At 62.9% G+C, this 67245-nt stretch overlaps 2 protein-coding genes across 5 annotated transcripts; both read left to right on the forward strand.

Moving 5' to 3' along the window:
• Positions 1–1836: 1836 nt before the first annotated feature.
• Positions 1837–27172, forward strand: TRAF3IP1 (TRAF3 interacting protein 1). 4 transcript variants are annotated; one of them, XM_056108299.1, is made up of 17 exons: positions 1837–2000; positions 4860–4928; positions 5180–5341; positions 5830–5979; positions 6058–6447; positions 7162–7233; positions 7583–7658; positions 10724–10819; positions 12282–12383; positions 13144–13164; positions 13880–13958; positions 14476–14559; positions 14648–14771; positions 15723–15759; positions 15961–16034; positions 25464–25687; positions 26854–27172. In XM_056108299.1, exons 1-17 carry the CDS (start codon positions 1878–1880, stop codon positions 27011–27013), a joined length of 2043 nt encoding a protein of 680 aa, XP_055964274.1. In that variant the 5' UTR covers positions 1837–1877; the 3' UTR covers positions 27014–27172. The 4 variants fall into 4 exon arrangements, with proteins under 4 accessions (XP_055964274.1, XP_055964271.1, XP_055964272.1 ...); XM_056108296.1 differs by lacking the exon at positions 10724–10819; XM_056108297.1 differs by lacking the exon at positions 10724–10819 and having other exon boundaries at positions 13883–13958.
• A 4984-nt stretch (positions 27173–32156) lies between these two features.
• On the forward strand, positions 32157–41399 carry ASB1 (ankyrin repeat and SOCS box containing 1). Its single transcript, XM_056108355.1, has 5 exons — positions 32157–32653; positions 34720–34866; positions 35294–35596; positions 40139–40524; positions 40952–41399. The coding sequence occupies exons 1-5, from the start codon at positions 32157–32159 to the stop codon at positions 41077–41079; spliced, it is 1461 nt and encodes a 486-aa protein (XP_055964330.1). The 3' UTR covers positions 41080–41399.
• Positions 41400–67245: the final 25846 nt, after the last annotated feature.

Genomic DNA, 67245 nt, shown 5'->3' on the forward strand with positions numbered 1-67245 from the left:
GTCAGCCCATCTCAAGGACACCCGGTGCGGGTCCGTGGGCACCCAGGAGGTCTCCGGCTCTTGACTGTTCACGATGGAGACCCGGAAGGGCCGAGTTCCCCCACCTGGGGACAGGGGTCTTGTCGTAAGCAGATGCGCCCAGGCTGTACTGTTGCTCTAATAAATCTGCTGCCACTGCATTCTTGTCCTAGGATTCATTCCAGTGGTGGTCACTCATCTGTCCAGCCCAGCCTAGGTCCCAGCACTGCCCGAGGTGTGGCTGGCAGAGGGTTAATTGCCAAAGTCCCTCTGATCACTGGGACCTCCCAGGCTCTGACCTCCCACAATTGGTCTCAGAAGGTGGTGCGAGGGTTGCCCCAGGTCTCCCTTGGTCTGACACTCATGCTGTCCGCCACTCTGCTCCCGAGCCCTGGCCAGAGCAGGGTCCTGCTCTGTGGCCCCTCCGGAGGGAGACGTGGGCAGTGTGTGTAAGGCCAGCTGGGGTCACAGCCACTTCCAGCCGCGTTCAGAGCTCTGAGGTGGCCATGTCCCAGGGGAGTCTCTGGGGACGCAGAATGGTGAGGTGAGCAGGTCAGGGCAAGACTGGGCTGGGACCCTACCTCAGGGGCCGCCACACCCTGCCTTGGTGCCTTGGTGACCCTCCTTTGGTGACGATGATGACCCCTCGCCTCTGTCCCGAACACCAGAGTGAGTCAGGACATCAGCGCCTTGGCCACCCCACTGCCGGGCCAGCTTTGGGGAACAGAGGTCCAGGTCTCACAATGCCTGGCTGGCTGAGGGGTCCGGGCAGTGGGGGGATGAGGGGGTGCTGCAGTCTTTGAGCATGTCCAGAAGCAGTACCGCCGTGGGGACGGGAACGGATTTTGGCGAGATTTGCTGACCTGCTGGCCCTCGGGAAGCAGAGTGGAGAGTGACCCAAACCGTGGGCCCTGCCATAGTCTGCCCACCAGGCTGGGGATTGTCCCAGCCCTCACAGCGGGTGCTGTGGGAAAAGGTGGGGGCATTCATGGGGCCAGGAAGAACGGACAGAAGAGGGGGTGCTCTGGCCAAGGGGTGGCTCTGGAAGCAGGAGCACAGTTCATTACTCAGAGGGTCCCTTGAGGGCTCCCTGTAGCCCATGTTGCAAGGTCTTCCCACAGGCCTTTGCCATTCCCAAGGGCCTGTCCCAGGGTCTGGGGGAAAGGCCCCTGGCACTGCGGCCTGGGTGAGGTAGGTGACCCCAGCTGGCGTGATCCTGGAGTGAGCAGCGGGGAGAGTGCCAGGTGCCCCCAACACCTAGAGTAGGGGGCGCTTGTTAAGGCCCACCCCTCCATCCGCCAGGGCAGAGTGGGGGACCGGTCCCTGGCTATGGGGGGTCCCGACTGAAATCTGCGTGCACGGAAGAACAGCTGGGCACACGGTGGGGATGGCTGCGACGGAAACGGGCCCCGGCTCCCTCGGGAGAGGAGCTGGAGCAATTCCCGCCGACGGTCTCCCCGGCCGGTCCTCGGAGACCCCGAGAGCGCGCCCCTGGGGCGCAGGCCAATCTCGGGCGCCGCGGCGGTGGCCAAGGAAGCGGGCGGCGGGCTGGGGCCGGGGCGCAGCGCGCGCCCGTTGCTAAGGCCGCGGCGCCCTGACGACGGGGCGGGCCGCGCCTGCGCCGTGGGGCGGGGCCCGCGCGCCCGTTGCCAAGGCCGCGGCGTCCTGACGACGGGGCGGGCCGCGCCTGCGCCGTGGGGCGGGGCCCGCGCGCCCGTTGCTAAGGCCGCGGCGCCCTGGCGACGGGGCGGGCCCGCGCCTGCGCCCGGGGGCCGCGGCGCGCTGCGCGCTGGGAGCGGAGCGGGCCGCGGAGGCCGGCGGGCGGCGGGGCCGGCGGCCGGGCGGGGGCGGGCGGCGCCATGAACGCGGCCGTGGTGAGGCGCACGCAGGAGGCGCTGGGCAAGGTGATCCGGAGGCCGCCGCTGACGGAGAAGCTGCTCAACAAGCCGCCGTTCCGCTACCTGCACGACATCATCACCGAGGTGATCACCGGGGCGCGGCGGGGCCGGGCGCGGCGGGGCGGGCCGGGGGCGGGCCGGGGTCGGGCCGGGGTCGGGGTCGGGCCGGGGTCGGGGCCGGGGTCCGGGCCGGGCTCCTGCGGGTTTCCCGCCCTCTCCTCGTCCCTAAGCCCCAGCCCCCGGGCCCTGCGTCCTGCTCCCAGGGCCGTTTCCGTGGCGACCCCTCCCGTGAACCTGTGTGTGTGTGTGTGTGTGTGTGTGAGACAACCTCCGTGTGTGTGAGAACCTCTTGTGTGTGACATCCTCTGTGTGTGTGTGAAACCTTCGTATGTGTGAGAACCTCCGTGTGTGTGACAACCTTTGTGTGTGACAGCCTTCGTGTGTGAGAGAACCTCCGTGTGTGTGACAACCTTCGTGTGTGTGAGAACCTCCGTGTGTGTGACAACCTTCGTGTGTGTGAGAACCTCCGTGTGTGTGACAACCTTCGTGTGTGTGAGAACCTCTTGTGTGTGACATCCTCTGTGTGTGTGTGACAACCTTCGTGTGTGTGAGAACCTCTGTGTGTGTGACAACCTCCGTGTGTGACAGCCTTCGTGTGTGAGAGAACCTCCGTGTGTGTGACAAACTCCGTGTGTGTGAGAACCTTTGTGTGTGTGAGAACCTCTTGTGTGTGACATCCTCTGTGTGTGTGTGAGAACCTCTGTGTGTGTGAACCTTTGTGTGTGTGACAACCTCCGTGTGTGAGAGAACCTCCGTGTGTGTGAACCTCCTTGTGTGTGACAACCTTTGTGTGTGTGTGACAACCTCCGTGTGTGACAACCTTCGTGTGAGAGAACCTCCGTGTGTGTGACAACCTTTGTGTGTGAGAGAACCTCCGTGTGTGTGACAACCTTTGTGTGTGAGAGAATCTCCGTGTGTGTGAACCTCCTTGTGTGTGACAACCTTTGTGTGTGTGTGACAACCTCTGTGTGTCTGTGAGAACCTCCGTGTGTGTGAACCTTCGTGTGTGAGACAACCTCCATGTGTGTGAGAATCTCCAGGTGTATGTGAGAACCTCCGTGCATGTGTGTGCGCGCGCTCGTGGGAGGGGGTCAGGCTGAGCCCCGCTTGTGTGTGTGTGTGTGCATGCGTGCTCCTGGGAGGGGATCAAGCCAAGCCTGTTGTGTGTGTGTGTGCGCGTGCGTGCACGCACTAGTGGGAGGGGGTCAGGCCGAGCCGGAGTGTCTATTGCGGTGACCTGGGAGTGGAGGGAAGGTGTCCGCGCTGTGTTGATGCCCGCCTCCTGGTAACTGGCCGCGCTGCCATCTCCATCTCCATGTGCGCGGCCAGCAGGGCCTGGGGCCAGTGGGGAGCGGACCCCTGGCGCTGCTCTCCCCGCGGTCCTTCGACTTTCCGTCTCGGTGCCCGTCCCCGTGCCTCTGGTCCCACCCGCTGCCTGCCCTGGACAGTGTGCGCACCCCTGTGCCCACGGGCGGCTCTTCTGTCCCTTCCTCACGGCAATCCTGCAGAAACAGCGGGCGAGGGTGGCCGCTGGCCCACCTCCTGGGTGGGGAGTGGGGACGTGCCCCGGCTACAGAGGTCAGCGCTGGGTCCAGCCCGGCCGTGCGTGGCCCGGCTCAGGGCAGTGACCGTCCCTCTGTCCCCGCAGAGCAGTGCCGCCCTGTCAGAAATCCAGGCTCACTGCACACACAGGAGGGTCTTGCGCTCACTGGGGGGTGTTTAGCCGGAGATGGTGCCCCGGGGAGGGCGCTTGCTTTGCAGGGCTGACCTGGATACCTGGGTTGACCCGCGACATCCCACAGGGTCCCCGAACTCTGCCAGGAGGCATCTCTGAGCACAGCGCCAGGAGTCAGCCTTGGGCTGACTTGCCAGCTGTGGTCCAAGAGCCGCAGAAAGATTATTGGTCCCAGTTCCCGGGAGATCCCGCGAGGGAGGCGTGCGAAGGCCCGGGAGCGCGTGTCCAGCTCCGGGATGGAGATGCACCCTCCCGTGACCGAGGGGCATGGAGCCCGCGGCCACTGGAGGCCTCCCCCGTCGGCCCCTTCCCTCCGCCTCCCACCCCCCTCCCTGCCTCCTCCCTTCTCCAGACACGGCCCTGCACTGGCCCGGGCCTGGCTGCCTGAGCCTGCGACCGTGGCCGGAAGCCGTGCCCAGCCCAGTCTGGCTTTTCCTCCGTGTTTGGCGATGGTTTTCGGGGAACCTGTTCGTTCCCGTGGCCCGGTGGATGTGCCGGGGGGAGCAGGGGCGGTTGCACCCTGAGCGTTAGTTGGAGGATGAAGTGTAGGCTTGGGAGAGGACAGAAGTGACGGGGTGGAGGGCCAAGGCGGTGCGCTCCTCCTCCTGGGTCAGAGAGGGCCGGTGACCCTCGTGGGCCGCTCCAGCCCTCAGGGCTATGCAGTCCCTACCAGGCCCTGCCAGCGTGGCCTCAGGCGGCTGCCAGGACTGGGGTGCGGGGCGTGGTGTGGGGCCACAGTGTTGGTTGGGGGGTGGGCTGGAGCGAGGTGGGGCTGGGCTGCTCTCCTAGAGCCGTGGGACCCTGTGTGGCCCCCGCTCCTTCCTGCTGAGCAGAGCCCCGGCACCTTCACCCGGGCGGGTGCACACCTGTTCCACGGGGCACTGGGGCCGGGGTTCCCCAAGGGGCACTCTCCTCCCCTCTCTCCCTCCCTCCCTTCCTCCTCTTCCTCCTCTCTTTCTCTCCCTCTCTCCCTCCCTCTCCTTCCCTCGCTCTCCCTTTCCCTTTCTCCCCCTCCCTCCCACCCTCTCTCTCCTTTTGTCTTTCTTCATCTCCCTCTGTCCCTCTCTCTCTCTCTCTCTCTCTGTCTCTCTCTCTTTCCCTCTCCCCCTCCCTCTCTCCCTCTCTTGCACTTTCCTGCTCTCTCTCAGGTGATCCGGGTGACGGGCTTCATGAAGGGGCTGTACACGGACACCGAGATGAAGTCCGACAACGTGAAGGTGAGTTTGGCCCCAGCCACCTTCTAGTTCGTCCTCCCCTGGCCAGCGTGTTTCCCCTGGGGCTTGGACCTCATGGGTCAGAGGGACCGTGAGCCCTGGTAAAGGCGAAGGGCGTTCGCGGTGTTTCTGCTCTGGGAGCGGCTCTCCGAGCTGGACCCGAGCTGAGCACGCCGGGCAGGGGGGGGAGGGGGACACAGTGAGGCTCGAGGCATCACGTGCAGGGTGCGAGTCTGCCCCTTCCGCCCCTGTAGGAGAAAGATGCCAAAATGAGCTTCCTGCAGAAGGCCATCGACGTGGTGGCGCTGGTGTCCGGGGAGCCGCTGTCGGCCAAGCCCGCCCGCATCGTGGCCGGCCACGACCCCGAGAGGACCAACGAGCTGCTCCAGGCCATCGGGCGCTGCTGCCTCCACAAGGTGGGGCTCCGGGTCTACACACACCGTGCTCCCCGCCCCTCCTCCTCCCCCAGGCCCCCCCCTCTCATTTCTCTCCCTCCCTGCTGGGGCTGGCCATGTCCCCTCGAGCCCTCCCTGTATGCCTTACCTGGGCTCTGGTCACATGAGGGCTCGGGTTGGGGAGCTGCAGCCACTCTGTGGCCTGGGAGTGGAGTCAGGGCATCTGCAGGGACGTCTGCTGCGGGGCAGGGGTGCGGCTCCTCGGCCCACACAGCGCAGGAGTGGGCGCAGGCCTCCGAGGGCCCCTGGGAGGTGGGCAGTGAGGACAGTGTGTGAGGGGCCGAGGGCATGCAGCCTGGAGAGAGGCTTTATGGTCTTGACTGGGCGCTTCTGGGCGGCCTGTTCAGGGCTGGTCCCCAGATGGCGGATCCTTGGGGTTGGGGCTGGGGTGGCAGCGCGGGCTGGGAGCTGAGCCATGTCCCCCCCAACTGCCCTCCACCTGGTGCCAGCTGTGCAGTGACGAGGCTGTGAAGAGAGTGTTAGCCGGGGAGAAGGGGGACGCCCGAGGAAGGCCCCCCGTGTCCTCCAGGCCGCAGGAGGCCGATGGCAAGAGCGGGAGCACGCGGGAGGACGGGGAGCGAGCGCACCAGGACGGGGAGGTGAGTGGCCTGGGTTCGGGAGGGGAGGAGGGGAGGGCTGACGTGCAGATGCTCACACGTGACTGCTGGGTCCTGCAGGACAGGAGGGCCCCAGAGGCCGGCGAGGCCAGCCCCGGCCGAGAGCACAGGCGGAAGGAGGAGCCGAGGGAGGAGAGCCGCACGCGGGACAAGCCCAAGGACGGCGACCGCGAGCGGCACAAAGAGGCCGAGAGGGAGCGCGAGCACGAGAGGACGAGGACCCGGACCCGGACGGAGCGCGCCAAGGACGGGGACCGCGAGCGGGAGCGCAGGAGCGAGGGCGGGCGGGAGAAGGAGCGGTGGAAGGACCGGGACCGGGAGCGTGAGCGGGACAAGGGCAGGGACCGGGACCGAGACCGGGACCGGGACCGGCGGCGGCTGAGGAATGGGGAGCACGTGCGGGACCCTGACCGGGAGAAGAGCCGGGAGCACGACCGAGCAGACAAGAGGGTGAGGCCCCATCCCTGCCCTGCTGCGTGTGCCCGTGTGTACAGAGGCACCCCGTCAGTGGGCATGTGCCTGTGTGTTTAGTCATCCCCGTTAGTGGGCGTGTGCCCATGTATACAGTCATCCCCGTCAGTGAGTATGTGCCGTGTGGTGTACACTCACATCTGGTAGTGGGCATGTGTGCCCGTGTGTACAGAGTCACCCCCAATAGTGGGCATGTGCCCATATGTGCAGTCACCCTCGTCAGTGGACGTGTGCCCGTGTGTACGGAGTTACCCCTGTCAGTGGGCAACTGCCCGTGTATACAGTCACCTCCGGTAGTAGGCCTGTGTGCCCTGTTAGTGGGCGTGTGCCCATGTGTAGATGCTCACGTGTCCGTGTGTACCCGTGTGGCCTGCGAGGTGTGTGCATGGCTGTGCAGGGCATTTGTGGTGGTGTACTGCAGGAACTCGGGTGTCGCTGAGGTGTGTGTGGGACCCCTGAGGGGCAGGGGCCGCATGGCAGTGGACCCCGTCATGAGGGGTGACCCTGTTCTGTGGCCCCCTGGGGGCTGTGGGCCTGTGAGGCAGCTTCTGCAGCCGTGAGCAAAGTCGTCGGGGGTGTCGGAGATGCTCTCTCCTGTGCCCGCAGGAAGGCGGGTGTGGGGCGGCCACTGGGGGCTCCTGCTGCCCCCGCAGGTGCTTCTCCCTGACTCTGAGGAGACCCTTTGTCCCGCAGTCTGCAGGCGGTGGGGAGACGAGCAGGAAGCTGCTCGACGGGGCCTTCAAAGACAGCAAGGCCGAACCCGAGGTGAGCGCCCTGCCCGCGACAGCGCCAAATTGGGGCCAGGCTTGGGTGCCACTGGAGTGGGCAGTGCCAGGTGCCTCTCCTCCCCTCCTTGTGCCGACGGGGGTGTGGGGAAGGTGCGGGCAGTCGCGGGGGTCGGCACCAGGAGGGGACCGAGACTGTCCTGGGCTGCGTTGGGACCCGCTGCCACAGTCTCTTGTGTGATGGAGCATGGGCGGCCCGAGGGGCGGAGGCTGCAAGGGTGAGGCACCGCGGGAGGGCCCTGGACAGGTGGCCCAGCGGGTGGGGGTGACAGGCCGAGGTGTTGAGGGCTGCCCGTGCTGCACGACATCGCCTGTTCTCTTCTCTTGAGGCCGAGCTGTCCAGCAGGGCGTCCAGGTCCACGGTCACTAAGACGTCAAAGCGGCGACCCAAGAACTCCCTGGAAGGTACCACAAGCCTCCTCCTTTGTCAGTGAGGACACAGCCCGGGGTGGGGAGGCTGGGGGTGCAGGGACGATGCGCGAGAGGGACGGGGGACAGAAGAGGGGGCGGGTGGATGTGCCACCTGCCCAGGTAGGTTTGGTGGCTCCTGAGTGGAGTCTTGTCACCATTTCAAAGACGAAGTGGGATCTCAGGCCTGGAGGCAGGGCCTCCACATGTGATGCCCTGAGGTGGGGCCCCCCATGCATGAAGCCCTGAGGCGGGTCCCTCCACACGAGAGCCCTGAGACCAGCCCCCCCCCCACGTGATGCCCTAAGGCAGGTCCTCCCCCACGATGCCATGAGGCGGGTCCCCCCACACGTGATGCCCTGAGGTGGGTCCCCCCACACGTGATTCTCTGAGGTGGGGGCCCCTACACGTGATGCCCTGAAGTGGGGCCCCTGCATGTGATTCCCTGAGGTGGGGGACCCCCTGGCACCCGTGGGCGTCTTTGGGATGCCGACGTTTCTCTGGGACTGTCTGTGGGGCACGCTCTCCAGCGGATGTTGGGCCGCAGCCGTCCAGGCTGTCCACAGGCCTGTCTAGGAGGCAGGAGGGTGCAGCCCCCTCGGGTCTCCTCTCCACATTCTGCCCCGCCCTGATGCGTCCACCCACTCCTGCTCTGGACTGTTTCTTCCTCTTGGCAGTTTGTCAGAGCACTGAGAGCTGGCGCTGTGCTTTGTTTCCATCATGACCCTTTCAAGTCAGTAACTTCTGGTCCAGAGCGAGACTCAGAATTACTTATTTGTTCTGATTTTTGCTCTTTTTGAAAATAGGGCCAGTCTCCAGTAGGGCCCACCTTGAGCTCGCACCTGGCATTCTCTGGTCCATGGTGGCGGGAGCTGGAGTTAGCTTGTGCGCGGGCCCCTTGCCCGTGTCCCCGCCTCTAGGGTCGGGTCTCATGATGCTCCCGGGACTGTGCTCCTGCCTTCCCTGCTGTTCAGCACGAGCTAGTCTTGACTGGCTGCGGTGTCCAGATACTTCTCAACCATATATCTCCGGCACACATGCACGTGTATGCACTCAGTACATGCACACATGTGCACACACATGCACTCGTACACAGCATATGCATACACATGCACACTCACAACACCTGCATACTCATGCACATGCTTGTACACACGCACACACTTATGTACTCAATGAGTGCGCACACACATGCACACATGTGCACACTCCACACTTGCACACTCATGAACTCACATGAGTACACATACTTGTGCACATGCATGCAGACATGCACACCCAGGTGCACCTCCACGTGCGCATGTGCTCATACTTATACACATGCACCATATGTGTGCCTGGGCACACAGTACACACGTGCACACATGTACATGAACAGGCACGCAAGAGCTTCCTGGCACACCTGCTCTTTGCCGACTCTGGTTGGCCCCCTCCCAGAGAGCTGATGCCCCACCTCCGTGGACATGTGGGTCGGACTTGAGGTGTGGTCCCCTGAATCTGCGGGGTGCTCCTGTGCCCTGCTGTGGGCCCAGGCTCTGCCCTCCTGCAGTTCCTGCCCCTTGTGTTTGGGGGCGTTGGGGCCCAGCACAGTCCCCGTGCACATGGCCTTGGGGGACTGGCAGCTGCCTGCATGCGTGCCCGCCCAGGGGCAGCCTGGCCTTTGTTGGGGGCGTCTGCACCGGGTCGGGGCCAGGCTCCCAGGCCCTCCCAGCTCAGCTGCGCCATTCCTGCTGGCCACCGAGGTGTGGGCACGCCTGCTGCCTGGACAGTGGGCGGTGTAGACTTGCCTACACACCACTCGGGCTGCGGGACGGTGGCTCTGGACTCGCCCTTGGCTCCCTTGCATCAGTCACCCTGCTCTGCTGGGTCTGCAGGGTGTAGAGCCTCTGGCATGGGTCCGTCCCTGCCTTCCACCACTGGCCTCCCATCCATCTGTCCATCCATCTGTCCATCTGCGCTCCTTCTGCCTGTCCTGTCTGTCAGTAGGCTGTCGGTCTATCTGTCCGTCTGTCTCTAGGCTGTCTGTTGTCTGTCAGTAGGCTGTCAGACTGTCTGCCTGTCTGTCTCTAGGTTCTCCGTCCATCTGTCTGTCCATTTGTCTGCCCATCTGTCTCTAGTCTGTTCTACCGGTCATCTATCCATCTGTTTCTAGACTGTCCGTCCATCTGTCCGTCTGTCTCTAAGTCGTCGGTCTGTCCATCTGTCTTTAGACTGTCAGTTCATCACTAGACCATCCGTCCATCTCTGTCCATTCATGTGTCCCTAGACCATCCATCTGTTCGTCTGTCTCTAGGCTGTCGGTCCATCTGTCCGTCTGTCTCTAGGCTGTCCGTTCATCTGTCTGTCTCTAGGCTGTCCGTCCGTCTTTCTCTAGGCTGTCCATCCTTCTGTCCATCTGTCTCTAGGCTGTCCGTCTGTCTGTCCGTTTGTCTCTAGGCTGTCCTTGCCACTGCAGCTTCAAGATTCTTTGTGATGAGAACCCAGGGGCCATGAGGCTCTTCCATATGAGACGGTGGTCAGTTGGGGTCCTGCAGACAGCTGCTGGGGTGAGGGGGGCCATGCAGGTGTCCAGGGCTGCATGGGCCCATGAGCTGGAGCGGCTGGGCTGAGGTTCGGACATGGCACACGCTCTCCTCAGCATGTGCGCGTCAGAGCCAGGGCACCCGGGTAGTGTGCAGGGAGGACAGGACAGGTCCGGGGCTGGCGGGCACCAGCCCGGGTCCCATGGGTCAGGGCCAGATGCTGGTTGGGTAGGTAGGACTGGATGGCCCCTCTGGCACGGGGCATTGGTGTGAGGGAGCCAGCAGGCGAGGGCAGAGGCAGGAAGGGTTGGAGGCCGCAGGGTCTGAGCAGAGACCTGCCCGCCCATGGCACCGAGACGGTCAGAGAAGCTGGAGGCTGGTTGGGACAGGGTCCAGGCGCGCCTCCCACCTTGGGGACACTGGCGCTCACCATCGAGTGAGCCGGTGGACTGGGTGACCAGGCACAGACCCCACCAATGCCAGAGAGCTGTCAGGCACGGACCCTGAGCCCTTAACTGCTCTTTGCTGTCTCACTGTCAGGAAGGAAGGAAGCTCTTATCTCAGCTAAAGTCTTAGATCCCATAGTGCGCGGAGGGAAACACGGAGCAGAGCAGGAACTGGCAGCTCCAAAGATAGGTAAGGAGCATGTGCACCGTGGTCAGCGCCTGGACGGGCCCTTGGCCCGCCCCCATGGCCCAGCGCTGGCGAGGCCCTGACCTGGCCCGTGCCCCAGCACCTGCTCGTGTCTCGCGACTACCTCGGGCACAGAGAGCTCAGCTCAGCTCGCGTCCACTTGTGTTTGAAGTGGCCTTTCCTGCGGTGGGGGAGTGTGTCTTAGCAGGTGATCGGGGCATGGGGCCTGCACTCCAGTGTTCGGGGGTGCCCAGGGCACGAGCCTGCAGTCCCGTTGCTGTGCTGCACCAGCTCCCCAGACCGGAGGCGTCCTGAGTGCGTTCAGGACACCACGTGGTGTGAACTGTGACTCGAGGGAAAACAGACCCTTTTTTCTACCCAACGTGTATTTTCTGACCTTTGACCTGTTAGGTCACGCCTTGGTCTGTCCCTGGTGCCCACAGAGACCCTGGCAGAGGCGACGCCCTTAGGGGCTTTCTCTCCCCACAGACCACGAGCATGGGCCTTGCCCTGCCTGCCACAGCCGGGAGACCCCAGAAGGCCTGTCCCCACAATCTCTCAGGCACAGTGGGGTTGGGCCACAGCCACAGAGGACACAGAGGGGACCCCTCGGGGCCTGGAGGACAGTGGGGGGACCTGGGGGGACCCCTCATTGGTGTGCAGGACCCAGAGAACAGCAGGGACCCCTTATTGGTGTGCAGGGCCCAGAGAACAGTGGGAACCCCTTGGGGGTGGGCAGGGCCTGGAGGACAGTGGGGACCCCTCAGGGGTGGGCAGGGCCCAGAGGACAGCGGGGTCCCCTTGGGGGCAGCCAGGGCCCGGAGACAGTGGGGACCCCTCTCTGCCCCTGGGTGTGGGCTGGGCAGGGGGAAGCCAGGCCACATTATGAAATAGGAGCGAGGAGCCACATCTGTCATGGGCTCCTATCCCTGGCATGGTTGGTATTCACTGTGACAGGCGGTCAGGCATTCCCAGCAGGGCGCCCCCTGGTGGCTGAGCGCTGCCCCTCCCTGCCGTGTGACTCTCTTCCGGCCTCTGGGGTGCCCGTGTGGCTCAGCCCTCGGAGCTGGACTCCGGAGCCTGGCCCTAGTCGGGTGAACCTGGCTGTAGCCGCTTGGCCTGGGAGTCCCCCAGGCTCGTTGGGCGGCTCTGGGCATTCTGGAACACTCAGTCCCCATTGCTGGATTTCCCGGGTCCCACGTCTCCCTTTTCTCTCGAGGGGAAGGGTCATCGTGGCCCTGTGGGTGCGCCTCGCCCTGCACCCCTTCTGGTCCTGGCAGCTCCCCGGGGAGGCGACAGGCTGGGGGCCCGGCTGGGCTGTTTCCCGGTGTGGACGCCGTCTGTCTCATGCTTCTGTGTGGGGCATGGGGACATGCCCTGGGCGACACTCTCTTTGGCAGGACACTCGCCTGTGCGGGGACAGTGACACGTGTGCGGGTGCTGACCCTCTGTCCTTTCATGTCAGGGCCTGGGGACGTCGATGGACACTCAGCCAGCGTTCCCGAGAGCCACCCGGCCAGCCTGTGGCCCGGGAACCACGAACCAGAGGCCACAGAGAAGCAGAAAGGTCAGGATGGCCCTGTCCCCTCAAAGTCCCCACACTGGGCACAGCTCTGTCCCCCTCCCCCATTTCCCGCCCCGGGCCCTGTAGACACCCCCAGCCCGCAGCCATCAGGGCCGCCGTGCCCGGCTCGTCCCCGCCCTGGCGTTCTGTCCTTTCATGGCCTCTCCTATGGTCCTTGACTTCTTAGAGGATGAGCCGCAGGCCCCATTAGACACTGGAATCTTCTAGAAACAAGTTTCAGAATCGGGGCCGGAGCTCCCCAGTCTGAGCTGCGACCCCCAGACTGCATGGTGGGAGGGGACCTTTGCGTCACGGTGGGGTGCGGGGCTCACCTGGAAGGAGCAGGAGCCCCGGGATTGGGAGGGGAGGGACAGGCTCTGTCTGTGTGTCTGTCTGCTGAGGGGCAGAGGGATGGGTTGTGTCTGACTGTCTGTCTGCCGAGGGGTTGGTGGCCGGTCTTGGGTATGGAGATCGTGGGTAGGTCCGCGGTGGGGGTGGGAGACCCGGGGGCCCATGTCAGGCGTGCAGGCGTGCTCGCCTCAGAGTCTGTCACTCCTGCAAGCCACACCGGGCACAGCTGCCTGGGACTCCCCGCTGCACTGCTGAGCCCCCCTCAGCTGGCCTCAGTGTCCCGGGGTCCTGCTAGGGTCCCCTGTGCTTCTTGCTGAAGGGGCCAGCCGGGACCATGGTGTCTCCGGCCTGGCCCAGGAGGGTCGCGTCCGTGTGCCGTGGCAGGGTCTCACCTGTCCTGTGTTCTTTGCAGGAGACTCCCCGAGCGAGGCAGGTGAGAGACAGGCCGGGGCGGGTGCTGCGGCTGTGCCCAAGGCTCAGACTCCTTCCCGGGTCGATGTGTCCAAAGGCCTGTTCCAGGGGTTTCTCCTGGAGGATGAAGTTTAGTTCCGCCTTCACATCTGGGTTCTCTTGCCGATGTCATCAGGAGCAGCCGAGCGCCGCACTGAGCGAGACAGGGCGCAGCACAAATACTGTTTCTTTTTTTTTTTTTTCTTTTTGGGTCACACCCAACAATGCACAGGGGTTACCCCTGGCTCATGCACTCAGGAATTCCTCCTGGTGGTGCTCAGGGGATCATATGAGATGCCGGGGATCGAACCCGGGTCGGCCGCATGCAAGGCAAATGCTCTCCCCGCTGTGCTATCGCTCCAGCCCCACAAATCCCGTTTCTTGCTGCTGCTCTCTCACGAGCTGTGGGAAGCCCTAGTTTTCTGTTTGCTTGTTGGGGAACCTCAGCAAGTGGTGCTGGGGCCTTGCAGGGCCGAGTCGGTGGGGCGCGTCCACACGGCCTCCCACAGGAGACCGAGAGCTCGACGGGGCGCGCCCAGCTAGGAAAGGGCCGGGCAGGGGCCTGAGGAGCGCAGGAAGGCGGGAATCCACTTGGCCTTGTCCTGCCCTCAAGGGCCCTACGGGGAGACGGGGAGAGAGCGAGAGTCCCCCTGGCCCGGCCCGCCCTCCTTCCTGACCAGCTGCTCTTGTGCGTGCAGAAGCGGCGGCGGCTGTCCAGGGGAAGCCCGAGGCACCCGAGAACCCAGAGGCGCCCAGTGAGCTGACCTCTGCCGTCAGGTCTGTCCCGCGCCTCTGCCCTACCTTGGGGCCGTGGCTCCGCACCTTCCTCCCCTCCCCCTGCTCGGCACTGGGGCGTCTGCGCCTACCTCCCCCAGCCCTGCTGGGCACTGGGGTCCCCATGTTCTCCTCCCCCGACCCTGCTCGGCACTGGTGGGGTCCGCGTCCTCCGCCCCTACCGCTGCTCGACACGGGTCTGTGCCCTGATCTCCTGCTCCAGCCCTGCATTTCTCTACCCTTGTGATGTTTTTTTATGATGGTGAGAAATCGTTTGTACAGAGTTAATGTGGCTGGAGGGGGCGGAGGAGGGATCGAGCGTCTCAGAAATGTGGGTGACCCCGGTTTGGCCACACCGGCTCAGGCATCTTGGCACCGTCACCGTCTGACGTGCCGCAGGGTTGCAGTGCCTGGCGGGGGGTAGTGTGCAGGGAGGGGGGGTCGGGCAGCACCTGGCTCTCTGGCCTGCCCACCAGCAGCGTGCCCGACGTCCCGCTTCCTTCGCCCACTTTCGGTTCAGAAGGATAGCCCGTCCGGGGAGCGCCCGGCCCGCCCCGCCCCGGGTCAGACGGCAGGACAGCACCGAGGTGCCGACCGCTGACAGGTGAGGCTCAGCCGAGGGCGAACTCGCGGCCGCGCTGGCTGGGAGGTGAGCTCGGCACCCATGGCCTCCTGCGGGATTTCCTCCTCAGGGCTGTGAATGGGAAGACCGTCGCCAACGTGATCATTGACAGTCAGGGCGCTGACAACGAAGACGACGATCAGTTCGTGGTGGAGGCCGCGCCCCAGGGCTCTGAGCTGACCGAGTTGGAGTCGGTGTGTAGGAGCGCACACGCATGCGCGCATGTGTGTGAGTGTGTGTGTGTGTGTGTGCGAACTCATACATACGAGCCTTTGTGTATGTATGTGTTTGTACATGAGTGTGTGTATGAGCATGTGTGTGTGTGCTCGTATGTTGAGCGTGTGTGGGAGTTCGTGCGATGAGCGTGCGTGGACTGATGTATGAGAGCACGTGAACTTGTGGAAGTTCGTATGATGAACGTATATGTGTGTGAGTTCATTTGTATATATGTGTGTGCGAGCTTGTATGTATTAGTGTGTGTGTGTAACAGCTTGTATTCTGAGCACGTGTGTTTCAGCTTGTATGTGTGGGCATGTGAGCTCATTATACGTGTGTAAGCTTGTATGTATGTGGGTGTGAGAAGCTGTGTGAATGTGTGTGATGTGTCTATTTCATAGGGGCCACAATCTGTGCTCAGAGCCCATGAGATGCCTGCTCGTGTATCCCCATCCCTTTGTTCCTGTCCCCGTGTCCCCCCGCGCTGTCCCCAAGTCCCTGTCCCTTCTGTCTTCTTGAGCGTGGTGATGGCCCGGAAGTGGTGCTGGTGGCTTCAGGAGTTCAGCAGCTCTGACTCTGGGGGCCGGAGCCATAGCACGGGGTGGGGTCAATCTTCGGGTCCCCATAGGGTCCCCTGAGCACTGCCAGGAGTAATTCTTGAGCACAGAGCCAGGAGTAATTGCTGATTACCACCAAAACCCAAAACCATTCCAGGCCTGGCTCTGGTTTGAGGGGCTTGTGGGGTCTCCCGGGCATTGCTCAGGGGCCCCAAGGCCTCTCTTGGCGAGACTTGGCTGCCTAGGGGTGCTTGAGTTCCCGGGCCCTGCATTGCTGGGGCCGTCGGGGCTGTGCCCGGTGTGGCGGGGGGTGGGGGTGGGTGGCGGCACAACTGCGACGCCCCCAGCTGTGCTTCTCTGGCCCTTTCACAGGGACCGGCCGTGGAACTGAAGGAGGACGAGCGGCACGGTGAGTCGTGGGCGCTGCATGTGTCTGCGTGTGTGCTTGGAGGAACAGGCCTGGGGGTCACACGGCCATGGGCGGGGAGTGGGTCTCAGCCCTGTGTCTGGCTGTGCCGGGTCCCATGTCAGCCACTGGCTGGCGCTGACGGGTGCCAGGGAGGGCCCTGCGTGTTCGGGCGTCACTGATGGAGACACTGCGTTTTCACAGGGGGGCTCGTCAAAAAGATCCTGGAGACCAAGAAGGACTACGAGAAGGTGCAGCAGCTGAGGTCCGGCGAGAAGGTAGCCTGTTCCCCGTGGCCTCAGTGCCCCATTCCCCACGGTCTCAGTGTCTCCGTTCCCCGCAGTCTCAGTGCCCCCATCTTCCCTGTGGGCATCTCCCTGTTGCTCTCCCGGGAAGTTCGTCACTGAGACACCTGACCCAGTGGAAGGGAGATAACTGGGGTCTTCAAGGGAGGTATCGCTTCCCTGGCCGTGTCCCCACTTTCTCCTGGGTGGCGTCAGGGACAAGGTCAGCAAACCACTAGGCAACCCCAGGGCTGCCCTTCGTCCAGGTCCAGCCCCTGCTCTGGGGTTATGACCTTTCTTCTCCCTCTGCTCCTTGGTCCATCCTGGCCGCTGGGTGCTGCTGTGCTGGGTGCCGCATGTGCGTTGAGAAAGAGGCTGCTCTCTCTCCCCTGATCTCTGTGGCGCTCCACCCTGGTCTCCCTGGACTCCCCTGGCCTCCCCTGGCCTCCCCTGGTCTCCCCTGGCCTCCCCTGGCCTCCCCTGGCCTCCCCTGGCCTCCCCTGGCCTCCCCTGGCCTCCCTGGCCTCCCGTGGTCTCTGTGACACTCAGGTGTTGTTCCTGTGGTCCTTACGCTACTGTGTGCCGGGCTGTAGGGGCTGGTGTACCCCAGCGAGGTGGCAGAGGTGGCTGCCCCCCAAGAGGCTTGGGTCGGGCTGGTCAGCTCTGGAGCGGTTCAGACCCTGGAAGGGGGAAGGAGACAGAAGCACTTGTTCTGTGGCCTGTGCCACTGTCACAGCCTCCAGTGGCGCTCTCCTCGCGTCTGCTCAGACCACACCGTCCCCGTTTCACGAGACAGGAAGCGGAAATGGGCAGGAGAATTAAAGCCCAGCCCGTGTTCCGGGTCATCGTGGTGGCGGCCCTGCCGTGGGTGGCTGGTGTCCCTTGCCCACGTCTGCCGTGTCTCCACTCTCCTGGCCCTGCGCTGCTGTCACGTGCCCTGGCCTGGTGTCCGCACCCTCCTGCAGGGCCCCCGGCTCAGGGGTGGCCGCGTGGGTGCTCGTGGGCTCCTGGAGCCGTTCCTGGCCACGCCCCGCCCCCCCGGCTGGTGTTGGGTGCTGGACCCAGGGTGGTGCTGGGGGGTCTGGGCTTCCGGGATGAACAGGCCTGACCCTGGGCCTACTTCCGCTTCCTTTCCCTCTTACTCCCCCCCTTGCCGTCACGTGCCCAGTGGCTTTGGCAGGTGGTGACGTACACTTCAGTGGCGCTTAGGTACTGCCATGCTGCGTACTGCTGGGATGACAGTCCCTCACAGCCGCCCTCACTGTCCCTCACAATGCCTTCACTATCCCCTCACTGCCCCTCGCTGTCCCTCACTATCTCCTCACTGCCCCTCACATCTGCCTCACTGTCACTGTCCCCTTCCTGACTCTCCATCGCCATCTTTCACAGGCACGATGGCCCGCTGTCGCCCTCTGTGTGGCCCAGGGCAGCATGGGTCGCCCCGTGGTGGTCGTGCCCCTGCGGGGTCAGACGCAGGCCTGCACAGGAGCTGCTGCCCGCCGGGACGCCCTTGGCCCTCAGGCCGCTCCGCCTGTGACCCTGCTCCCGGGCTCAGCCGCCAGGCACTGTGGCCGCACCAACATCCCTTCCAGGGGCCCAGGCGAGAGGCCGCGTGCGCCCGTGCCCCTCTGTGCCCTGGTCGTGCCGACACACTGTGGACGCGGCGGTCGGCAGTGTCAGCTGGCGGGGGCTCCCTGCTGGCCCGAGATGCTCGGACCCGATCGTGCTTGGGTGCTGAATCTGAGTCTTCTTCGCCCTGTCTGCAGGTGCTGCTTCCTGCCAGAGGTGTCCTCTCAGGCTCTGCGTACTGTGCTCCCATGCACAGTGCTCGGGCTCTGCGTGCCGGACTCTCATGTGTAGTGCTTGAGCTCTGTGTGCTGCGCTCCTGTATGCAGTGCTCGGGCTCAGCGTGTCGTGTTCCCGTGTGCAGTGCTCGGGCTCTGTGTGTTGTGCTCCCATGTGCAGTGCTCGCGTGTTGATTGTGCACGTGGTCCAGATGGGCCCGTGGCCGGTGCGCCTGTCACTCTCGACTTCAGCCGAGGGCTGTGCTGCAGGTGTCCGCGCCCTCAGTCCCAGCCGCCGCACGCAGTGCAGCAGCGCCCGGCACAAAATGCCAGAAACAGCCACAGAGGGCTCGGGCAAGCGTGGGGGTTGGCCTCTGGGCTCCCAGGCTCTGCTGGTGCCAAGTGGCCATCCCGGCCCGGCGGGGCCTCCCCCTCCCCCTCCCCTCTCTACTCATCCTCTCCCTCCTTCATCTTCCCCCTCCCTGTTCTCCCCTTCCTCCCCTTTCCTGTCCTCCTCTCCTCCTTTCTCTCTCTTTTCCTCCTTCACCCCTCCCTCTCCTCCCTCTCCTCCCCTCCCCTCCCCATTCTCTCCCTCCTCTCCTCCCCCTCCTCCTCCTCTTCCCCATCTTCCCTCCTCCCCCTCCTCCCCTTCCCCTTCCCCATCCTCTCTCTCCGCCTCCCCTTCCCCATCTCCCCCCTCCCCCTCCTCCTCCCTTGTTCTTCCCCCTCCTCCTGTTGACGAGACAGAGTGGACTCTCTTTTTTTTCCTGGGTGCTTGCCCTTCAGGTTCTCTGTCTCCCCTCAGGCGTGCTTTATCCTGAACTTTGCGTCTCTTGAATATGAAATTGATATTTGACCCCTGGCCGTGTCTGACTGCATGTTCGAAGAATATACCCCATGATATTAGTTACTTGCAGTCAGGTCATTTTTGTGGACTGGCCTCCAGGGCTGCCCCCGGTGGTCTCGCTGGTTGTATCTTGAAATGTTTCTTGATGGGTAAAGTGACATTGTGAACAGATTCTATCATGGAATATGATAATTGCATTACAATGTATCCAAACATATTGTATTGTGTCATTGCTATAAGCAACTGCATGTAAGGGGCAGCAGCTAGAGTCAGCGACCCCTCAGCACCGCAAGGAATGGCCCCAACACAAAACAGCATTTTTGATGTTGCCACTAGATGGAGCAATTTCACGACAAATCCTTCAACGGTGCGCAAGCGCTTCGGATCCCTGGAATGGGAAAAGTGTTTCTAGTTGAGATGTTTGTGCTTCTATGTAACACCATCAGATGTTCTTTCCTATCCTAGGAATTTTGTTTCCACTAAAATTACATGTGCTGGGGCTGGAGCCATAGCACAGCGGGGAGGGCGTTTGCCTTGCACGCGGCCAACCCGGGTTCGATTCCCAGCATCCCATATGGTCCCCTGAGCACCGCCAGGAGTGATTCCTGAGTGCAGAGCCGGGAGGAACCCCTGTGCATCGCCGGGTGTGACCCGAGAAGCAAAAGAAAAAGTAAAATAAAAAAATACAATTACATGTGCTTTGATATTCTCTGGTGAGTTAATAACAGCTAAGCTGATGCTATTGACATTGATTTTTATCAGAGCTTTGTGTTTTATTCTTTTTATTTGTTTTGTTTTGGGGCCACACTCAGCAGGGCTCAGGGCTCACTACTAAAAAAAAAATCTGCACTAAAAAAAAAAAAATCACTCTCGGCGGGCGCAGGGGACCATTTGGAGTGCCCAGAACCGAACCCGGGTCAGCTGCAGGCAAGACGAGCGTCCTCCCTGCTGTCCTGTCATTCTGGCCCCACTGTCTTAAGGTGTTCCAGTAATGGTCTCATGCTTCAGGAGGCAGCGAAGGCAGAGACACCGTCAGTAGCACTCAAGGGCATTTACAGGTATATGCCACATGTGTGTCGCAAAAACTCAGAGGTGGCTTGAAACCATGGGAATCCCAGTGTGTGATCTGGAACTTCAGTGAGAACCGTGGAATCCCTGTGTGTGGTTTGATAATTCAGTTGGGTTTCATAGGACAACCAAGTTGTCTTCATGGAGACAAAGATCTTGGCATGGAGCAAGTGGCCGTGTGTGTCCTTTGCTGGAAGCATGAGGCCCCTGGGACAGGGAGGCCGTGGGCCCCGCCCACCCCACCAGCTTCTTGGGATGCCTAAGACTTCAGGGTTCTTTGGGCCGCACCTGGCGGTGCTCAGGGTTCGCTCCTGGTGGTGCTCGGGGCCCATTTGTGGGGGCAGGGGGATTGAACCCTAGTGGACCCGTGCCAGGCAGCACCCCTGCCTCACTGCGGCTCCTTTCTGCCCAAGTGCCAGTTGCAGTGCCACGGTGAGCACTGCCCGCACCCTCTGTGTTCACGAGTCCAGCACATCCCATGGCCTTCCTCAGTGGCCAACACGGATTTTCTTCATTGTCTGGGGTTGTGGTGGCCTGCACTGCAGGGTGGAGGTGTTTGGGGGGGCGGGGCCTGAGGTGGGGCGGGGCCTGTGGGACCGGGTGGAGGCGTGGCCTGGGCGTGCCCTGTGGGCTGGGGCGGGGCCTGGGTGGGGCAGGTTCCATGGGGCCTGCTGGTTCCTGGCTGGGGCTGTGCCCTGGCCCCCGTGGGTGTGGACCCTGAGCTAGGGGAGCTCTGGGAAACGTGCCTTTGTGATGTGGGCCGCAGTGGGCAGCGAGTGGGGGCTGGGCCCTGGGCAGTGGCCCTTGGCCCGGGTCTCACCTGTTAATGGAGTCCAGTGACAGACCCAAACAGGCCGTGAGGTCTCAGGACTGGTCCGAGCACATGGCCCTCAGCGGCCCCACACTCCACCCCCCCATCCCCCACTTCCGCGGGTTGGGGGCAGTGGAGGGCGCCTGCGTGGAACCAGAGAGGGTGGAGAGGAACCCCGTGGCCCTGACGCCTGCCGGGCCTGAGCTTTGCCTTCGGCCTCTGTCCCTGCCCTGCCCTTGGGAACCGTTTACTGTTTGCTGCAGGGAGTGCAGGTGGGTGGTGGGGCTCAGTGTGGGAGTACCCCAGCCCAGTGCTGGCATCCTGGAATGGACCCCTCTGCCAGGCAGCCGTGTCATGTGCCCTGGCGTCAGCGCGGTCTCTGGGGACTGACTCAGCTGGGGGGTGCCTGCATGTGATGCTGAAGCTCCAGGAAAATTCAGTCCCACGGAGGGGAAGTGACATGACCATGTGTGTGCGTGTGCGTGTGCGTGTGTGTGTGTTTGCATCATGTTCATTGTTCGTTTGTCGAATTCCAGAACACTTTGTACTCCCGGGTGTGAGCGAGGGGTGCGCCCATGTTTTGTTAGATTTTGAGAGTTGGGGTAATTGTTGCGTTTCAATGTTCTTGGTATGATTAGGTGTCCAGGAAACTTAGTTTTTTTAGTTTTGTTTTGTAGGGAGCTGGAGCGATAGCATAGCGGTTAGGGCGTTTGCTTTGCACGAAGCCAACCCAGCCGACCCGGCGGACCGAGTTCAATTTCTCCGCCCCTCTCGGAGAGCCCGGCAAGCTACCGAGAGTATCTCGCCTGCACAGCAAAGCCTGGCAAGCTCCCCGTGACATATTCAATATGCCAAACACAGTAACAACAAGTCTCACAATGTTACTGGGCCCACTCGAGCAAATCGATGAAGAACGGGAGGATAGTGCTACAGTGCTTTGTAGGGGAGGGTGGGCCACACCCAGCTGTGCTCAGGTCTTACCCCTTGCTCTGTGCTCAGAGCTCACTTCTGCTGATTCTCAGGGACCTTGCAGAGTCCTGGGGTGAGTTGGAGGCTGGCCTTAAATCCGGTCAAGCCTCCTGCTGAGTGGGGTCCCGCGTGGGAGATGGGGGTGGTGATGCCTTTCTCAAAGCTGCCCTTGAGGAAGAGGGGGTGGAGGTGGGCTCAGGGCAGCTGTGGACCTCTGTGGTCGTCTGAGCCGACGATGGCAGTGGGCAGGGGGCGAGCCGCAGGGTTTCCTGTGGTGCCCTGGTCTCTCTGAGTCTCCCTGCGCTCTCCCTGACCATGCAGGTCATGGACACTGGGTGGGCCCAGATCTGGACCCTTCCCCTGACTCTTGGGCCTCATTGGGTTCCATCCCTGACATCCATATGGTCCCCCAGCACTGACAGGAGTAATTCCTGAGTGCACAGCCAGGACTAACCCTTGAGCATCGCCATGTGTGACCCAAAAAGAAAAAAAGGAAAGAAAGAAAGACCAAAAAGAAAACCCCACATATGAATTTTCAGCAGAGTGTGTCTTGGTGAGGTCTGTTCTCAGATGGTGGAGTTTGGCCAGGGGCGTGGTGGCGCTGTTGGATTGTGGGAGTGAGCAGCTGCCAGGGCTCTGCTTGGGCGGGCACCAGGCTGACCCACCCCACTCCGATTTACCTGTGTGTTCAGCCTTGCACAGGTCTGAGATTAACTGCGGTTTTGATCTTTCTGAGATTTACTTATGGGTCTCTGAAGCAAGGCTGGTCGAAGAGCTTCCACGGTGGTGCTGGAGTTGTTCGCGGGGGTGACTGCCGCTGCTTCCAGGAGTCCAGTGCTCGTATGAGCCTATGTGGCTGAGCAGCTGTGGTTTGCTGGTGTGGACTATTGCTGCATACCTAACTTTTGACCGTGTAATTTCTAGGGACACTTGATCCTGAGTTGTTGGGTCTGGCGAGAGGCACAGCGGCAGTGTTGGGATATCAGGAAGCCTGAGGGCACCTCAGGCTGCTGATGGGCTTGCCGCCACCCCCCACAGGTTGACCTGCTGGCAGCACTGTCCCCTCTTCCCCCACCCGTGAGGGTTTTAAGCCCGCGCTGTCCTAGTGTCCGGCCCCGGGCAGTTGCTCTCGCAGGCCTGCTCTGTGCCTCAGGACGGGGGCTCCTTTTTCTGCAGGCCCCTCCCGTGGGGTGCTCGGAAGCAGCATGAGTGCCTGGTCTGTGCTACTTTGTTCATTAGGGATCGTGGTCTCAGATTCAGTGTATGATAGGGACCTGCAGTTCCGTGTCCCCTATGACCGTGGGGACCTGTGGTTCCGTGTGTCCAGTGTGCCCAGAATTCTGTGTCCCCTATGACCTTAGGGACCCATGTCCTGTGTGCCCTCAGGGGCCCACGGTTCTGTGTCCCCTGTGCCCTTAGGGGCCTGCGGTTCCGTGTGCCCTTAGGGTCTCGTCTCACGTGCACTCAGTGGGTTTGCTGCTCAGATTCCCTTTGTTTACCACAATGGCCTGCAAAGGAGCTTCTGCTTTTCCGCTTTCCAGTGCCGGCCAAACCCTGGCTTGACCTGTCCAGGCGGCACCCCACTCGGAGCCTGTCTCCAGCCTCAGGTTCTGGGTCCTTCCAGTCTGCACTTAGGGAACTCCTGGCGGTGCTCAGGGGGCCATAGGAGATGCCGGGGATTGAACTCGTGTCATCTGTGCTCAAGGAAAACGCTCTCACCTGCTGGACTGTCGCTCCGGCCCCTGCCAGGGCTGCTTTCGTTGGATTCTTTCCATCCTTTCAGAGTTGCTGCTTGGCCCTTGTGTGTGATCTCTCTGTCCCTCGCTCCCTGTAAAGAGCTCTCTTCTCCCCTCTCAGTATTAAGCTTCTCCTTTCCCGTGTTACTTTTCCTGATGGCTGAGCTCTTTTGGTTCAGGACTAAGAGCCCCTGCAGCAAGGCCCCGCCCCCGGGAGGCCGCACCCCTTAACAGACCCGCCCGAGAGGCCCCGCCCCTCAGCAGGTCCCGCTCCCGGGCCGCGCCAGGTAACCGGGGGCCCCAGGTCTTAGGTCGGTTTGTCACTTTGTGTCCTGGCCCTCAAGTCCAGCGTGTTTGCAGCTCTCCAAGTGCGTGGGGTGCCTTGCGTGCTGCCCTTCTCTCTGCTCCCCACAGCTGGGCCCCCTTCTGCAGGGCCCGCAGGCCTGGCAGAGTGGCCGCAGCTGGTGGACAGGGCAGGGCCCTCTCATGGGCTCCCTGCAGCTGGTGGCGGTCCATCTTGCTCCCTCTCAGGGTCTCAGTCCCCCGCCCTTTGCTCTTCCTGTTGCGTCTACCCTATGTGTGGTGAGGACTGGGGGGGGGGGGGGGGGGGGCGGGTGGGGGAACAGGCACCCCTGGCTGTGGCGCCAGGCCCGTGCTGGATGTGGGGCCCTAAGTGCGCCTCCTCCCTGCGCCCGCGTGTCCAGCCTCATGCCCGGGACACGCTCTGCTGCTGGTGCCCGGCAACTGAACAGGCCACCTGCTCGGAGGCACTTCGTGGGGGTCCGCAGTGCCCACCTCTACTCCTGGCACCCTTGTGTTCTGGGTGGACCTGGGTGGAGGCTGCAGGCAAGGGGACTCCTCGAGGATGTGCCGCTCTCTGCTGCCCTTCATGGGAGCCCCCCCGCCCCCCACCGTTCCTCTGCTTTGTTCTCAGCCCCTGCCTCCTGTTAGTGCCCAGATGGAATCGGCTTTGGACGGTGGGCGGGGCTGCTGGCACCGCCAGGCGGGTGTTTACCTCGGGGCATATTTTAAAAGATTGGTGTATTTTAAAAGATTTATAGGATTTAAACTGTAGCTACAATAGATTTTAGAATTCCATCAGGGATGCACGTAAGGACAAAAGTTCACAGTTAAGAATTTCTGATCTTGTTGTAAGTTGCGTATCTTCCTGTAAAACTCCTAGTGAAATGGAATCTATCCTGGGGGAAGCCGTGAGCACGGCTCTGCGCTGTAGAGAACAGAGCCGACGACCGGGGCGTCTGGAGGAGCACGGCTGTTCTGCTGCCAGCCGCCAGCAGGGTCGGGTGGGCGCTTCCTGCTCCTTCACGGCGGGTCTTTGGGCGAGGGGAACGGGGCGAGGCTGTCCCCACATGGGGCGCTTTCAGCTGAGACAGTCGGGGGGCTCCACAGGGTGGGGCCGTGGTGTGCAGCTGGCACTGCCCTGGGTGTGGTTGTGGCCTGCAGAAGGAGTGGGGGGGGATCTCCACAGTGTCCAGTTTCCGGTTCTGTCTGACATCCGACCCAAGACACGTCTTATAGCTGACGTTCGCCACCATAACCCTGGGGGTCAGCTCCTTCCTCAGGATGGTCCCCACACTCTGCTGAGTCCCAGACTGAGCCCCCCCGACCAGCGGGCAGCTCGAATCTGTGTGTCCCCCTGGGGGAGGACCGGTCTCGTCACCCTCCTGCCATGCGCCCAGCCTTCACGGTTCCTTTGTTGAGCTCCGAGCGGGGGTGGGCTCTCTCTGCCAGCTGTGAGCTCTGGGGGGCAGCTCCCTGGCCTGCCCCGCGTGCTCTCCAGGCCCGTCCTGGCCATGTGCATTGGTGTTCACTGTCCACTCAGCTCTTGGCGCTGGGAGGCCTCAGTCCTGGTCCTCGCACGGTCTCCGCCTGAGTCACAGCTGGCATCTGAGGTGACGTGACTCCAGTCTGCATCTCTGTGTTCAGGTGTGGGGCCAGGCCCTTGCCCACCCTGGACTCTGTCCCTGTGTGTCTCTGTGGGTCTGTCCTGCCCCCGCCCTCCGTGCACAGGGGCCCGAGGCCTCCGCCCTTCTCACCAGCCCACCCCTCAGCTCTGTCTCGGGGGAGGGTGGCAGCCTGCCAGAGGCCCCGTGTCCAGCCATGCCAACAGGCAGTGTGGTCAGCGGACACTCGCCACAGTGCTCCCTCCCCTGCGCCTGACCGAAGTTGCGTCGTCTCCCGCCCCAGGAGAAGTCGCTTATCTTTGAATCCGCTTGGAAGAAGGAGAAGGACATCGTCACCAAGGAGATCGAGAAGCTTCGTACCTCCATCCAGAGCCTGTGCAGGAGCGCGCTGCCCCTGGGCAAGGTCATGGACTACATCCAGGAGGACGTGGACGCCATGCACAATGAGCTCAGCCTGTGGCGCCAGGAGCGACGGCAGCACGCTGAGGCGCTGCAGAAGGAGCAGAGGTGGGAGGGGAGGGGAGCAGGGGCAGGGGGGGGCGGGGGCAATCTCAGGCTCTCCCTCCTGCTCTCTGAACCCCGCACAGGGCGTGTCTCGGTGGGCTTCACACACAGATGAGGTGGCCTGCCAGGGCTGGCAGGAGCACAGGGCTGGGGCACCTACCTCGCACGCAGCTGCTCCTGGTTCCATCCTTGGCACCTCCTGATCCCTAAGTTACGCCAGGAGTGACCCCGAGCACCACTGGGGAGCCCCCCACCCCCACACCCCCGCATGGGTGGGAGCCCCGCAGGTGCAGGGTCTGTTTGCACCGAGCTCAGGCTCAGCACTGTTGCACTGTGCGGGTCTCCTGCCGTCTTCCTGGAGCAGAAGGCTGGCGTGCCACTGCAGGCGTGCTTCGGCCGGCACAGCGCGGGGATGTACCAGGGCCAGCTTTGCGCGTCTGTTGCCTCGTCTGCATGAGCCCGTCCGTGTTTGCCCACCCGTGTTTGCCCCTCCATTTTGGCCTGTTCATGTTTGAGCCCCGTGTTTGCCCATCGTATCTGTGTCCCATGTTTGCTTATCCGTGTTTGTGCCCCATGTTTACTGTTCGTGTTTGTCTGTTCGAGTCTCCCTGTCCGTGTTTGCACCCCATATTCGCCCATCCGTGCTTGCCCATCCGTGTTTGTGCCCGTGTGCTGGGTGCAGGGAGCTCTCAACTCTCAACGCTTCCGTGGAAGCTCTTGCATCCAGTGCTCTTGTGCCAGGACACGCTGTTCTGTCTGTTTGTTGGGTGGGTCAGCCCAGCACTCCTTCGGGAGCCAAAAATGTCAGTGTCCCTGGTGTTAGCGGGCCCGTGGGCACTGCCCAGCTGGCCATCGTGTGCCCTGGAGGTGGCTAGCGTGGGCAGGCACATACCGCCGGCACCTTCCCAGCCTTGGCCAGCAGCGACCTGGGAGTTCCGCCGGCCAGAAAGATGGCTGCTCAGTGTGGTGGGGTGCTGGGTGCTGCTGGGCCAGGCTCCCCCCCGGGTGTCCCCACGTTTTGGAAGTGTTAGCCCCTTGGTGGTTTGTCTTTGTGCCAAGCCCTCAGGAGGGAGCTCCCTGTCTGTTGCATCTTGTACCCACCGGCCACACCCCTTTCCTCTGGGTGAGAAAGTGCTTCCGGGGTCTGATGCCCTTCCCTGTGCCGCCAGCATTACCGACTGCGCCGTGGAGCCGCTGAAGGCAGAGCTGGCGGAGCTGGAGCAGCTCATCCGGGACCAGCAGGACAAGATCTGCGCCGTGAAGGCCAACATCCTCAGGAACGACGAGAAGATCCAGAAGCTGGTCTACACCCTGAGCGCCAGGCGCTGAGCGGCCCCGGGGACCCCTACTTGCCCGCCATAAATCGCTCCTGCAGACACAGGTGTGAGGCGTCTCTTTGCGGGGCTCTTGCGTTTCCGTGCACGTTGGTCCCAGGTTGCGCTGTTGGCGCGCACGGAGGGCGGCTCCTGGGTCCGGCCGGCCAGTGACGGAGGCTGGAAGCACGCAGTCTGTAGTGGGCCCAGGGCAGGGAGCGTCCACTCTCTGGGAGGAGCACGCGCCCTTTCTTGTCCCTGAAGGTCGTGTCCACGCGGCTTCTTGGAGCTTTTCCTGAATGGTCCCTCTTACCTCTTGCTCGGGCTTCCATCACCAAGTGGAGAACGCAGCCCCGTGGACAGTGTGCAGGCTGTGGCTGTCGGGCTGCAGTCCCCTCTCCCTGCTGGGCCCAGGGTCCCCTTCAGAGGCCCAGGTGGACCCCATGTGGGAATCCTGTTCTCTGTAAGAAGAACCTTTTTGCCCAGTTTTGGGGTCCGCCCTCGGCACCCCGACACAGGTGGTCCAGGGCCACTTGCTCCTGAAAGGATGTTCTGATCCCCAACATGTTTTCATGTTACCATTTTTGGGGAAATTGTTTTTTTAAAGCAAAGGGTCTTTAAAACCTGGTTTTTATTTCCTTTTTCCCATGTCTCATACTTTAAGTGCCGGTTCTGGCCTTCACTGGTGTTGGGGGGTCCCACCACGCAGACCCCTGCTGGACCTGACTCTCTCGTTTTCTCATCTTGCTCATCAGAGACCAAAGCTGACATGTTAAGTGTTTGGATGATCCCCAAACATTTTCTTGAAGGATTACCACAAATGGCATGGTTTAGTTCCTTTTCCCTGTGGGGAAGGGGGAGTCCCCGGCATTGCTCAGGGCTCCCCGCCTCGCCCTGCTGGGAGCCCCATGCTCTTCAGGGTGCGGAATCGGGGCTCTGCATGTGGGCCTGTGCCCCGCTTGGTAGTTCACAAGCAATTGCCCAAGTCCTGCGCTGGGAAGCTGGTCTCTCCTCAGCACCGCACACACTCCGCCATCTGCTGCGTGCGTGAGCCCACCAGCACATTCAGCCACATGTGCACAGCGGTCTGCACCTCTGTTCTTCCAGTTAAAGCGCCACTTTTCGTGAATTTGTATCTGTGCTAGAACTTTTGTGTTTCCAAAAAAAATGACACACATTGTATGCCAGTAAGATTTTGTATGAAGTAGCCTGTCAAATCGTATCATAAAGTTTATTTTTGTTTTATACATGAATCATTAAAGATGATCACGTATTTTTTCTCTAAGCCTTGGGTTGTGTAATTTAGTTTACACCTGAAAAGAAAATGTATATGCATCTAAACTCCGATTTTGAAACGTGCATTTTGTTTTTCTTCCTACGGAATTTCGGGAATCCACAGGTTTTCACTCCTAGCATGACACTTCACTTTTCTGTGTAAACGGAAGTCCGAACAGGTGAAGTGGTTTTGAGAAATCTTAGGGTGCTCCAGTGTCGGGAGACTGCGTGTGGTCACTGCGTGTCCCTGCCTGGGCTGCTCCAGTCCCACTGTTGTGTCCCACCTTGAGAGCCCTCTGAGGGGAATGGTCGCATCTCTTTTAAGCTTTATTTCAGTTTCACAAGTTTGGGAGAAGGACTGAGATCAAACTGTAGGGATTTCAGTTTAAAAGTTGAACTGGTGGGGCCAGAGCGATAGGCCACAGGGAGGACACCGCCTTGCATGCTGCCGACCCTCATTTCATCCCTGACATCCCTCTGGCCCCTGAGCCTGCAAGGGCGATCCCTGGGGGCAGAGCTAGGAGTAACTCCTGGGCACCGCTGGGTGTGGCCTAAAGTCAAATGAAAACAATCAGAAAGGCACTAGGGCATATCCAAAGGAAATACTTCAACCTTTGAGGAAAAACGATTCAGACAAAAATTCGAGCTGTTTTTTCTTGGCTTGCTTGTCCCCACTGGCTCCTTGTGGTGCCCAGCACTGTCCCAGCGCTGCCTGGACAGAGCGTTTCACTTTGATTCTTATCTTTAGCTTCCGCTAAGCACCATAGCGGTGCTCCTTGCAGAAGTCTCCTTTCCGTGTCATTTTACTGTCTTGTTAAGGAGAAAAATCAGCCCCCGACCCACAGCATTGGGGCCAGAGGTTAGGGGGTGGTTGGGCCCCATGCCCGGCGGGTTCTCCCCACATCCCAGTGTCCTTGGGGCTGAGGGTCCCTGTTGAGCCTTGCATGGGGTGGGTGGGAATGTGACGTAGACAGGAAACGTGTCGGGGTCCTTCCCCAGGCAGGGGCACTCCTGACAGTGCCAGCCCCGTCTGCGTCTTCGCCCCTGGACTTTCCAGGAGCCCCATGAGGAGGCAATGCAGCGAGTGATCCAAAGTGACCCTCAAGCTCTCTCTGGCCAGCACAGGGATCGCCTGTGCCCAGTGCCGGGTCCCGGAGCTGCTCAGCAGCCCTGTATGGTACAGCGCCCCTAGATTTGGGTCTTGGGGTGCCGCCTACGGAGCCACCCACGGAGCCCTTGGTGCTGGCAGCTCCCAACTGGGTGGTGTCGGGTGCGGAAGAGCTAGTGGGTGCAGGTCCCCACTTCAGCTGATGTCAGCGTACCCCGACTTCACAGCGGAGGAAGGAAATGTGCCAGTTTTCAGAACCTACTGACTGCCGAGTGTCTGCTCAGTGGCCGCCTGAAGCCAGGTCAGCTGGCCTCTCTGGTAAGAAGAGCGGGTTCAAGGGGAGCCCCTAAAGCGGAAGGAGCAGGCGGGGCTAGGGTCAGGCAGGGGAGGGGAGCATGGCGAGACCCTCCACCGCGCTCGGCCGTGTATGATGTGGGTCACCTGCAGGGTCCCTGCTCAGGTCTCTCATCCGCTGCTGCCTGGCCTGCGCCCCCGGAAGCCTCGTGTCCAGAGCACAGACCTGTGACAGGTCACACGAACAGTGTGTGGGGTGTGATGGGTTGTGACAGGCCCAGGACCTCAAAGGCTGTCTGTGCTGCTGTGGCCTCAGCCTGTGCACCTGGATGTGCATGTCCCCTGCCATGGGAGCGGATGTCACGGCTGCACGCTCTGGGGACTCGGACCCTGGGCCAGGGAGGGCCCGGAGCAAGGATATGTGCACAGATGGGAGCGCCTGAACCTGAGGCCCAGACAAGCCCCCTCATTCCCCCCCCCCGTTGAAGATTTGAGCGCATTTGCCAAACCCAGCCTTGAGTGTTTGGCTGAGGCTCTGGGGTGTGTGTGTGTGTGTGTGTTTGTGTGTGTGTGTGTGTGTGTTGGGGTGGGATTCGGGGGGCTGTTCCTCCTGTGCCAGGATTGAGACCAACAGCCCCCCTCCTACGGCCTTCAAACTTGTGCTCCTGGGTCCCGGAGTCTGCACCTGCTAGAATACGCTGTGCCACTGACCTGTCTCGGGGACCCTCAATGAGGGGTGAGATGATTGTAAGTGACAGGGCCAAGTGGTTGCCAGTGAGCTGCGGGAGGGCTCCCCCTTTGCCCCCTGTGCACCGTCTCCGAGGGGCACCTCTGAAGCCTCTCTCCTTGCCTCGCATGATGCTTCTGGCTATGAGGGAACGGGCAGCAGAGGTGGGGCGCAGACACCACTCTGCTCTCGGCCGACCTGTCCCTCGCACCGTGAGGCCTGGCCGTCTCGGGGGCTGCGGTCCGTGCTGTGCAGTTGGAACTTAAAACTAAACAGACTTCCTTGAGGAAACAGGCGCCTCCTGGCCCCGTGCTTTTACGGGCATTTCCCGAGAACGCTTTCCCTCTCTGGGAAAGGAAACGCACAGGATGTAATTAAAGCCATTAGCCGCGTGCAGGCTGGCCCGCGCCCTAAGTGCTTCTCCAACGCGGAGCAGAAGGGAGTCTGGCGCGGATCCCGCAGGGACAACCGAGCTTCAGGGGCTCAGAAACAGCCTTGCCCTGGGCCTGCTGTGTCACCTGGTCCGACGGTCTCTCCCGCCCCCGGGCTGTTTCCGGCTCATGACCTTGGAGAAAAGAAAATCAACCCCATGTCGTCTTCATAGGGAAAGGACATCTCTGGGGAAAGCCGAGCCCGGGCTGGAGGGCTCCGTGCCCGCTGGCCTCACGCCCCTTCCTGTTCCCTTTCCCATGTTTCTTGGGAACTCTAGCTCCAGTGCTCAGAGGAGGGCCAGCTCTCGGGCTGGAACTCTAGCTCCAGTGCTCAGAGGAGGGCCAGGTCTGGGGCTGGAACTCTAGCTCCAGTGCTCAGAGGAGGGCCAGCTCTGGGGCTGGAACTCTAGCTCCAGTGCTCAGAGGAGGACCAGCTCTCGGGCTGGAACTCTAGCTCCAGTGCTCAGAGGAGGGCCAGCTCTCGGGCTGGAACTCTAGCTCCAGTGCTCAGAGGAGGGCCAGCTTTCGGGCTGGAACTCTAGCTCCAGTGCTCAGAGGAGGGCCAGGTCTGGGGCTGGAACTCTAGCTCCAGTGCTCAGAGGAGGGCCAGCTCTCGGGCTGGAACTCTAGCTCCAGTGCTCAGAGGAGGGCCAGGTCTGGGGCTGGAACTCTAGCTCCAGTGCTCAGAGGAGGGCCAGCTCTCGGGCTGGAACTCTAGCTCCAGTGCTCAGAGGAGGGCCAGGTCTGGGGCTGGAACTCTAGCTCCAGTGCTCAGAGGAGGGCCAGCTCTCGGGCTGGAACTCTAGCTCCAGTGCTCAGAGGAGGGCCAGCTCTCGGGCTGGAACTCTAGCTCCAGTGCTCAGAGGAGGGCCAGGTCTGGGGCTGGAACTCTAGCTCCAGTGCTCAGAGGAGGGCCAGCTCTCGGGCTGGAACTCTAGCTCCAGTGCTCAGAGGAGGGCCAGGTCTGGGGCTGGAACTCTAGCTCCAGTGCTCAGAGGAGGGCCAGCTCTGGGGCTGGAACTCTAGCTCCAGTGCTCAGAGGAGGGCCAGCTCTGGGGCTGGAACTCTTGCTCCAGTGCTCAGAGGGCCAGCTCTCGGGCTGGAACTCTTGCTCCAGTGCTCAGAGGAGGGTCAGCTCTCGGGCTGGAACTCTAGCTCCAGTGCTCAGAGGAGGGCCAGCTCTCGGGCTGGAACTCTTGCTCCAGTGCTCAGAGGAGGGCCAGCTCTCGGGCTGGAACTCTTGCTCCAGTGCTTGGAGGAGAGCCAGTCTCGGCGGGAACTCAGGGCGTGTACAGGGTTCCAGAGGATTCTCGGGAGTGTGGGGATGTGGGCAGCGAGGTCTTTCTCCTGGGGGCGCGTGTCAAAGGTCACAGAGACCCCCTGGCGGGAGGTCAGCCTGGCAGGGGGGAGGCTGAGGTCGGACGTTGAGCGCCTGGATCCAGCCGTGCCTGACAGTGTCCCAGCGCTGACCTCTGCCCCACGGTCTCCCGGTGGGCGTGAGGCCGGGGTCTGTGCGTCCCCCGCGCACCCTCCCTCGGCTCGGGGCCTGTCCGGTGTCGCGGAGCAGCCGCCCGCCTCTCCGCGGGGCCGGGACCTGCGGGGTCTGCAGACACGAGGCGCCGGCGCGGAAGCAGCAGCCGCGGCGGAAGGCCCGCCCCCGAGGCCGCAGTCCGGAAGCGGATGTCCGGGGCCCGGCCGGAAGTCGCCTCGCGGGGGTCGCGCCCCGGAAGTAGTCGCTCAGCTTCCGGCGAGGCTCGGAGCTGGCGGTGCCCATGGCGGAGGGCGGCGGCCCCGCGCTGCGGCCCGGGCCGGGGTCGGCAGGTAACGTGGCGCGACCACCCGCCGAGGTCGAGTCCGCTCGGGTGGGGGCGGGGCCGCGGGAGGACGGGGGTCCCTGAGGGCGCTGACGGGCCGGGCCGCGCGTGGGAGGAGCCCTGCGACCCCCGACCCCCCCCCCCCCACCACCACCCAGCGCCGCGAGCCCCTCCCGGGGGGCCTCGGGGTGCTGCGCGGGTGCCCGCGGCTCCGGAGGGGACGGGCGCGCCTTCCCGGGCAGGGGCCGCGACGGCGGTGGTGCTGGGGGGCCCGACCCCCTCTGCGGGGCCCGAACCCCCCACAGCCCCCTCTGCGGGATCCGACACCCCCCCCCCCCCGCAGGGTCCAACCCCCCCAGCCCTCTGCGCGACCCGAGACTCCCCGCCCCCCCCGCGGCCCCCCCCCCCGTGCGCCGACCACTCTCCCGCCGGCCCCCTCCCCTCTGGGGACCCCCGTTCTGGGCGCTTGAAAGCCTTGGTCCTATTTTCCCACATTCCCGCAGGAATTGTTTTGTCATCTTGATCTTGACTCGGTCCTTGTTTACATCCCTGGGGCCACACCCCCAGCCAGTGGCCCTGCCCAGCCCAGCCCTGCCCAGCCCAGCCCAGCTCAGCCCGGGCAGGGGACCCTGTGGGTCGCCGAGCCCAACCTCCTGTATCACTCCAGTGCGTCCCCAAAAACGTGTTTGTTGCAGCTCAGGGTACTCCTGCCAGGGTCTTCCTATTCACAGATCAACTCGTGATTTTTTTTTTTTTTTGGTCGTATCTCATAGCAAAAGCCCAAAGAGATTCCTTGAAACCTTTTTTTTTTTTTTAATCCTTTTGACTTTTGGGGGCCACACCTGCCAATGCCCAGGGGTTCCTCCTGGCTCTGCTGCACTCTGGAACCTCTCCTGGCGGTGCTCAGGGTACGGCATGCCAGGGATGGACCCTGGGCAAGCCGTGTGCAAGGCCAACACCCGCCCCGCTGTGCTGTCACTCCGGCCAGTTTGTTGGAATTGCCCATTTATCTGGGGTCACTTTGCATGTCCTGGCACTGCACCATTTCGCGGGCGATGTGCCAGCCCTCAGCGACTGTCCGGGGAGCGTCTTGTGGCCACTGTGCTGTGGCTTTTCCCACACCAGCACAGAGACAGGTGGCAGTGTCTGGTGTTGAATTTTACCAATATCAGGTGTTCTTCCCTCACTCCTGCGGGGCCACCCTCCCCCTGCTCCCCATTGCCGGGGGCACTGCCGGGGCTGGCCTGGCCCGGGCAGGCGGTGCTCAGGAGGCCGTTTGGTTGTGGGCCAAGCTCCAGCCCTCAGACGTACTGACGTGTGTGCCACCGAGTGTTTACGCGTACTTCTGTACATTCTGGCCATTGTGTGTTTGTCCAGTATTAAGATGTTGCGTTCTTGGAAATTAGAGTCATTTTATTTTGGACATGTGCTTAAAATTTCACTTTGCTTTTGTTTTATTTTGTTTAGGATCTTCAGTAGGTCTGGTTCATTCACACCCCCCCTCACTTCACACTTGCAATCAGGAGTGTGCCAGAAAGGGGGGGATTCTTTTTGTTTGTTTTTGGCCACACCGTGACTCGGCTGTCAGGGATCGCACCTGTCAGGCTCTGGGGCTCATATGCAGCGCTGTGCTGTGGCTCTGGCCCCAAAGGAATTGTTTATCCCTGCTCTGGAAACTTCTGTTTTTGTGTGTGTGTGTGTGTTGTTTTGTTTTTTCCTTTTGGGTCACACCCAGCAAAGCTCAGGGGTTACTCCTGGCTCTGCACTCAGGAATTACTCCTGACGGTGCTCGGGGGACCCTATGGGATGCTGGGAATCAAACCTGGGTTGGCCGCGTGCAGGGCAAACACCCTCCCCACTGTGCTATTGCTTCAGCCCCATCTGGAAGCTTCTGGAGCGCAGCGATGGTGATGATACATGAGAGTTTGATATGTGTGGGGGGCGGGTTTGGGGCTTGCTCCTGGCGGGCTCAGGATGCCCCGGGGTGCTGGGGATTGAGCCCAGGTCAGTGTGTGCCAGGCCAGCGCCCTGCCCGCCGAGTCCGCGGAGCTGACAGGAGCCCTCCGTCTCCAGTGCAGGTTCCAACCTGAAGGAGTGGCTGAGGGAGCAGTTCTGTGACCACCCGCTGGAGCACTGTGATGACACGCGGCTCCACGACGCGGCCTATGTGGGGGACCTGCAGACCCTGAGGCGCCTGCTGCAGGAGGAGGGCTACCAGAGGTGGGCGCTGGCTGGCAGCGTGCCCGCTGTGCCCTCCACTGTCTGCTCTGCGCTCCCCAGCTGCTCCCGGCCCCCCCGGGGCGCTGGCTTCGGCAGGGGCGGCGGCCCGAGCACCCTGGGTTTCAGGAGTGGCTGGGAGAGCCTCCGGCCGCCAACAGTCCCGAGGAGCAGGGGGCAGGCGCGTGGCCCCTTCTCGTGGCTCCTGCCCCTGCCCCCTGTGCTCGGCCCCTTGCTGACAGTCCTGGAGCACAGCTGTAGGAGAGAGCTGGGGGCTCGTTGGTGCTTCAGGGTCTCTGCTCGCTGCTCTGGGTGCCTCTGTCAGTGGCTGGGGAGGTGCCGGGTGGGGTCTGCGTGGCTGTGGCAGAGCCAGAGGAACCCACTTCAGGCTGTGCTGCCTTGGTCCTCACCGCCTGGCTCCCTTCTCCAGCCGCATCAATGAGAAGTCCGTGTGGTGCTGCGGCTGGCTCCCCTGCACGCCGCTGCGCATCGCCGCCACCGCCGGCCACGGCGACTGTGTGGACTTCCTGATCCAGAAGGGGGCCGAGGTGGACCTGGTGGACGTCAAGGGCCAGACCGCCCTCTACATGGCCGTGGTGAACGGGCATCTGGAGAGCGCGCGCATCCTCCTGGAGGCCGGGGCCGACCCCAACGGCAGCCGGCACCACTGCAGCACGCCCGTGTACCACGCGGCGCGGGTGGGCAGGGCCGACATCCTGCAGGTGCTGGTCAGGTCAGTCGGGGCCGGGGCCCACCCTCGCCTGGCTCCTGGCCTCCCCGCTCTGCTTCCTGGTGGATTCTCTCTCACGCTCCCCACCTTCCTTGATTGCATGTCACATTCATGTCACTGATTCTTGAGCTTTCGAGTTGAGTGTTCGGTCCCTCCTGCTCGGCAGTGGACTGTCCAGGTGACTGCTGTGGGCTCTGCCTTCTGCTCAGCCCTCTCCTTGCCTTTAGATTGGTCTCAGGGAAGTTGGTTTCCTCTTTGTTTTTGTGGCTATGGAGAAAGTGTCAGTTAAGGCGATGAACTCGGCGCTGGAGCGGTAGCAGAGTGGGTGGGTGTTTGCCTTGCACAGCCAGCCCGGGATCAATCCTTGACCCCCGTGCGTGGTCGGCCTGGGCGCCCCACCCGGTAAAAAGGCGGCGAGGTTGGGGGCCAGGTTGTGCATGCTGAACCCCGCACCGCTGGGCCTGCCCACCCACCTGCAGGCTATGGTGCTGCCCTCCTGGTCTGACCACCCGTGCCCCTGAGCACCTCTGGGGAGAACCGACCAAAGTGTTCTGAGCGTTTGTTGTGTTCACAAGGCTGGCTTCCCCCTGGTCCGTCCCGCTCCGGGGCGGCTCATAGTCCAGGTGCCGGTCGCGCGTGTAACGGCTGAGGAATGCTGGTTTCTTGGATCGTGAGGGACAGTCGTGTCCGCTTGAGGCTGCTCTGAGTTGTCAGGAATACTGATTGGGGAGCAGAGAGTACAAACTGCCTCGCGTGCAGCCCGCCTGGTGTCCCCGGGCACGCCTAGAGGGATTCCCTAGTGCAGGTCCAGGGGTAACCTGAGCTCTGCCGGGTGCGACCCCCAAACAACCAGGAAACCCCAAGCAAACATATTTGAGGGGGGGTCAAAGCATTTTGTTGGGGGTCTTCAGGGGAGGATCGAAAGCTGAGTTCTCGGCCGGCTGGGATCTCCGTAGCAGTGCAGCCCTGAAAAACCAAACGTTTTTGCGTCAGATGATGTTGTGGGCGCTGGAACCAGATGGCGAGGGGTGTGTCTGCCCGGCCTGTGGTAGCCACGCCCTGCACGCCTGCCTCACCGGGCCCCTCCGCTCCTTCTTTGGTGCTCAAGGATTTTGTTTGGTTTAGGTTGGGGCTATACCGGAGGTACTTGGGGCTTCCCCTGGCGGGAGTCTCGGTATCACTCCAGCCCGTTTCGTTCATTTTATGGGCAGTCTTGTGTCTGTTGTGTCGGAGAGGGTTTCTGTCTTCTTCCCACTAGGGCTGTCTTTAGGGCTCCTCTTCCTGTCCGCCCCCTGTCTCCGGGGCTCCCTTTCCCGAGGAGGCTCTCCCCACTTCCTCCCCCCGTGGCAGTTTGTCCTGGCCTTGGACAGTGTCAGGGGCAGTTCTCAGTATGGGAAGGATGAGGGGTAGCTCCCGGCTCTGGGTGCAGTGGACAGAGCAGGGACCTGGAGTCCCTGTGCCCAGCCCGGAAGGATGTTGACTGGGCAGGTGTGGATTCCCTGGCCTGGACTTGGCCCTGGGCTGGGCGGGGAAGCAGCGTCGTGTGAGGAGAGGTGGGTACCCATTAGATGGCTTTGGTTGGGCTCCCGATGGACTGGACCTGCTGCCTCCTTTTTCACTGGAGATACTTTCTTTTATTGATTTTTTTTAAGTTTTGTTTTTATTTTTACTTTTTTGGGGGGCCACAACCAGCAGTGTTCAGGGGTTACTCCTGGCTCTGCACTCAGGAATTACTCCTGGCGGTGCTCGGGGACCATATGGGATGCCGGGGATCGAGCCTGGGTCGGCCACATGAAGGCAGACGCCCTCCCGCTATCTTCTTTCTGGCTCTGGCTCCGAAATATTCTTTTCTATAGAAGCTGACGCGTAGTGCGCCCACAGTTGTGTTGAGGCTAACGCCACGACTGGAGCCTTCCAGCCCACAGGGGAGATGCCGCAGTAGCGGAGAAGGTGGCCCCAAGGCCTCCCGCTTTGGCGAGACTGACCGGCACGCGAGACCCAGGAGATAGTTAGGGTCTTTGGAGTTGTACGTTGGAAAAATGAATAAAAGGCAGATTCAGATTCTGAACCAGTTCTCAGTTCTAATTCTTGATTTTATTTATTTTTGCCGTCACTGTCACTGTCCTCCCATCGTTCATCGATTTTCTTGAGCGGGCTGGAAACTTAAAGTTAAGGATTGGCAAACTCAATTTGATCTGTTCTTTGACACTTACTGGGCTGTTCTGAGCCATCGTGTACGAACTGTGTGTGTAGGTGAGTAAAACGGTCTTGTGTGGGAGAAAGAAAGAAGAGGGAAAGTCAGTCTGGGATTTTTTGGAGTAGGATCAGTCTGAATCCCGTGCGGTTCCGGAAGCCCCTTTGGGCATTTCAGTGGGGTGTGTGTGGGATTCTGGGGACAGCTCCTCCAGGCCTCTGCCTGCGCCCCACCCAGGTTCTGCAGGGATAATGGCATTTGTGAGTCGCTTTTGTTAGTGAAAATTCCCCAAATCGGCGCTGCTGGTGTTTGTATAAAGGTCGGGATGGTGTCTGTGCGTGCAGTTAGGTTGATTGGTGGCGCGGCCTGGGGGCTCTGTGCCAGCGATATTAAAGGGGGCTTCTGGAAAACACTCCGGATGAGAATGAGCTGGACCCTGGCCAGTGTGTTTTTATGAGTGAGCGACTCTGACTCCGCAGCTCGGCTCCTGCCCTGAGTCACCGACACCCTGAAGCCTCTCCCACAGACGCGGCTCCCCAGTTCCGCACTCCTGGAATGTCCTGGGATGTCACACTGGGCTCTGCAGCTTCCTAGGTGTTAACGTCTGCAGTGGTCATGCCAGCACACTGTCTGAGTCTCCGTGTCCCCCTGTCTCCGCCTCCTGTGCTGCCTGGATGCTGTGGTGGCTCCCAGGGACATTCCTGTGGGCTCTGGGGACAGTGCTGTGGAGACTGGAGGAAGCGTTGGCCGGCCGTTTCCATCACGGCCCTGCATGTTGACGCCCTGCCACTTCCTCTGTCTCCCCTTCCTTTCCCATCCAGACCTCAGGACTGCTGAGGCCTTCAGGGGCCCCAGAGTGCGGCGGCTGTCCTTGGAGACGTGACTCCACCTGGCACTCACTGCACGTGGCAAGTCTCATCTTCAGAGAACAGAGCCAGTTCACCCCTTCCTTGTCGGTCTCAATCAGCTCCTTTCCCTTTTGTCTGATCTCACTCACACCTTCAGCTCAGTGGGTGAGAGCGCGTCTGCTGTGTGCAGGAGCTGGCCCGGGTGTGGCCAGAACTAACGGACACACAGAACCCTTCAAAAGAGTGTCCGGGTCCTTGCACCTGCAGGGAGTGGCTGGCTCCTGGTGTAGTTCCCTGCACCCATAGGAAGGGGCTGGCTCCTGGCGTAAGTCCCTGCAGCCATAGTGAGGGGCTGGCTCCTGGTGTAGGTCCCTGCACCCGCAGGGAGGGGCTGGCTTCTGATGTAGGTCCCTGCACCCACAGAGAAGGGCTGGCTCCTGGGCCGGGTCCCTGGCTTTTGCTCGAGGTTCATCTTGATCATGTCAGGGACCCGGGTCCCTCCCTGCCCATAGGCTGTTTGTACACACGCACAGCGTGTTAGTCTTCTCCTGCGTCTCTGGAGATGGGCCTGATTGTCCGGGTGGTTCTAACTTATGGCTTCGTCACTGCAGTGTCCAGCGCTGGCTCTGCGCTTGCTTTCCAGGAGGACTCGTGGTGCAGTGCCCCTCAGTCACTGTGGGAGATGCTGGAGTGTGTGCGCATCCGTGACAGGAGCTTGGTCGATTTTCCTCTCTCGTTTCTAATTAGGAGCCACTCCGGTGGGTGCTCAGGGGCCACGTGTAGGCTGGGCATGATTCTAAAGTGCAATTTTTTTGGTTATTTGGGGCTACATCCAGCAGTGCTCAGAGCTTAACTCCTGTCTCTGTGCTCAGGGATCGCGCCTGGCAGGACCCAGGGGGTTCTGGGGCGCTGGGGATTGAGCCGGCGTGGCTGCCGCGAGGAAGCAGCTGCAGCGCCTGCTGGATTGTCCTCCGGACGCTGGCGAATCAGCCCGAGAAAAGCCGCTTTTCTCTTTGCTGTGCAGCGTGTTCCCTCCCCTATCGTCTAGGGCTGTGAGAGCCTGCCTGCCTGCCCGCCTCCTTTCGGCCTACCTGCCTACCTGCCTACCTGCCTTCCCGCCTTCCCGCCTTCCTGCCCTCCATCCCACCTTCCTGCCTTCCTGCCCTCCCAACCCTGCTCAGACTCGCACGTTTGGCCAGGCCTTGGTTTCTGTGGGTCGGACCCAGGGCTTCATGGTCAGTGTGAGGGACTCGGATTCCTCTGCTGTCACATGGGGCTCATCCCGTAGGGCCTCTGGAGACTTGCGGTCTCCGTGCTCACCATCTGTGGGCCGTGTCCATGGGTGCTAGGGGCTCCCCGGGGCTCCCCAAACTCAGGCCCTGACTGCAGGGGCGGGGGCGGCTTGTGCTCCCCCAGTTTGGGCCAAATCTGCGGGGGTGGGGGCTAGCCCGGGCCACGTCCAGGGGCCCGAGTGGCCGCAAGCTGCTTTCCTGTCTCCTGCAGGTACGGGGCCGACGTGGACGTGAGCCACCACCTGAGCCCCGACAGCCGGCCCCCCTTCTCGCGGCGGCTCACGTCGCTGGTGGTCTGCCCCCTGTACATCAGCGCCGCCTACCACAACCTGCAGTGCTTCAAGCTGCTGCTGCAGGCCGGCGCGAACCCCGACTTCAACTGCAGCGGCCCCGTGCTCACGCAGGGCTTCCCCCGCGACTCGCCGCGCTGCGTCCTGGACGCCGTCCTGCGCCACGGCTGCGAGGCGGCCTTTGTGAGCCTGCTCGTAGACTTCGGTGCCGACCTCAGCCTGGTCAAGTGGGACTCCGCGGGCCCCGAGTCGAGGGGCAGAAGGAAGGTGGACCCCGAGGCGCTGCAGGTCTTTAAGGAGGCGAGAAGTGAGTGGCTGTGTGGGCCGGGTGGGTGGGCGGGCCTTGTGGCAGCAAGAACCCCTCAGTGAGCTCCGCCTGGGCCGAGCCCATCTGCGCTGAGGGTGGCGATTTTCCAGAAAGGCCCTTCACAGTGGACACGTCTCAGTTCCCAACACTGCAGCCAGCCGGCCGCAGACCTGTCTGAGGCCCGTGCCGCCCCTCAGAGCCTCCGTGAGGCCGCCTGCCCACGCTGTGGCCGTCTGATTGCCCGACTTGTGGGGACACAGCGTGTTGGTTGATTGGTCTCCCTAGAGTGGACACGGCGCCAACCCCCTAGGTGCTGGTCAGCTCAGCGGGCGCCGTGATGCTGGAAGGGGAGGGCACAGACGGGGGAGCCCGGCGCTGCCCCCTCCCCAGGAGCTGACGCCCTTCGTGTACCCCTCCCGCTGCCCAGGTGTCCCCAGGAGCCTGCTGGACCTGTGCCGCGTGGCCGTGCGAGCCGCTCTGGGCAAGGCCCGTCTGCACCTCATCCCTGTGCTGCCCCTGCCTGACGCCGTGAAGAGGTTCCTGCTGCACGAGTAGATGCGTCCTGCTGTGCGCGTGCGTGCGTGGGACTCCTGCCTGGGGTCTCCTGCCTGGGGTCCGAGGCTCCTGCTGCTCCCGAGGGAGAATCCAGCACTTTGCAGACCCACTGGCTTGACTGGTTTGTTCGGGTGATCGCTTTGGTTTGTTTTTGGGCCACACCCAGCGATGCTCAGGGGTTCCTCGCAACGCCGCACTCAGGAGTTACTCCTGGCGGTGCTCGGGGGTGGAACCCGGGTGGGCCGTGTGCAGGACCAGCGCCCTCCCCGCCGCACGTCCGGCCTGGCCTTCTGTGACTGTTCATTAAAGCCTCTGGTCCCTGAATGAAAGGGACTGGTGGGGGATGGTCCCACAAAGGCACTTCTTGAGTTTGCCGGTTTCTTTTCTCTCCGCCACCCACCGACACGCTTCTTTCCGTGCACGGGGACTCCTTCAAAGATGGTTTTCCCGGCTCGAAGACGGCTCCAAGGCAGGACCCGGGCCTGGCACATCTCGGGGCAGTTGTGCAGCGCTGGTCGTTCTGGCCGGGGTGGCCCGTGTGCCCCGTCGAAGGGCTCCCCGCTCACGAGGGCCAGCGAGAGGCCAGGGGCCCTGGCTCAGCCCTGTCCACTGGGGGCACCCCCCGTGGCCAGCGACTACTCTTCCCTTCTGGACCTGTGTCCCTGGAGTTAGAAAGGGGGCGGTGAGGCGCCTGGAGGGTGTAGGTGTGCCCTGTGTTATCTCCCCGCTGCAGCCCTGGGCAGGGCTCTGGCATCTGCCAGCATGGCACGAGGGTGCGGCTGCCCCAGGCCACTATTCCTGGGGACGAGGGGCTGGAGAAGTGGGCGGGTGCCAAGACCCGGGTTGAGTCTCTCATGGGAAGACTTACAGCCACTTAGCCCCGTGGGCCACATTCCTGCTGACCTCGTGGGTGTTAGGGGCTAGCCTGAGCAGGGTAGGCCCGCCGTCCCCTCCTGACTGCTTTGGGGGACCTGGGGCCCAGCTGCAGGGCTCTGCGGTGCTGTGGGGGCAGGGACCCCCATGGGTTGCTCACAGGGCTGTCCCAGCAGAGCCTGGGATCCTGGCCCCGGGGCTGTGTGGGACCCATCTCTGGGGTCCATGCTGCGTTGCACAGAGTGGTGGGCAGGTGCGATCCCAGAGTGAGGTCCTCCTCTGAGGTGCCTCTTCAGCTGAATCACCCCTGCTTCCATTCCCCAGCCTGGTCCTGCTTGTCCATGTCACTGGACAGGGGAGAGCCGGCGGTGCCGTGCCTTTTCCTGGTGCAGTGATGACAGGAACTGCACCTTCACAGGATGGGGGCGATTTCTGCTGCCTCATCCAGTGCTTTGGTGCCAGCACTTGGCTGACGAGGAGCTTGCAGGTGTGAGCCCGCCCATGGAGCTGCCCAGCCACCATCTGCACTGCTTCTCTCGGGTGCAGGGCCTGGGAGCCGGGTGTGTGTGCACTGCCTGCACAGATGATCCACCCGCCATTGCTTCTCCGCCCTTAGCATCCTGATGTCATCCTGCGCCTGCTGAGGGACTTCTCTGATGTCACGGCTGGAATAAGTGCTTTGTTCTTACTCCTCCTCGGGCGTTCACTGCGCTCACCTGTCCCTGGCAGCAGAATCAGCCTGTAAAGCCTTTGCACACTGTTGAAGTGAAAGGCACCAGCCGGGGGAGTCTAGTGTGGGGAGAGGGCTCAGAGTCCTCCAGGGCCCCCGGATGTTGCAGTTAACGCTGCCAGATAAGCCTGTTCTACTTGGAGGGTGGAGGGGGGTCTCTGATTTCAGAAGAGTGCCCCAAGAGACCCATGGCTTTCAAGCAGGGTGATACTGTCCTCCAGTGGGCCACTGGTGTGGCTTCAGGGGTCCCCCCTGTGGCTTTGACAGTGGAGAGTGTGTGTGTGGGGGACGGGGGGGCTTTAGTGCCTGGGAATGAGTAAACAATAAACTCATCCTCTCTGCTTGTCTGCTGTTCCAGATGTTTTCTTCCTGCTTCGCAGCGTGCCCTGCCCTCGCCGGCCCTGGTGACAGTGGGACAGCCGGCTGGGTCTGTGGGGGCAGGCATGCACCTCCCCCTGCACCGTCTCCATCTGTGGCCATGTCATGCTTGGGCCCTGAGAGTGTGTCCATCCCCAGTGTTGAAGCAGCCGGAAGGGGCCTTTTTTCCAGACTGTTTTTCATATATTTTAGAAGGACAAATCCGGGCCAGAGAGATGGTGCAGTGAGGGACCTGTCTGGTACAGGCCAACCCAGGTCCCATCCCCAGCACCTCACAGGGTCCCCCAAGCCCCAGCAGGAGTGATGCAGAGCCCGGAGTATGCTCCGAGCACAGCCAGGTGTGGCCCTTCCCCCTAACAGAAGGTCTGTCCATTACGGTGACTGCAAGTAGCCACCAAGCTTGGGAACCGTCAGAACCCGAGTGGGAAGGTCGGGCGGCACAGAGGCTCGGGGATGCAGTGAGGCAAGGTCAGGGCAGCAGGGAGGGGCCGTCTGGGGCAGGTGTCCTAACCCATGGGCCACCCCTGCCTTGGGAAGCAGACCGGGCGGGAAGAGAAGGGTGGGTGGGGTCAGTGTCCGTAATCAGGACGAATCAGAGGCCAAAGTGTGGCGGCTGGGCAGGGCAAGCAGCGACCTCTCGGGCAGCCCAAGCCCCGCGCCCCACATGCCTGATGCCGGTTTGCAGCCATGACCAGCTGGCAGGAGTGGACGGGCTCTGGGGAGGGGAGGCGGCCGGCCTGTGGCTTGGAGATGCCGTTTCCTAGCAACCACGGCCTCCGGGTGTGTCAGCTCTGTGGGCCAATAGAAGCGCAGGGCCAGGTCCCTGGGCCGGAACGCTCAACCCAGAACCCCCCAATCCAGAGGGCGAGGGCTGGGGTGCCATCCCAGAGAGGGGAGCAGTGTGGAACTGCCTGGATGCTCCCTGAGCCTGGCCTGGTACAGGACTTGGCGCAGTGAGCCCTGTGTGTGTGTGTGTGTGTGTGTGTGTGTGCGTGCATGTGCGTGCATGTGTCTGTGTGTGCATTGTCTGAGTGGGCGAGTGCGTGTCCATGTGCATATACCCATGCGTGTGTCAGTGCGTGCGTGTGCAAGCATCCATATGAGTGTCCCTGTGTCTATGTGTCTGTGCCCATGTGTGTGTATGTCCATGGTGTGTGTGCATGTCCATGGTGTGTGTGCATGTCTGCGTGTGCATGCGTGTATGTGCATGTCTGTGTGCCCGTGTGTGGGCATGTGCTCATGTGTGTGCATGTGCATGTCTGTCCATGTGTGCATGTGTCTGTGTGTCTGTGCGTGCAGTGTGCGGGGAGGGGAGGCTGGCGCAGACTGGAGGTGCATCCCTGTTCCCCCCGGCAGCCAGGCGCCTGGAGGAGCCAGGCCGTCACTCCCGGAGCCCATAGAACCTCCTGGCATCTTGGGTCTTGCCAGCCCACTTCCTCCCCCAGTTCTCTCGTGCCATCGCCAGCTGCTCCCGGGGGTCGTGGGTGGTCCCCAGGGCTTCTCCTCCTGGAGCAATCTCAAGTGCTCGACTCCCAGGGGTGCCTTTCCCAGGGTCCTCGTGGGGGCACCCGTGATGCCTTATCTGGCCTGGCGTCCAGCTGTAACTGAACAAGGTGCTTGCCCCAGCCCACTTGGTGTCCAGGTATGCTATTACGGGGTCTGTGCTGGGGGTATGGGCAGGCAGGGAGTCCTGGGCTCAGAGGCCAAGTGTCTTGCTGGCTACCCTGGTCCTGCTTTGTGTTGTCACCCAGGTCTGGGGGATAATCCTGAGCCTGTGCCCGGGGGCCCATTCCTCGACACACTGCTGAAGAAGGCTTTCCGGGGCCACCCGAGCTGTGTCCCCGAGTCTGTGGGATCCTGCCCTCCCTGCAGGCCCTGCAGGTCACCCGCTTCTAGGCCAGCCGTCACCCTGCAGCTCATGGGCTGGGTGCACCGGGCGGGGGGCGCATTGCTCTGTGACTTGCCACCCCTGTTTGGTGGGCCTGTTTCAGGTGCCACGGGCAGAAGTGCCCAGAAGATGCAGCTATGCAGCTGAGTGGGCACTATGAGGTAGGGCCGGGAGCACCCTGAGAGAATGGAGCACGAGCACTGGGCCCGGAGCCTGTCCTCACCACAGCACCCCCCCCCCCCCAGAACCTCGCAGATGAGGGGACTTTCCTGACCCGGACTGGAGACTCAGCTTGTCCATTGATGCCCCAGGGGCTGTCCAGGTTTGTTCTGGGCACCTCATGGTCCCTTGAGCACCGCCAGGAGTGACCCTCAACCAGGCGGCCTCTGAGTGCCACTGGGTGTGTCCCTTCAGTGAAACTAAAACCACCCCCCGAGCCCCACGGGGCCAGAGCTGTGGGACAGTGGGGAGGGCACGTGCCCGCACGCAGCCAGGCCCACCCCTGCGCCCCTCGTTCCCCTGTGCCTGCCAGGGGTGTGCCCTGAGCATCACCAGGTGTGCCCCCTGCAAGGGCATCGCTTACTTCTCTGCCCATGCTGCCCTGCAGGGTTCAGATAACCTGGAAGTCTCCAAAAACAGTTCCTGGAGTTTGGGACCGACAGCCCAGGCACGACTTCTCTTTGGGAGTCTGGGGGGTTGCCACAGAGACATTCAGCTACTGGGCAGGCTGACGGGGGAACGGGGACGGGTGTGGGAGCACTATGGGGTTGGGAGACACTGGGGGGTACTGTAGGGTTTGGGGTGCCACCTGGGGCCTTGAGGTGTCTGGAGCCGGTGACCCTGTCGCCTGCAGCTGCTCCCTAAGGAGAGCCCTCGCCCCCGGGTGCTCTGCGGGGTGAAAGCAGCCCCCCGGTCCTGCCACACTGTCTCAGGGTCTGGCTCTGGCCATCGGCTGGGGCCTTGGGGTGCTCTCACCACCCCTCACCTCACGCTCTGTCTCCCGTGTCCGGGCACGGGATTCGCTCCCCAGTCTCCACCCTGGCTTCCTGCTCCGTGCTAGGCAGCTGTGTCTGGGCGCTCAGATAAACACAGAAGAGTGAGTTTGTGCTGCCCACATTTATTGTCACTTGAATTGTTCTTTGCGGGTGGAGCTTTGCAGCGTTTGCAAGCTCCACCCTTAAAGAACAATTAAATTAAATTAAAGCTTTGGAATTTGGGCTAGGTGAGCAGCTGTGCCGACCTGAAGTGCCAGTGGGCTCACCCAGAGGCACTGGGGATTGCACCTGCCTCTCTGCTGCCCCCCGGTCGGGCCAGGGGCCACGCCTGCCCACTCCAGCCCCAGCATGGCCGGAAGGTGGCTGATCTGGGCAGTGTGCGGGGCGGCGTCTATCTGCCTCTGGGTTTCGTCCCGAGCGGGGGACGCTGGCTGCCTCCCTTGCCCGTCGTCTGACCCTGCCCGTTCAGTGGGTTTCCATTCGCTCCAAACTCCTTCGCGTGGGGCCGCTGCCCGGGGTGACCCCCACTGCGACCGGAGAGTGGCGGCTTCTCATGGGTGGGCCCAGGCCTGTCCCTGCCCATGTCCTCCTTGCTGAGAGCCCTGGTCGTGGCTCGTGGGGGTCAGGAGACGCTGCCCGGTCCCCAGCCCCTTCCTGGGACTCCTGCAGAACATTCGAGCTTTGCCTGGAATCAAAGACCCTGAGCTACGTCTCTGGAGACGTCGCTGTCTGTGGCGAAAGATGGTTTTGCTGCTTCTGGAAACCCACAGAAGCCGCCGTGGATGTGGCAGGGGCATCTGCACCCGCGGTGGGGGGGCGGCTTGTTTTAATTAGATGGACTTTGGGGGCCCTAGCTGTGTCTGATCTCCCCTCCAGGCACTTCCGCCCCCCCAGGCAGCCGCGGGGCTCAGCGCTTGATGTGTGAGCATGTGTCTCCCAGCCGGCCGGCGCCCGTACCACGTTCCCGCACCCCCAAGTCTCACCCATCAGGGTGCCCGCCGCTCACTTGGGACTCTCATCTCACTTCGTGGCAGACCTGGAGTCCCGAGGGTCTGGGCTGGTTTCTGGGGCTCTCAGCCGACAGGGTCCAGCCCCCCAGCCCTGCACACACGCGCCCCCCCACCCCTCCATTGCTGAGGCCCGTCCCTGGGCCAGGGCGTGGCCGGAGGGATGAGCACAGATGGGAGAGGCAGGGGTGGGCGTGTGCAGGGCAGGGGCACGGAGAGCAGAGGCGGGGACCCCTGAGGGAGGCAGAGTGTCATCCAGTGCAGGGCGAGTGAGGGACAGTTGAGAAGCCAGGCCCTGCAGCGTCCTCGGGCAGAGAGCCACAGTGGGGGCACAGAACTGGTGTGTCCAGGCAGGGCTGACCCCGTCTGGTGGCATTGTCACAGGGGCTCCAGTCTGGAACAGGCTTGGGGACGCCGATGACTCTTGTGGCTGCCGGGGACATTGACTACAGTGGAGACAGTCACAAACCAATTGGGAAAGAGCAGAAGCGTCCATGCGCCTCTGCGTGGTCCTGAGCCTGGCTCCTGTCCTTGGGACGGGGTGGGCGGTGGGCATCACACGCAGGCTCAATCGTTTTGGCCATGGTGATGCTGGTGGTGGTGGTGATGGTGATGGTGGTGATGGCCCCTCCCCGGCCCCCTTATAGACGCGATTGCTCATGGAAGCCCTTCCCTGCCTTGTCTGTTACAGTCGTACTAATCTCAGCTGCCCACATCTCAGGGCCCGCGGACACTTGCCCAGGTGCCCGGGACTGATGACATCAGTGAACAAGGGCCAAGCTCATCCCCGAGGGCGACACCCCTGTGGAAACCGTGGGTGTGGTGAGATCGGGGGAGTGTGGCCGTGGGGGGCCGAGGCATCTGGGGCTGTGTCCCAGCAGCCGGTTCCTCACCTGGAGACTCCCTGGGTCCCCTGGGTCCCAGGCTCGGTGCCCCTGACCTGGTGCCGCCTCCATCCGTCAACCAGCAGGACGCCTGCCTGACCCGGGTCTGCGCCCAACCTCACACCCCTGAGGGTCATCACATGGGTGACCTCTCAGCATGCCCAGTGCAGATGAGGACAGTGAGTGAGGGACGGAGGGACTGAGGGAGGGAGTGAAGAGGGAGTGAATGAATGAATGAATGAATGAATGAGTAAAGAAGGGTGTGAGCAAGTGAACGAGTTCGCAGATGAATGAGTGAATCAAGGAATGAGTGAATGAATGAATTGGAGAATGAATGTGTGAATGAGTGTGTGAGGGAGTGAATAAGGGACTAGACTAGTGTGGGAGTGCCGGACTGAAGAAATGAATGAGGGCAAGAGTGTAGAATCTGAAAGAATGAGTGAGTCAAATGAATGACTGATTAATGAATGAGTGAATAAATGAATTAATGAATGAGTGAGTCGAATGAATGAATGAGTGAGTGAGTGAATAAATTAATAAATGAGTGAGTGAATGAGTGAATAAGTGGATCATGAATGAGTTAACAGAGGGGCTAATGAACAAGTGAATTAGCAGGTCGGTGTGATGCTCAGGGCTGCAGTGTCCTGTGTGGAGCTGGGACTTCTGCTCAGCCGTTGTCCGCCATGTCCTCCTCGGCCCAGCCCCTGCTCAGCCACCCCCTGTCCACAGCCCTAGCTGCCTGGGATGGGCCTTGACTCATGGACTCTGCGTCCAGTGCTCTGCCAGCGAGCAGGTGCATGCAGCCTTCTCTGGCACGCGCCTCGGCCAGGGCTGAGGCATTCGCGGGAGTGAGTCAGCAGCCCCCACGCGGGGTCGCTCGCTGCCGCCCACACAAGGGCGGGAGATCAAGGGCGTCGTGGGAGCCCCCGCCCCCCCACCCCCCGCACATCTGGAGGCCAGGAGGCCGTGAGGAGGCCCCACTCTGCTCCCCAGCCCGGGCAAGCCGCCCGCGGTGTGCCCTTGATCCCCTGAGCTGTGCTGGCGGGGCTGGGGCACACGTGTGGGCGCGCCCGCGGTGACAGGGCCACACACCGCAGGTCGGGGCCGACCCCTGGGGCGTGGGTGGAGTCAGGGCTCCCGGTGCCGACTCAGCTCTCCCCCACCAGGTCTCACTGGCTGCTGCCCTGGGGTCCTGCTGGCTCCTGTCCCTGCCCACACCCGGCCAGTGGGTCCCCATGGCACGTGGGCCCCAGAGGCGTGGCTCTGGGGTCCAGGGTGTGAGCTGTCCAGGTCTCAGGCTCTGCCGAGACACAGCTGAGGTTGGGGTCAAACCTTCCTGACCACCAGCACAGGAGGCTTCTGGAAGCTTCTGTCTCTCGAGGCTTCGAACCTGGCCGAGGGGGCTGTGGGACACTGCGTGGACTCCTCACTGCCCGCTGCCTGCGACTGGACAGAAGTGACCCGCGTGTCCAGCCCCGCAGCCCAGCAGGGTGGGCGTGAGGGGGCCGGGGCAGGGCCAGGCAGGCTGGGGTGCGTCTCACCCGAGGCCAGCGAGGACGTTCCTGGGCTGCTGTGTGGTGGGTGCCTGCAGTCGTGGTTGGCGACACGGGAGGGTGGGCTGTCTGGGGCTCAGGACCACCTGGAGTTTTGGGGGTGGTTATTGTGGGCTCCGAGAGGCCTTTCTGGGGGCCTTTCTGCGCCTGTCCATGCCGTTGTTGGTGTCGGAGCCGACCCAGGGCCTGGCTGGCTGGAGTGACGTGTGTCCTCACTGAGCCCCCTGGGGCACCCACAGTCCTGGGTGTTCCTGCCCCCGCTCAGGCTGCCGGGGGCGCGTTTCGCAGTGCAGCAGGAACTGCCCCACCTGGGCTCTGGAGCAGCCACCCCAGACAGATGTGCGGACAAGGATTCCAGAGAATTCTGAGGCTGGGAGGTGGAGAGCACAGTACGCTCTCCGTGTTCTGTGGAGAAGGCTCTGCCCCCAGTGCTCCCCGCCTCTGGGGGAGGGTGTGGAGGGCTGTGGGTGGTGGGTCTGCTGCGGTGGCCCTTGAGGGGGGCTGGGGGGCCTGGACGTCCCCGCCACCTTCCTCAGCACTCGCCGGCCGGGCAGCTTGGCTCTAGGCCTTGGGGTGAGTCCCCAGCCCCGGTTCGGCCTGGACAGGAACAACAGGGCGTGAGGCCCCTCGCTCTGCAGAGCGGCTTCAGCCTCACGTGCTCAGCACAGCCTGTGCAGTGCGGCCGGAGGGTGTGTGAGCTGAGTGTACATTGGGAGGCCCAGGTCCCGGAAGGGTGCAGGTTACGTGAGGTCCGGGGTCTGGACCGACGGGCATCCATGGGGAAGATGCCAGGACCGTCCCCCCTTCCTCTTGGGAACCCCGCAGGAGGCCGCAGGGGTGTGAGGGAGGGGTCCCCGGAAGCAGAGGGCAGCACAGGCCTCCTGGGCCCTGCAGGGGAGGCGGTCGGGCCTCCTGCCTGGACGGGCCATCGGGCCATCCGGGGTTTGGTCCTGCCAAGAGTCGCTTAAGAAAGGGCCCAGGAGCCAGCCCAAGTCAGTTGGCCACAGGCATCATGTGCCTGGGAGGGCGGGAGGGAGCGAGCGAGCCGGGAGCAAGGTGCCAGGGAAGTCGAGGGGAGGGGGAAAGCCGAGAGAGCCCAGGCTGGGGCCCAACCCCACACCTGCCTGCAGTGCTCTGGGGAGAGTGCTCGGGCCGCCTCCTCCAGGCCAAAGCTGATTTCCTCGCACGATTCTGTCAGGTTGACCTTCTGTGCCATCGTGGCAGTCCTGGTGCCCAGGCACCGAGGGTGAGGGGCAGGTGGAGCTGGCCTTGGGGGTCCTGGGTGGGCAGTGGCCCCTGGGGGCCTCACTCTCGGGGAGCAGGCAGTAAGGAGGAATTGGGGCCTCACGTCTGCTGTCCAACATGGCCAGTGTGTGGGTTCCAGGTCCCGCCACTGGGACTCGGACACCCCTCAGGCCTGGCAGGAGGAAGGGGCCGTGGAGAGACGGGGGGGGGGGCACAGCACAGCAACCCCCCAGAGAGTCTCGCTCGGTGTTGAGAGGCCGAGGCCAGCCTGTTCCCGCTGCCGGGGCAGGACCTGATGGGTTCCTGGGACACCCCAGGGTCAGCACAGGGTGTGGACCACCCCACCCCACACACAGCCCGACATCACACACACACACACACAGCCCAGCACCACACAGCCTGACACCATCCACATGCACACAACCTGACACCACAAACACACAGCCTGACACTGCACACACACACACACAGCCCGACACCACTCACAGCCCCACACCACACACAGCATGACACTGCACACACATACATATGGAGCACAACGCTGCACAGACACAGTCTGACACCACACACACATACACCCTGTGTACCACACACACACAGACACATACATAGCCCAACACTGCACACACACACACACACACACACACACACACATAGCCTAACACTGCACACACGCACACATACACACAGAGCCTGACACCACAGACACACCCGTACCACACACAGCCTGTGCACCACACACACATCCACACCCTCCATGCACTCCCCCCATGCCTTGCACGGTGCATACTGTCCACATCCCCTGCACACAACCACGCGCCGCGAATCCACCCACACCGGGCCTGGTGCTCCCTTCACGTGTGGGCTCCCGCGCCAGCCGCAGGTGCCCACCCTTCACCCCACACGGAGCCGCGAGGGGCGTCCACTCCATGCCCTGGCCCCCTCCCCCCCGCTCCGTGTTGCCCCGCCTCCCTGCCCCCCACCGTCCCCTCTGCAGCCTCAGCCTCTCTTGTCCCCACGCCGTTCCTCTCTCGGGCTGCCCTGCCTGGACACCCAGCGGGCAGCCCCCAGAACTCAGCGCCCAGGCGAGCTCCCTGTCGTCCTGGGTCCCCGGTGGTTTCTTGCTGTGGCCGCTGGGGCACTCTGCAGCCCCGGGACCTGGGGACAGGGTGGCCTGGTGCCCCGCCTGGCCTCCTCTCCTCCCAGACACAGGCAGGGGCCAGCCCCTTCTGCTCGCTGCCTGGTGCCCAGTGGGGGGCCTGACCTGTCCCCCTGCTGACCCGACTGCTGGGGGCCGTTTGGTGTCCTTCCCGTGTGTTTCCAAGTACCCGCGGGAGGTACTTAGAAACCCGCGGGAGGAACTTAGATGGGCCCTGGTAATGCGGGGGAGATTAGGGCAGGGGCTCCCATGCCTTGTGGGAATCTTCTGGAAGAATGGTCGGTGTGAAGGTGCGAGGCAGCTGGAGCACTTAGCACCGGCTCTGCCCGCCGCAGTCGGAAGCCAGCCAGGGGGCTGGCGGGGCCAGTGCTGGTGGATTAGGGGCGCTGGAGGTGCTCACATCCTCCGGTAAGTGCTTGCGCTCCGTGGGGACAGCCTTTTAACGAGCCATTACCCAGGCATCGCCTTTCCACTGTGCGTCCAGAGTTCCTGACATTCAGCAGGGGGTGGCAGGCCGGGCAGGCAGGCTGGGGACCCCCGGCTGCTCGGGGCCTCTGGCGGGAGGGGAGGCCGGAGCCCGTCTGTCTCTCACGGCGCGGAGGCTGCCCTGAGAGGCTTCAGGCGCCTGTGAGGGGCTTCGCCTGCTGCACGCCTCTGGGGGTCCCACACTGGGCCCCTCTTGGATCTGGGGCATGGGGCAGAGAAGGGTGGGCACCCCTTACTCAGTCTGCAGACGGAACAAGGAGAGAGGGGCTTCAGGCGGGGTCCAGGACACTGCCAACGCGCTCACACTGGGCACCCCAGCCTGCCCACCCAGTGCCCCACTGCAGGGGGGATTCCATTTGGGGCCTGACCCACTGACCCCAGTGGGGACCCGAGGGGTTCGCCAAGGAACAGGGCCGACGCAGCCCCAGCCTTGAATGGGCGGGGGTGTGTGCTCTGGGGGGCCTTCCAGCACCCAGTGATGCCCTCGGGACCCCAGCTGAAGGCTCCCCTCCTCCTCCCCTCCCCCGTCACATGCCTACACTCCAGGGTGGGGCTCTGTGGTGCCTCATTCCTGCTGCCTGCCATCGGGGAGGACTTGACGTGGGTCCCGAGGGCGGCTCTGGGTGCTGGAAGGCCCCACGGTGGTGGTCTTGGGGGCGGGGGCTGGATGGGGCGGGGGGGGGCGTGGGCAGCTCTGGCCAGGTGCAGGGCCCCTTCTCTGAGGCCTCTGGCTCCACGGCCTGGGTTGCTCTGGAATCTTCTACCATTTCGACTGCCAACGGTGAGTCCAGGAAAGGCAGCAAGGCACTCGGCAGGCAGCCCGGGGGGCTTCCAGAGTCTTCCAGCCCGGACGTAGACTGCAGGCGTGTGGCGGGCAGGCCGCCCTGTGCCAGCTCCTCTGAGGGCGCCTGGGAAGACCCGTGTTTGTCCAGCTGTTCCCCTCTGGCTTCCGGGGCGCATTTGTTTCCTTTAAAAGTGGATGAGAGTCCTACAGTCCACACCAAGGCAGGGAAGAAGACACACTGGACAGTGCCACGGGCCTGCAGCCACTGGCGCAAGGTTCAGAAAGGTCAGAGCTGGGTAGGGCGGTGAGGGTGGAGAAGATGGACGGGAGCACTCGGATGGCGGCTGGGGCTCACCTGGCGAGAACTGACCTGCCTCCCTCCCCGGCACCCCACGATCCCCCGAGCACTGCCAGGAGTTACCCGCAACACTGCCGGGTTAGTCCCCTGGCAAAGAAGAATGGAGTGAGAACACAGAAAGACTGTCATGCCAGTGGAGTAGGACTGGAGTAAGAGCGAGTAGGAGTGGAGCAGTATGGAGTAAGGAAAGAACAGTACTGGAGTACTAATGGAGTAGGGACGGCAAGAACGGAGTAATACTAGAGTAGGAATGGAATGGGAATGGGGTAGTGGAGTAAGACTGGAGTAATAGCAGAAGAGGAGCCGAGTAAGGTTGGAGTAGGGACGGCATGATGCTGGGGTAAGGCTGGGGTAAGGCTGGGCCACGGTCCCCCGCCCCACCCGAAGTCCTGCCTCGTGGCTGCATGGGCACCCCTGGCCGTGTGTTCTGGAATTCCGAGTTCCTGGCTTTCTCCTTCCGCCCCCTGCTGGGGGGGTCCCCGCCGGTCACCCCCAGAGGGCCGGGCTGTGTAGGAGGCCCCATCTGCGCGGCCTCTGCTCTGACCATTCTTGGTCGTTTCTGGACTTTCCCCGATGGGCCGTGGGGCCTGTCGCCTCTGGACTTGCTGCCGGTCCCCTCAGAGGCCCAGACCCTCCCCGGCCTCCCCACACCCCCCTCTGCCCTCGCGACTTCCATCCCCGTAAGTTTTGTGGGCCACACCTGGGGGGCTCAGGACTGACTCCTGTGTCTGCACTCGGGGCACTCCTGGGGGGCTCAGGGCACCATAGGGGGTGCCGGGTTGGCACGTGCAGGGCAAGTGCCCCCCACTGGCCTCTGCCCTGGCCCTGGCCACGCTCATCTCTGAGAGTGTCTGAGCATCCCCTGCCACTGCCCAGGCCTTTGTTTCTCTGGAGCTAGGGCGGGGGCAGGTCTGTCCTGGGCCTCCAAGTCCCGGGTGAGTCCCCCTGCCCTGCCCAGCCCTGCCCACCCCTGTCCCATCCCGCCCCGTCCTGTCCCACCCCCTCCTGCCCTGTCTAGCCCCCCCCACTCACCCCACCCCACCTCACTGTGGATGGGTCCACCCCTCAGCTGACCCCTCCCTCAGCTGACCCCTCCCTCAGCTGACCTGTCCCTCAGCTGACCGTTCCCCGAGCTGACCTGTCCCTCTCCCTGGCCTTTCTCCCTGGCCTATCCCTTGGTCATTCTCTCCGATGTTAGTGGCTCAGCCTGGTGCCCCTCCCCAGTGTTGGGGTACCCGGCTGTGCTTGGGCCCCCGAGTCCTAGGGATGCCTCAGCCCTTCCCCTGCGTGCAGCTGCCTTGGAGCTGTCCATGGGGCGTTGGTCAAGATGACGCGGCTGGTGGACCCCGGAGAAGTGGGACACAGACAGGTCCAGGGCCCGGGCAGGAGGGTCATCGCAGGAGCCACCAGAAGCCCTGGCCTTGGGTGTCCCCAGGCTGGGGACGCCCTCCCTCTGGGCACTGCTGACCGGGGACTCCTGAGCTCAGAAGGTGACGGCGACCCTCGGCCACTCCCAGCCACTTCACCACAGGGGCCCGGCCTGTGGGGGGCAAGAGGGGGTGGCCAGGAGGGTGCTGCTGGGCCCGGGGCTTTCACAAGTTTCCAGGGGACAGTGGGGTCCCCCGGGAGGGATGTGTGGGCTCCCCGTTGCGTGGCGGAAGAGCTGGTCCTGCCCGAAATGGGGCCTGTTGGCCTCCAGCCCACTGACTGACTCCTGATGGCACCTGGAGTGGCCCTGGAGTTGCCCTACTCTGGGGTCACCACCCCTGACCAGCAGCCCCCGGCCCCGCCACAGCTGCCCATGCGTCCCTTCGTGTTCGCGGAACCTGAGACTCGGGGAGATGCCGTGTCCTGCGGCTAATTTCCCCTGAACAGAAACGGCGTGTGAGGCCGAGTGAGCCCCCCTCCAAAGCCTGCCATGAAGCCAGGGCTCTGGGAGACCCCCCACATGCAGGACCTGGGGGGTCTGGCCTCCCGTGGAGCGCCCCCTCGGAGGAAGCCCCCTCCCGCTCTCAGGGCTGCCGTCAGGGCTGACAGCATTGAGAAGCTTTGAGGTGCTCCCCAGGCGTGGGCTGAAGTGCTCCAGGGGGCAGGTCTTTACCCCGACACCAATTAACACTGCTGGGAGCCGCGCACTCGGCAGCCTCGGTGCCAGCCAGGAGTTTTATGGCCGTGCCGGGCCCTCGCGGCCCTAGCTCAGGTTCGGCCGTCGGGGGCCGCGGGCGGATGCAGAGTGCAGCTGTGCTGCCTGCCCGCGCTCGGGCCCACACCTCGCTGGGTGGCATTGGGCGGCGGCCAGCTCCCGAGGCCCACCCTGGCCTCTCACTGAACTCTGCGTGGCCCTGGGATGGACGGGCAGCGCTGGGCGTCCCCACTCGGCTGACGGCCAGCCTGGTGGGGAACGAAATGGCCTGTCACGGCGAGGGGGAGGGGAGGGGGAGGGGGCACGCCGGAAGGCCAGCGTGGCCGTGCAGGGGGGCTTGGGCTTCACCCTTGAACACACAAGCACACTGGGCACGGCCCCAGGCCAAGTCGGGCTGCAGGGGTGCATGGCGCCCGCCCTGCTGCCCACTAAGCAAAGGCCTTGGAGGGGGACAGTCTGCCAGGCGCAGGGACACTCTGTCAGTCCTGCGGTCGGTGGGCACGGGGCTGGGGGCCGGAAGGACATGGGCCCAGGAGATGGGGTAGACCAGTGGGTGGTGCGGGCTCTGGGAAGCTGAGGGCCAGGGAGGGTCAGCTGGCCCCTGGGGTCCACCCTGGGCTCCCACGTGGGCGAGACCACCCAGCAGCTGGCAGGCCTTGGTCAACGCAGCACCCGGGAGGCCGCCCAGGGCGCAGGCACGCGGGGACAGCCTCTCCCGGAGTGTCCACTGCTCGTTGGGGTGGGCTGCTCACCCCTGCCACACGGGAGGCTCAAGCCCCTTCAGCAGACGCTTTGGGGGCCGCTGCCTGGGCTGAGTGGGGTCTGGCGGGCGGGCGCCGGGAACAAGCCTGCACTGGTCTGAGGCAGCGAACCCAAACCCCACCCCAACAGGCTCTGTCCCAGACGGGGTTCCCTGGACACCACAGCTCAACGCCCTGCCCTGTCTGAGGGGGGAGGCTGTCATGTGGGCTCTGATCGTGGGGGGGCTCCAAGTGAGAGTGGGGCCCCTGGTGAAGGGCGGGGCTCCGAATGTGGGTGGGGCCCTAATGAAAGGCTGGGCTCCCGGTGGTGGGCGGGTCTAAGTGTAGGTGGGGCCCCAGAGGGGGGCGGGGTCTAAGTGTGGGTGGGGCTCCAACTGGGTGGGACTCCTGGTGGTGGGCGGGGCTCCTGGTGGGGGCGGGGTCTAAGTGTGGGTGGGACTCGGGGTAGCAGGCAGGGCTCCTGGTGAAGGATGGGGGTCTGTGGGCGGAACTCAATGTGGGCGGGGCTCTGGATGTGGGCGGGCCCTGATGGGAGGCGGGGCTCCAACTGTGGGCGGGGCTCCCGGTGGTGGGCGGGTCTAAGTGTGGTCTTGGTGGTGGGCCGGGCTCCTGCTGGGGGCAGGGTCTAAGTGTGGGTGGGACTCCTGGTAGCAGGCAGGGCTCCTGGTGAAGGATGGGGGTCTGTGGGCGGAACTCAATGTGGGCGGGGCGCAGGCTGTGGGCGGGGCTCAGGCTGTGGGCGGGGCCCTGGCTGTGGGCGGGGCCTTGGCTGTGGGCGGGGCCCTGGCTGTGGGCAGGCCACCCTGTCCTCAGCCTCTGAGCCTTACCTGGACTGGGGCGCCCACTCCTTCCCCTTGGACAAGCCTGGAGGTGGGTGGGAGTGAGCAGCCTTGGCGGGGCTCAAGCCTATTCAGGCCTCTGGAGGGAGGGTCTCTGGTTCCCTCCTGGGTCCGACGCTCTGGGGGCGTTGGCATTCCAGTCCCATGCCCATGCAGTACCAGCCAGGGCATGCTCACTCTGGTGGGTCAGGGGCTCTGTGGCTCTGTCAGAGACCCCTGGCCTCTCTGGAGCCCCCAGGCCCCGACACTGAGACCTCTCTGTGTTCCCAGCCCTGCTTTTTCTGAGGCAGAGCCTAGAAAACGGGAGACTCACTTCCCAGAATGTTCCTGCTTGTTCCTGAACGTTCTTGATCATTCCTGATCATTCCGGATCATTCCTGGTTGTTCCTGGTGTTTCCTGATCTTTCTAACCCAGCAGATCTCTTCTCGCCCAGTGACCCAAGTGAGCTCTGTCCTTGCTGACCCTGTCCTTCCTTGGGGGCTCCACGACCGCTCTGGACAGCCCATGAGGAAAGGGTGCTTCTGCCTCTGTGGTGGGGAGACGCAGCACCCACCGGGGCACTGGGCGGGGGTCTCTGCTCTCTTGGGGCTCTGGGCTCCGCAGGTTCAGGGCCTGTAGGCTCTTCTCCGGCAAGGCCTCCCCTCTGGCACTGTGGCCTGACAGTCGGTGGTGGCTGCTCTCAGTCTCCTGCAGTGCCCCTCTCTGCCACGCGGGGGCGCTGTCGCTAGCGCCCAGGACTGTGGGTGCCGCCGTCTCCCCAGGGCCCTGGGCTTTTCTCCCCGTGGGGCCTGTTGTCTCCCAGCCCTGCCGGGAGATGCTCACCCCTGAGGAGAGGGGACCGAGGCCGAAGCGCCCCCGCTTTTGCTCTCTGCAGTTTTCATGTCAGAGCACAGGCGTTCCAGCGAGGCCGTTCCTGGGCCCCGGGCTTCTTGCCACCTGTCTGAGGGAGGGGGCCAGCGTGCCCGCACGGTCCAGGGGGCAGCGGGCGAGGCCACCTTTCCTTCCGGGGGTCCAGGGCTCCTTGCTGTCGCCTGAGGGTCGCTGCTGCTCAGGCCGTCCTCGGGGGCAGCTGGGGTCTTCCTGCTGAGGACGCCTTGGCACTGTCCTCCCCGGGGTTCATTCTCGGGGCTCCATCTGGCACAGTGAGGCCCCCAGGGTCACACAGACCCTACCTCCTCAACTCTGCACCTGAGCACCGCCTTGAGTTAAAAGCACCTGGAAGGGGCTGGAGTGATAGTACAGTGGGTAGGGCGTTTGCCTTGCACATGGGCGACCCAGGTTCAACTCCCAGCATCCCATATGGTCTCCTGAGCACTGCCAGGAGGAATTCCTGAGTGCAGAGCCAGGAGGAACCCCTGTGCATCACCGGGTGTGACCCAAAAAGCTAAAAATTAAAAAAAAAATAAATAAAAGCGCCTGGAAGTGTGTGACCCCAGCACTCACCCTGACGAAGGTTCCACCCCAGGGTCGAGCTGTAGCACAGAGGAGAGGGCTCTGCCTGTGTGACAACCCGGGTCTGGTCCCCAGCACCCCTGTGGTCCCTGGAGCCAGCCAGGAGGGATCCCCGAGCACAGAGTCAAGAGGAAGCCCCAAGCACTGCGGGTGTGGCCCCCCCCAATTCCATCTCTTCCTCCACAGAGCAATCACCACCTGGTGGACACGGTCTCTTCCCTTCACCCCAGGATGCAGGACACGTCCCTGTGTACACTGGTCCCAACCAGGCCGCCCCGCGAACCACTGTCCATTGCCATCTCTCCCTTTTGGGTATTTGGGCCACACCTGGCAGTGCTCAGGGGTTCCTGCTTGCTCTGTGCTCAGGGGCCCTGTGGGTGCCCCTGAGGGATGGAACCCGGGTCAGCCACATATGAGGCCGGTGCCTCCCCATGTGCTGCCACCCTGGGCCTCATTCTCTCGTCTCGTGTGGTCTGCCCAGGGCTCTGGGGAGGACTGGACTGGGCGCCTGCTGTCCCCTGGAGCTCAGCCACCCTTCACTGACCATGGACGCGTGTGCTGACCCGTAATGGCCGGGCCCCCCTTCCCTCACCCGATGTCCTCACTGGCTGTCTGCGGGGGTAGCCGTTCAGTGACATCACCCCACCACAGCCCCAGCACCATGCATGCACCATCAGACCCACTGTGCCGGGGAGGGACGTGCCAGTGACTGAGGCCACGCCCACTCGGTATCATGCTCTGTGTCGTGTCATGATGTAGTGTGTGCTTGCATGTGCACATGTGGCTCCTGTCACTGTCATCCACTGTGTGTGCCGAAGTGTGTGTTCAAACATGCAAGCCTGGGGTGCAGTTTGTATCTGTAAGCCCTTTCTAGTCATCGCCCTAGAATTTTCCATAAATGTTTGCAACGCTTACGACTCCAGGACTGGCTGACCCCCCTTCCCTGACTCCCATCTGTGGCTGCTGCTGTGTCACCGTGCTCACACATTAGCCTAAACTTAGGTTTCTGTGCATGTATGTTGGAACTCTTTGTTGCCGTTTTCTTTGGGTGGGGGGACAAACCCGGGGTGCGCAGGAACTACTCCTGGCTCTGTGCTCAGGGACCATGTGTGGTGCCGGGAACTGCAGTAAGGTCAGCCGCGTGCAACGCCAGTGCCTCTCCAGCCCGCTGTCCCTATTTCAGGAGAGAGTTCCCCGTCACCTCGGGGAAGAATCAAGCACATCAGGTTTGTTCTGGCCCAGCACTCGCCAGTGACCGGCTTTCCTTCCTGTCCACTGGTTTGGACTTCCTGTTCCTGTAAAACTTTTTTTTTTTTATGATTTATTCAGAAAAAATGCATTTATTTTCAGATTTTTTTTTTTTTATCCTGTAAAACTTTCTTGCCACAGAACATTCTTCCATACTTCTTGCAGGGCAAGTCTACAAATGCCCTCAGCGCTTGTGAGTCTGGGCGAGTCTTTTCTCCTTCGCTCTGGAGGACGGTGGGGTGGTGGGTGCTGGCGTTTTCCTTTTCCACTCCGGCTTCGCATTTGGTCTCTTCCGCCTTGCGTGGTTTCTGAGGAAGGCAGAGGCCGGGAGTCTGAGCTTTGTCCCTCTCCAGGCAGACCCTGTCCTCCGGCTCCAGGTCCTCGGCTCTGGCCTCCCGTGGCCGGGACCAGCTGCGCTCGGGAATCAGCCTGCAGCATCGCGTCTGTTCCCTTCTCCTGCTGCTATTTCCAGTCGCGTCTACTGGCCCCTTGGCAGTTGTGCCAAATAGGATATTGGAACTTGAATGTTCTAGAATATTATGCATCCCCCCCCTTTTACTTCTGTTTTGGAATTTTATTTTTTCGTTATTTCCTTTGTATATTTCGGGGGAGGCACAATCGCTGGTGCTCAGGGTCACTCCTGGCTGAGCTTGGGGGACCAGGATGGTGCCGGCTGGCACTTGAGTTGGCGGAAGCGCTGAGCTCGCAGACGCCGCACTGCCAGCAAAGCCCATCGGGGGATTTTCCATCGATGTCTCCTCGACCCAGAGCACCTGGCTGGGGGCCCGGGGAGCCCTTCAGTGGTGGGCGCTACCTCCGTGTCACGTGCATTTCTTTCTGGTTCCCTGAGTTGCCCCCTGCTGCGGGATGCCAGGCGCATCTCAGCCTGCATGTGCTGGCCAGGCCCCGCGTGGATGTGCCTGGGCCCCCCTGAGCACCCAAGCAAGAGTCCTCTTGGAGATGGGCCGTTGATATAAGGTGACCCCTTACCACCACTGGCCAGCGGTGCTCCAGTCCTGGAAGGTAGGAGGGGCTGTCCAGCCTGGGGGTGCTGGCAGGGGTGCGGAGGGGCCCTTGCCCTGCACTCCGGGGGGCTGGAGCCGCCTGGTTTCCTGCCCTCAGGCTTCAGGCTCTGTAGTGACACCCTGGAGCAGCTTGCTCAGGACAGTGACTCCTGCCCCCGAGGGTGGGGCTGCCCCCTGCTTGCTGCTGTGGAGGTGACGCCTCTAGTGGCCCAGAGCTGGGCATTTGGGGTGCTCGGCTGGTCTCCGCTGACCCTGCAGTGCGGCTCCGTCAGACTCAGGCTCTGCTGTGGCGGCCCTGGGCGGGCGTGCAGGTCCTACCTCCCTCATGGATGGCGCCGGGGCAGTGACAACAGTGACCAGCCCCCCTGCCCGCCTGCAGGGCGCGTTCCTTCCCACGTGTGTCTGTATTTTAACCCTGTCACTTTTGGCGCGTGGGGGCAGTGGACAGACCACCGAGACTCCCTCGAAAGCCCGCGGCTGCTGGACATGCCGAGATTTGCTACCAAATGCGACGCTGTGGAGTTTGGAAGCGCCCGAAGGCAGCGTGAGGCTCATAAACTCAGCCTCTTCCACACGCTCATGGGTCCCAGACTCTCTGCAACAGAAATGCTTGTTAATTTATATTTAGAAACAAAGGCCCCGGGGCCCCCCGCGCTGCCTTCTTGTGGCTGGGCCTCCTGCCCGGGGTCTCGGCGGGCCCCTCCCGGGCCCGGCCTGGCTCGCAGCTGAGCGCGCTGAGCCTGTGGCCACGTTGGCCGCCATCCGTCCACTCGGGGGACAGTGGTTGCCACGGTTGCTGTTTCGTCCTGCAGTTTCCACCGTTAGGTTCAGCAAATTCCTCATTTCCTGTCACCGCACAGTCCGCCAAGCCTTGGCTGATCCCTGCTTTCACTTCCTTCCAACAAGAAAGCCCAGAGCCACAGGCTGGTTTCCCAAACGGCTGAGAAGCCTGGGCCTCAGGGCCAAGACAAACAGGCAGGAGCAGCTCAGAGCCCAGCGGGAGCACTGCCTGGGAGCACTGCTGGGAGCCGGTCCAGGTACAGCTCAGAGACTAGGAGGAGCACTGTCTGGGAGCACTTCCCAGAGGCTGGGTGAAGCTCAGAGTCCAGGTGGGAGCACTGATGGGGAGCACTGCCCAGGAGCCGGCCCAGGGCCAGGTGCAGCTCAGGGACTAGGTGGAGCACTTCCCAGGAGCATTGCCTGGAGACTGGCCCAGGGCTGGATGTAGCTCAGAGCCCAGGTGGGAGCACTGCCCGGGAGCACTGCCCAGGAGCCTGCCCAGGGCTGGGTGCAGCTCAGAGCCCTGGGCAGTGTGCATACCCCCACTGGGCGGAGTCTCAGGGGGATGCGCTGCCCACTGGCAGGCACAGGCCTCTGTACTGCATGGTGGCATGGCTGCCCGCGTCCCCGGCCCCTAAGGACCTCGGTACACTGGCACCTCTGGGAGCAGTTCCACTGTGTCTGTGCCGCAGCCTCTGCTGAGCAGCTGTCAGGGCAGAGTGAGTGTTGCTGAGGGCACTTGTCCCTGCGAGGGCTTGTCTTGGGAGCCCGTGTCCCTGGGAGTGCTGGTCCCCGAGGGTGAGTGTCTGTGAGCCCGTGTTCCTGAGAAGCACCAGGAGGACTTGTTTTCACAAGCCTTTGTCCTGGAAAGTATTTGTTCTTGAGAGCACTTTCCCAGTGAGTTCTTTCCGTCATGAGTACTTTTCCTGAAAATAAATACTCTCCAGGGGTAATACTCTCAGGAAAACATACTCAGGGGCAAGTAGCACGGGCCCATGGACAGCTCAAGCGTCCTCCCAGCAGCCACTGTCGCTGTCCAGGCTCGAGGCCCTCTGCGTGGCCAGGCTGGCAAGGCCACAGGCCCTGGACTGCCGTGGCCCTGCTGAGCACCCCCTCGCTCCGGTTCCGGAGCCCCCGTACCTCCAGGTGAGCAGGCGGGGGGGGGTGCTGTGCTGGACCCTCGTGTCCAGTCTGAACCCCAGATGAGATTTGGGGATCAAACACACACGGCGCCCTGAGGCCTGAGCTCACTGCAGCCTGTGCTGGCTTAGAAGCTTCCGGAGCTGGCCCTGGCCTGGCTGTTGGGGTCGCCCTGTCTGTCTGCACCACCTCTCGGCCCACTGCCCGTCCGGCCTCGGCCTCCTGCGGCAGTGTCCCCTGGCCTGGCCCTTGCCCCCGGCACCCTGTCCCCTACAGGCTGGGCCTGAGCACGCGGGGGCAACCCTGAGCCCCCAACAAGCCGGGCTGGGGTCCTCAAATACTGATCTGTGGCGGCCGGCGAGGCAGGGCCCAGTCGAGGACAGGCGGGAGCGGCCAGACGGACCTGCCCGAGGCCAGCTGAGCCCCCATGTCCCCTCTGCCACGGCCCTGCCGACTCACGGCTTGGCTCTAAACACTGTTCAGGTTATGAACCAAAGAGGAAAAGTACAAATGAGGCACAAGCAGGGGTGGGGGGAGAGAGAGAGAGGGACAGAGGGAGGGAGGGAAGGAGAGCAGAGAGGGAGGGAGAGAGGGAGGGAGGCGTGGCCGGGCCCCTGCGCTGGCGGGTCTGCCCTGGATGAGTCATTTGACAAGACTTGGATCGCAAATACATTTTCACATGATTTCTGTTTGAAAATCTGACTTTGGGGGCAGAGAGAGCAGAGGTCAAGGCCTGGCGGGGGAGCGCCTGGCTCTGCCCCGCGCGCACAGGGGGAGCCGCCCCAGCCAGCGAGCAGCAGGAGAGTCTCCTTCTCTTTCTCTTCCGTTGTCCGTTCTCTCTCCCATCATCGCCCCATTCGCCCTCTGCCCTGATGCTCCCACGTGGCATTTGCATTTCTTTCTCAGCCGTGAGGTAAACATTTGTGCCAGATTCGGGGGTGACGGACAGGAAGCCGCGCCAAGCCCGCAGCGAGGCCAGGCCCACGGGGAGCGTCCAGTCCCGCCACCGCTTCCACGGGAGAAGCAGTGTCTCTCCCTCTCTCTCTCTCCCTCTCCCTCTCCCTCTCTCTCTCTCTCTCTCTCTCTCTCTCTCTCTCTCTCTCTCTCTCTCGCTTTCTTTCTCTCTCCCTCCCTCTCTTTCCATCCCGCTCTCTCCCTCTCCCTCTCCCTCTCTGGCTTTTTGGGTCACACCCAGCAATGCCCAGAGGTTCCTCCTGGCTCTGCACTCAGGAATGACTCCTGGCGGGGCTCGGGGGACCATACCAGATGCCGGGAACCGAGCGCGGGTCGGCCGCCACACGCAAGACAGACGCAAGACAGACGCCCTCCTCCCTGTGCTGTCTTTCCCCTCCTTTGTGGGTGCGGTGCCGGGTTGCCACACTCAGTGCTAGTGACGGTGCTTGGGGTCCCTGGGAGGCTCAGAAGCGTTCTCGGGGTGGGGCTGCACCTGCTCACACTCTCCTTTCTGCAGGTGGCAGTGGGGGGGGGGGGAGGTTTGGACTGTGACTCACTCACGCTGTTGTGTGGTGCTCAGGGTGCGGGTCTTTGCGCCAGTTACCCGCTGGGCTCAGCCCCCCACTCGCACTGCTGCTGGGACCTTCCCATGTGCAAACGGAAGCATTCGGCAGTGCAGGAGTGAGTGGACGCCCTCAGCTGCGGCCTCTGCCTGGCCCTGGGTCACTGGGGCCTGGTGGACACAGGCTGACCCTGCAGTGGGGCCCTCACTGTGCCTGGGACACGCACCTCAGATGGAGGGAGTCGGGGGGGGGAGAGAGAGAGAGAGAGAGAGAGAGGGAGAGGGAGAAGGGGGAGGGAGGGAGAGAGGGAGAGAGAGGGAGAGAGAGGGGGAGTCTCTGGGCAGCTCCAGCCCTGCCCGACTTGGCCCTCCCCCCTTCTGGGCGAGCACTTCAGAGCAGCCTCTCAGCCCTCTCAGTCCCGCGGCAGGGGGGCCATGCAGAGGGTCAGCGCGAGGGCCTGTGGCCTAGCCCCTCTCCCGCCCCCGGCTGCTTCGGGCCCTTTAGACCCACATCACAGCACTCGCCCCCGAGCCAGCCCTGCGGGCCACTTTCCAAGCATGGGGGACCGTCCGCCTGGCCCCCTGCTCCCGGGCCCCTCATTCCTGCCCTCTGTGTGCTCAGCCCCGTTCCCCAGGGACGCTGTTGATGGTGTCAGGGTCACCCGGGCAGCCCCTCAGCTCGCTGGGGCCAGGCTGGCAGTGGCTCTCACGGGAAGGTCCGAGTTCCGAATACAGGCCACTCCGAGGTTCTGGGGGACATCGTCAAGGCTCTAGGACATTCTGTCGCAAGTCACCTTCTCAGCGGGAGCAGGCCAGCCGGGTGCCCACCGCATGCCTCACCCTTCCTGGAGAACCAGCCCAGTTTCTCTGTGACGGCAGCATGCCGGGCTAGGCCAGCTCCGAGAGTCCTGCCCGAAGCTATCTGGCTAAGGAGTCTTTGCACACCGCAGTGCTCCTGGGAGTCTGTGCTCCCCCACGGACAGCTGGCGTGGGACCCTCCCCTCACCCCTTCCCCTTCTTACCTGGAATGCAGACGAGATGTCTGGTTCTGCGGCAGCCACTTGAAACCACGAAGAAATACACAGCAGGACCAAAGGTGACCGGGTAGTGGAGACCACAGCCCTGTCTCGGGGGTGGCACTGAGCCCCCCGCCAACCCCCCACGCTCCCTCAGGGGCAGATGGCGGCTTCCGCCTCGGAGGCGGCCACTGTTACAGGCCTCTGTCTTGTGGGGGATGCACCCTGAGCTCCGTTTCCCACCACCTTGACAGCACGCTGGCCACAGCCCTCCTGCGGACACACGTGAGCCCCCCAGCGGCAGGGGAGGGAGTGAACCCCCGACCCCAGGCTCGAGGTGCGAGGAGTTTGGGGCCTGCCAGGTGGGGCTGGGACCCAGGGCCAGGAAGGGTCCTGATCAGGGGGAGGCCCACTCGGTGCCCCTCGGCAGGGGTCAGGGGACAAGTGTGTGTGCCGGGCCGCGCCCCCCACCCCCCCCGCCACCCCCCTGCCTCGTGCTGCCGCCGGATCCCGTCGCCCCCATCTGGGCTCTCACGGCTAACGAGGGCCAGGCCACAGTGATGGGAAACACATGCCAGCGCCCCCCCTGCACATGGGCAGCTGGCGCAAGGCTGGGGAGCCCCTGACCGCCCCCCCCGGCCACCCCATGCCAGCACCCTGCCGGCCTGCTGGGGCACTGACCGGTGGGCCGCGCGGCCCGTCTGTAGCCCCCCATGCCAGCGCCGAGCGCGTCCCCCCGCTTCACAGGAACATATTTTCAGCCTAACTCAGCGCTTTGAAGCCAGGGCCAAAGTTTTGTTCACATTATTGACAGGAAGTTGTTTTTCAAAGCTGCAGTCAGCAGGCGGCCGCGCGCCAAGCGCCCAGCACCCCCTCAGGGGCCCGGCTCTGGGGGGCCCTGGCCGCCCCCCCCAATGCCTGAGGTTCAATAGAGCTTTTGCTTTTCCCTCGAATCTTTCTAAGGCTTCTCTTCCTTTCTTTCTTTTTTTCCCCCTCTCTCCCTCTGTAAAAGGGAAAAGAGAAATAAAAGAAATAATAAAAGGGGAAGAGGAAAACGGCTCACGGGGTGTTTGAGAGGTTCGTTCCCCTGAAATTCCTCGGGTTGGGAGGTTGCCGGGCCTGCAGCGCCAGCACAGACGGGGGTGTGACCCCCACCCCGGGCCCGCGGATAATGTCCTCCCCCAGGGCTGCGTGTCCCTCAGTCCTGCTGCTGGGCCCCAGCCCCGTGACTCCCTGACTGTCCCAGCCCTGCTGCGCGACCTCGTGTCCAGGCTCCCGGGCAGCCCCCCGGATGTCGCAGCTGACCCTCCTTCCGTGTCCAGCCAAGCTTTCTCTCCTCCCGCCAGGCCAGTGACCCCAGCAGCCCTGCAGTCCCGAGCCCGTTCTAGGCCCAGATCTGCGGCTTCTCACTCTGGTCCCAGATCCTTCTCCGGGACTCTGGGCCTGGCGTCTCTGCCATGTCTGTCTCTTCCGAGAGGCGGACCCTGCACACGCACCCCACATGTTACTGCTGGTGCTCTAGCCTGGGGCGCCCGGAGCGTGCTGACGGGCAAGATCCTGGGTGCCTGGTCCACCCCTGCAGCTCCACCGTCCTTCCCTCTGGAGAGACAGAGCCACTCCGTGTGTGTGAGAGAGAGAGAGCCACACCGTGTGTGTGTGTGTGTGTGTGTGTGTGTGTGAGAGAGAGAGAGAGAGACAGAGACAGAGACAGAGACAGAGACAGAGACAGAGACAGACGGTGTGTGTGAGATATAGCCACACTGGGGGTGAGGGCAGGCAGGGACTTGGGGGCCTGGGTCTTCTGGCGGGCTGTGCTGTGGCCACCTCGAGGGGGCGCCCTTCCCAGAACCCACAGTCCTGCCCTGCCTGGAGCTGTGGGTGTCGGGGGGACCCCAGGGTCCGGTC

This window comes from Sorex fumeus, unplaced genomic scaffold (genome assembly GCF_029834395.1).
Source record: "Sorex fumeus unplaced genomic scaffold, SorFum_2.1 ptg000207l, whole genome shotgun sequence".
Classification (NCBI taxonomy): Eukaryota; Metazoa; Chordata; class Mammalia; order Eulipotyphla; family Soricidae; genus Sorex; species Sorex fumeus.

Excerpts from the sequence above, each read along its gene's own strand:
- TRAF3IP1 (XM_056108299.1), top strand. The coding sequence starts at position 1,878 with ATGAACGCGGCCGTGGTGAGGCGCACGCAGGAGGCGCTGGGCAAGGTG. Across the intron at positions 13,165-13,879 it reads AGACTCCCCGAGCGAGGCAG|AAGCGGCGGCGGCTGTCCAG; the intron begins GTGAGAGACAGG and ends TTGTGCGTGCAG. Across the intron at positions 14,772-15,722 it reads AGCTGACCGAGTTGGAGTCG|GGACCGGCCGTGGAACTGAA; the intron begins GTGTGTAGGAGC and ends GCCCTTTCACAG.
- ASB1 (XM_056108355.1), top strand. The coding sequence starts at position 32,157 with ATGTGGGCAGCGAGGTCTTTCTCCTGGGGGCGCGTGTCAAAGGTCACA. Across the intron at positions 32,654-34,719 it reads GCCCGGGCCGGGGTCGGCAG|TGCAGGTTCCAACCTGAAGG; the intron begins GTAACGTGGCGC and ends CTCCGTCTCCAG. Across the intron at positions 40,525-40,951 it reads GGTCTTTAAGGAGGCGAGAA|GTGTCCCCAGGAGCCTGCTG; the intron begins GTGAGTGGCTGT and ends CCCGCTGCCCAG.